This window comes from Xiphophorus hellerii, chromosome 14 (assembly GCF_003331165.1).
Source record: "Xiphophorus hellerii strain 12219 chromosome 14, Xiphophorus_hellerii-4.1, whole genome shotgun sequence".
NCBI lineage: Eukaryota > Metazoa > Chordata > Actinopteri > Cyprinodontiformes > Poeciliidae > Xiphophorus > Xiphophorus hellerii.
The window spans coordinates 6,224,974-6,285,775 of NC_045685.1; the positions used below are offsets into that span (position 1 = coordinate 6,224,974).

At 42.3% G+C, this 60,802-nt stretch overlaps 1 protein-coding gene and 1 long non-coding RNA gene across 5 annotated transcripts; one reads left to right on the forward strand and one right to left on the reverse strand.

The window, feature by feature from the left end:
• Positions 1–3,465: 3,465 nt before the first annotated feature.
• arhgef40 (Rho guanine nucleotide exchange factor (GEF) 40) lies at positions 3,466–52,177 on the reverse strand. Of its 4 annotated transcripts, XM_032582776.1 has the most exons (28): positions 52,080–52,177; positions 51,829–51,986; positions 42,593–42,682; positions 40,882–40,989; positions 36,991–37,276; positions 34,983–36,117; positions 34,578–34,813; positions 34,287–34,478; positions 34,058–34,172; positions 32,251–32,344; positions 32,044–32,130; positions 30,535–30,651; positions 29,978–30,076; positions 29,740–29,891; positions 27,351–27,489; positions 26,338–26,457; positions 25,493–25,684; positions 24,120–24,635; positions 22,354–22,727; positions 21,734–21,983; positions 20,825–20,914; positions 18,336–18,542; positions 15,574–15,753; positions 15,295–15,475; positions 13,833–13,943; positions 11,260–11,369; positions 9,251–9,294; positions 3,466–8,206 (listed from the first exon to the last, which is right to left on the reverse strand). In XM_032582776.1, the coding sequence occupies exons 2-27, from the start codon at positions 51,829–51,831 to the stop codon at positions 9,268–9,270; spliced, it is 5,211 nt and encodes a 1,736-aa protein (XP_032438667.1). In that variant the 5' UTR covers positions 51,832–51,986; positions 52,080–52,177; the 3' UTR covers positions 3,466–8,206; positions 9,251–9,267. The 4 variants fall into 4 exon arrangements, with proteins under 4 accessions (XP_032438667.1, XP_032438669.1, XP_032438666.1 ...); XM_032582778.1 differs by having other exon boundaries at positions 21,734–21,959; positions 51,829–52,163; XM_032582775.1 differs by having other exon boundaries at positions 51,829–52,162.
• LOC116732538 (uncharacterized) lies at positions 18,542–21,727 on the forward strand. Its single transcript, XR_004341818.1, has 3 exons — positions 18,542–18,821; positions 21,075–21,093; positions 21,186–21,727. It is a non-coding gene; the product is annotated as an uncharacterized LOC116732538 (long non-coding RNA).
• Positions 52,178–60,802: the final 8,625 nt, after the last annotated feature.

The window sequence follows — 60,802 nt, forward strand, 5'->3', positions numbered from 1 at the left end:
CTGCGTAAAGGTAAGCGTTGGCTCAGAAATTCAAATGTCTTTGCTGACGCAGAACATATCTCCTGGATCAGCCATTGTAAGCCCGCTATTGTGTGACTGACTTAGTGTCTGTGGCGTGTGTGCGGCGCACGCTCGCCTCCCGCGCGCGCGCGCGCGCTGCCCTCGCAAATCAACGTGCGTCTGGGCCCGTTTTTTTTTTTTTTTTTTTTTTTTTTTTTGCGCGTCAGCAGGGTTAGATCCATGCCTGCATGTGCATGTATATGTAGGTATGCCCGCGTCTGTCGTCGTCCCCGCGAGTGCGCGTGTGTTTGTGTGCGCGCACTTGGTACATATGTGCCACAATGGCATCATCGCCCGCCCCTGACGCTTTGATTGTTTTCTCCGCCGCAGCAGAAATGCACCAATTAATATGCAGAGAGTGAGTGAGACGGAGACACACACACACACATAAATACAAAAAAACAAAACCAAAAACAAAACAAAACCAAAAAAAAAAAAAAACAGCCGTGAGGGAGGGGAGGCGAGGAGGGAGGTGCGATGGGGGGGGGGGGGGGGGGAGCAAAAAGGGGTTGAAGAGATGGCAGAGAGAGAGAGAGAGAGAAAAAGAATTGGAGAGATGAAATGAAAGATGAGGAATGAGACTGTGTGTTTGTGGAGGATAAGGGCGTAGATGGGAAGGAGAGGGGCGCGGGTGGAGGAGGGGGTGGGGGTGAAATCTAATAGATGTTTGAGTAAAACAAGAGAGAGTGAGAAAGAAAGGAGTGAGGGATGAGGAGGAGAGGAGGAGGATCAATATGCACATATTCAGTGAGATATGGTGGGAAATCAATTGAAAGGAGGGGTGGAGAAATTGATTTGGGGGAGGGAAAGCGGGGGAGCTGGGGGTGAGGAGGAGGAGGCGCAGGTGTGTGTGCGAGGAAGGAGGAGTGCAGAGGTGGAGTGATATGTGGCTACGGCTGCTGTCCTTTTTGTCGCAGTGTCAGGGTATTGATACTGTAATACCCCCCCACCCCCCCCCCCCCGGCACACACACGCCAACACACACACACCCCGACGCACACACCATCACAATGCTGTCGCGGCGACGCCTACTGGCACAATGCAGCCACAATACTGGGGGCACTGAAGCATCACACACACACACACACACACCCCCCCACACACACACCCCAACACACCCCCACACACACCCTCAGAGCAAAAGAGGCCAGATAGACGTCGAAAAAAAAAGAAGGATTCAAACAGGAGAAAAAGAAGGGAGGAAGGAGACATCCAAACAGGGTGGGGGGAAAGGTGGAGATCAAGATGGAGAGATGAGGAGAAAGAAAGAGGGACAGAGAGAAGGGGGACATGGGTTGATGGAGAGACGGCAGCGAGGGGAGGAATGAAGGAGGGAGGAGATGGAGGAGAGGAGATAGGTTGGGATAATGTTACATGTGTAAAAATGCCGGAGGGTGTGTGTGTGTGTGTGTGTCGGTGTGTGTGCCCGTAAAAACATGTTTAATGGCTTTTGTGATTGGAGGGAAGGTAGTGTGAGGTGTGTGTTCTTAGTTTGGTGTTTTATTAACTGATGGATTCAGCGTGTAAACCACACACTCATTCACCCCCCCCCACACACACACACATGTTTCATTTTACGTGTCAGTTCAATCTGTTTAATATATTGGGCAATACTTTTAACGGTTACGTCAAAACGGTTCATATTTTTACCTCGGGACAGTAAGTGTTGTGATTTAATGTTGATTATATTTCATTTTATGCAGATGTCATCACGTCTTTGTTAAGATTTGAAAACGTTGCGCAATTTACGTTTGTTCACATTGAAAGAAAAGGCAGATAAATACAGAAATGTTTTCAAGTTTTCATAAGGTACCGTCGCCTTCCTAAAATATTGACTGAAGTCATTTAAAAAATTTTTTTTTTTTGCCACAAGTGATTTAAAAAAGTAATTTAATAAAATCACGTGGTATTTATTGGGATATTGAGGCCTTAGTGTTAGATCGGGGTTCATCCAGGTGTGAGTTTTGAATTTTGTGCGGTTCCCCCCCCCCACCTTGTCTGATGACTTTTGAACGAAGGAGAACGAGAACCTGAGGGTCCGCAGGTTGTAAATGAATTTGTTTGGTTTCTTTATGGAGCTTGCTTTCAGTTACTGGTGTCAAACCTGAATTCCTGGCAGAAAATGTTAATATATATATATATATATATATATATATATATATATATATATATATATAGATATATATATATATATATATATATATATATATTAACATATATATATATGTTAATATATATATATGTTAATATAATATTTATATATATATATATATATATATAAATAATTATTATTATAAATAAATAAAATACACAGTGCCAGCTCTGACCTCTCTTTTCTGAAAATTTCTGTGCTGGCATATTACTGTACCCCCGCCACCAACCCCGACATGTTCTCTCATTTACAAAAGAAAACGCTTGGCTGGCTGCCTATAAGTCAGTTTATCCGCCTGAGATGACCAATGTCCCTCTTTTTTTCTTTTTTTTTTGGGGGGGGGGGTCCTTCATACAGTGTGTGTGAGTGTGTGTGTGTGTGTGTGTATGATCTATAGTTCCCTGCCTCTCTCCATAACCCCCTCCCCTCTCTTCCCGTCCCTCCCTCCCTCACCCTAACCCTTCTTAATATGATGTAAAAAGCTAATCGCATGCAAATGTCTGTTGTCCCGGTAACCGGGCCTGAAAAATCCCTTTGATGTTTCCCCCGACTCATTCTCTTCACGTTCTCTTTGTTCGCCACAGTCTCGCTGCTTTGTCAACATCCCCCCCTTTTTTCTTTTCTTTTTTTTTTTTTTTTTTTACCCCTCACGCACTCTCTCCTCCATCTATTCTGCGGCTCTCGGTTCTCAACGTTGGAAGGAAAAAAAAAAAAGTTCGAACTCTACTTTGTGTCTCCCTCTTTCTATAAGCCCTCCCCGCCCCCCTTTTTTCTTTTTTTTAATTCCCCTCCCTGTTTCTCCCCTTGACTGTGCCTCTCTGTCTGTCTGCCCCTTAGCCCTCGCTCATTTCCCATCATTCCCACCTACTGTCTCCTGTCCTTCTCCTCTGTCTCTCCCATTCTCGTTCCCTCTGTTATGCCCCTTCCTGTTGCCTCCCCCCCTCTCCCCAAGCCTTTTTACTTTATCTCCCACTCCTCTCTCGGTGCCCCTCACATGCACAGATGGACTCTGAAGCTGCCCTCCCTCCTTAAGGGAATTTGATCCCTGGAACTATTTGATATGGCTCTGTACTGTAGTTATCTAATCACTCTGCTTTTTGTGTGGCCGCGGCAGCACAGCTGGTTTCCACAGAGGAGACCACGCACTCATTACGGCGAGTTCGAGGGGCTTACAAGGTTACAAGCCCCCCACCCCCTCTTGTCAGGCCATACGAGGCAGGGTGGGGAATAAAAAAAAAACTCAATTGGTGCACTTTAAATTTAAAGTCCAGTTTTAATTCAGAACAGAAACGTACAAAAAACAAAAACAGAACAACCGTAACATGCATTTCTAACGTTCCACTTTGTTTTACAAAAAAATAAAATGTACACATCCGGCAGAGTTCGTCATACACCAAAAGCGAGGAGGGAAAAAAAAAAAGTTTCTTTACAATGACACTGTTCATAAAAGTGAGACAATGTATGCTGCAGTATAAATGAATGATGGTGTTTATTACGTCGCTTCCAATACAATGCAATGTACCAAACAGCTGAAGGCTGAGAAGTGTGCCGACTTCTTCAAGCCAACAAATTGCATATTGATCCAGAAATGGCTCAATAGCCATTTGCAACTTTTCAATATGGATGCAGATATGAAACGTGAAACCGGCCACAATCTGCGGCAGTGGGCTGCCTCTCCTGCATCCTGCAGGTCTGTACCTTAAACATGACTCTTTTTTTTAAAAATGAACATGTTTTTAATTACACTGTATCTGTTTGAAATAGCTACATTTTTGGTAAGCTGTATGCATCTTTCTTTCCCTGTAATTTCCATATCCGAGTGTGTAAATAGCACTCAGCGGTGTAACAAATAGCTATTAATAGGTTTACAGCAAGTGTTGCAGAATCGAGGAGGAAGTGAAAGTTATTTTTATCCCTCGCTATGCTAGTTTTGAGGTCTCTTAAAGGAATGGTTTGACATCTTGGGGATACGTTTCTTTCTTGTGTTTCGTACCAGTTGCATGTGCTAAAAATGTGCTTGAAATCGGAAAGGTGAACAGAGGTCCAAATAAGGTCATATTTTGAAGTCTAAATGTGACTGAAAGGGGGGATTGAGGTCTCTAAAACACGCTAATAAAGCCCGACATTCAGAATGTTTGCTTAGGCTAAATTTGGACAGAACATACGAGACCCAGAAATTACATTTTCGCCAACAACCAGCTTGTCCAGCAGCACTTAACCTCTTTGTGCTAAGTGCTTTTGGACAACTTTATCTCCACGTCTCAGATCCGTCTTAAGCTCTTCAAGGTCAATTCTTGACTACCAACACATGACACTGGAGCTTCACTACGAAATTCTGCTGAGCAATTCTGGAAATTAATATTGCAATATATATATATATGAGTAACAAAGAAGGAAAGAGTAGTGGTGCTGGGGAATGAATGCTAATTAATTGAGTAATTTGAATGTTTTTCATCTTTCTCTGAGAAGCTGCTCTGACTGAAAAACATGACAGGACTGTAAATCTTTCACGTTTCCGACAGCGAAGGACGAGCTTGTTGCTGTACGACGCACCGTTAGAGATTTTTTAGCACATTATGTCCTTTCGCTTTGCTAGGTGGTGGCCTAGAAGCCGCGTTCGTTTCATGTATTTCAGACCTTGACAAGACGATGACGTCACCCCGGTTTATAAAAATCAAGGTCTGCGGTAGAGAAAGCCGTGTTTCATTTCTCACGCTGGTTGTTAGCGTTGCATCCAGTCCCTTTTGAATGTTTTCACACCCCCTAAACTTGTCCACGTTGTGTCACGTTAGCACTACAAAACCTCAGTGTACTTTATTGGGATTTTATGCGTCACACTAGCACGAATCGGCAAACGTCGAGAAGTTGAAAGGGGAAAACGAAAACTTGGTTTAAAATTCTTTTACCGACAAAAATGTGAACAGTGTGACACGAATGTCTATTCTGGCCCCTTTGCTACTTCAAAAACAAAATCCAGTACAAGCAATTCTCTCCGGATGTAAAAAAGCGAGGGACACGTTTGTAAAGAAGTCGGTTTGCTCATCCCAAACTTTGAACATCTTGTGGATTTTCCACTTCACAGCAGCAAATACTCTGCAGCTGACAAAATGTGGAAAGGTTAAAAGAGTTCAAAAACCTTCTTTCAAGGAACTGAGGGAAAAGTAAAAAAGCACATTTTTTACTCATGCAACTCAAGTTTCTCTTTTGAGTTTTTTTGGTGCCATTTAGCGTATTTCGTCATCCCCAGTATGTAGAGGTGGCAGCGCTGAAACGTGGTTATCTTTAGTTTATCAGTGTTTTCAGCCTCAATGCGAAGACAAACTCACTGCTTCCTTCGACCTCCAAAATTTGCTGTATGGACATAATTCATTCAAACTTCAAGAAAGACATGGGGGGGAAGAAACCCAAATCAAAATTCATACACAAAGCTGAACATTTTACACATCCTTCTTCAAACGTAATAGTGTCATTAAATTTGTTATGTTGCTCCTTAAAAATGATCAGATGTGGTTCATGTCTACTAGCCTTAAGGATAAAACTCGTAAACGCAAACGTAATGATCCACTTTCCTCCATTTCATGGAGAGTGCAGACAGTGTGTGAAAAACAAAACTAGTCGATAATGTTTAAAACACAAGTAAACATTGCACTGACACCCATTCATACCTTTGGCATACAGAATATGGCATCTTACAACAAAAGGCGAAGCAGTAAAAATTCAGTTTCAGTTCACTGAAGGAGATTCTTCAGCGCAGGCACCAAGACGTTGACGGTTAACAGTGCTGTGAAAAAGTATTTGCCCCCCTTACAGGTAATCTTTTGTTCTTGCTTTCTACTTAAGTGTTTCAGATCATCAAACATGTTTGTAATAAAGATAACCCCATGTAATTACACAAGAAAGTGTCTATTTAAGAAAAAAAACCAGCCACCCTATTTGAAAATATTAAAACTGGTTGTGCCGCCGCACCTTTGGAGGCAAAATAGTTTTGATTTTGTCACATTAGATTTTCCGAAGCTTCTTTTTTTTCGGCATCGTCCAGAGCTGGACGAGAAGGTGTGCTTCATAAATTGTGTCTCTGACAAAGTTTTCTTGAGCGCACGTTGCCTACTTTAGAAGTAGAAAAGGTTGATGGAAACAGCAAACTTTGCAGTAATGTTCTCGAATTTGCAAAAAAAAAACAACAACAAAAAACAAAGTTATTTCGCTTGCTTGTGTTGGTTTTTGGCTGTCAAAGCAATGGGCAGATGGCAGCACATTTGCCTAATAAGTTACGATGTAGCAAACTTACACCTCACTTGACCAATCCGCTGCTTCCGCTGTCGGTGCATGTTAGAATCGCTTTTCTTTCTCTGTCTCCTTACCGGCGGTAACATCGCCATTGTTAGTTGACATCACAGAACAGCTACAACTCAATAGCTGCGTATTCCCGAAAACCTCTCTCCAGTTTTCTGAGATGTGTGGTTCATGCTACCCAACTCTGCTTCCTTACTATTGTAGTCGTGTGTAACGCGAACATCTGACGACATTACACTTTACGTAGCCTGGTCGATTTGTTCCAAGCCAGTAGGTGGACGCACGACTCATTTGCATTTTCTTCTTTTTTTGCAACATTTAAAAAAGTTTTCTCAAAAATGTGCGACACTCGGATAGAAACGTAGGCTTAAATTTATGCGCTACTGTTGGCACATAATGTAACGGGATGAACCCCTTTTGGAACAAACTTCCAGAAAACCACAAAACTGCCGAAACACCGAGTTCCTTTAAATGACGGCTAAAAACATTGATCAGCGCGTGTTTGCTTGATGATGGCTTTTGACAAAATGTAATATTTTTGCTTGTTTTAGAATCGATTATATTATGTCTTAACAGCCTGAACTGCCTCTAAAAAGTAAACTTGACTTGTTTGATCTGAAATATTGAAGGGTGACCCCCCAAAAAAAAAACACTGTAAGGGGGGATGAGAATCTTTACAGCACCATTACTTACACTTCAAGAACGACTAAATACTGTTATTACTTTAATTTCTTAGTACTGTTCATAAAAAGCCATATAATTTGCTTACACACTCCCAACAGTTTTGAAACTGCAAACCACTCCTCTTCTTCATCATCTGTACGTGTTCAGATGTGAGCTCGCCTCATTTAGTCACTGTACCAGGCTCTAAGCTGGGCACTGTGTGCGCCTGTGTGTGTGTGTGTGTGTGTGGGTGAGAGGGAGCTGGAGAGGAGGGGAGAGCATGTGAATGTGAACAGTGCTCCACTGTCTGATAACAATAAGAGTGACTGCATGTGTCGGGGAGGGGGGGGCATTGTGTGTGTCTGTGTGAGTGTGCTTGTTACCTCATTTACATAGATCCAATCCCACCTAACCCGAGACACACACCCACACACACACACACCCACACACCTACAAATAAAACACAGGGCAGATAAAAAGACAAAAAAAAAGCGTACGGACTCCATTCAGCGTTATGAGGGTGATAAAGTACATAATACATCCTAAATCTGCAATCCCACGCCACATTTACACCCGGCATATTACTTCCTGTTTATTACCAGATGCCGGAGCATGTGATGTGTACAGTCGGCCAGTCAGTGGTTCAGACCAAGTGGTTTGGCCTAGTGGGGAGTTGCGGGGCAGACAATGGCCGCACTGTGCAAGCTTGAAGTGCCGTCGGTGTCGATGACTCTGCCAGCAGCTGAGACTGGCAGACCCAAAATGGCGGAGCGCTGGAGAGCCACCCTTTCTCCTCCCCCCCCATCGGCGCTTGTCATGGTTTAAAACAAGGAAGGGGGGACGGGCGAGTTTTTGATCCTGTTTGGATGCGGAGCGGTGCAGCTGCGCCTGATCCCTCCGCCCCCTGGCGTCGTCTGCACTCTCGCAGGAGGTTGAAGGGCGCGAGAGAAGTTTCGGGTGGAAGTCGGTGAAGTCCAGTTTCGAGTCGAGTCGGAGATGACGGAAGCCACGAAGAGTCCCGAGTGCAGTTCCTGCTTCCTAAAAAGCAAAAAAAAAAGAAAGGACATTCACTCCAACTATTTCAGTGGGAAGGGGGGGAAACTCGCAATTAAGTGTGGGCGATATGGACAAAAAAAATCAATTTTGCAATTGCGGTGTTTCTATTAAATAAGAAATGAAATTAAAATCACACGTGAATAAGTTTGTTCACACGGTAAGTCAGTAAAAATCATGGCAACAACAGATGAAAAAAGTTACATGAGATATTCAAGATTCAGCCATGGTGCTGGCGCTCATCCACCAGCCGTCAGAGGAAACATCGGCATCTTTTTCAGGGGTTGGAGCAACAAGCCCCTTATACCTGGCAGTGGATACATACTCGGCGTTTTCATGAATTTGTAGTCAGCGACTTTACAGAAGAGCTTTGGATTCAACACATCAGACGGGAACTGTACAACGCTATGAGAGCTACGGTGTCCGAAAAAAATGAAAAACAAACCATCGTCCTCCCACTACTTTCTGTCGTCTTCTTCGTTGTAGAAGACGAGTAGAAACATCCAGCTGGTGATCACATGACTCGTGTGACTCCAAAAAAAAAAAAAAAAGGTGTTTCCGTCGCACTTTAAGTCAGAAAACCATTACACAGCTAATGACGGCATGGCACAACATTCATAGTGCCTCAAACACAAATATTGTTCTTGAAAACTATTCCCATTTGAAAAGGGCCTTTTCAGGCTTCGTGATTTATATCACTAATCTGTGCACAGCACTTATATTTAGTCATATTTTGGAATTTTCTCATAGGTACAGATGTTCCTGTGGAACTAACAGTGGAGAAGATAGCAAAACATAACATTTCTGACAATGACGTCAGTTTTGTATTTTTCTTTATCATCAATAACTGAAATTTATCGCGGCAGCAATAAATCAAAATTCTTGTAAGAAATCTTTGACGATAAATAATAAACGATGCGGCAAATGCCCAACGCTGCTGGTGATATCCCCAAAGTGAGCAACATGAGCAGCGCAATAAAGAAAAAGGAGCAACAGAGGGAGAGGAAGAGACCTGCCCATAAAACTCACTCTTGTTCAGATGACAGTCACACAGCTGTAGAGGGAGAATGACTCTGTGGGCAAAGAGAGAGAGAGAGAAAAAACATAGTCACATGTTAGATTCTAGCACCAAAGGCGTCTTCAACCTGTTGTCGAACGTGCGCACGTCGCTGCCTGCGTGTTTGCCCTTATCCGCTCTGTCCGTCTGTCCGTCAATCTGTTCCCGGCGCAGTCTGTTTGCCAATCTGTCATATTCTGTTTGCTGGATAAGGAGATCTGGGGGGGGGAATCTGTGTATGTGTATGCATGTGGGTGTGTGTGTGTGTGTGGGTGTGTGTGGATGTGTTTAAACAGTAAAAATGCATCCGATTCTGGGTTGGCACACTTGTTTGCTCACAGCTAAAGACGATTGTTGTGTTTCAGCTTCGTAAAACATATGGAAGGTGAATTCACGGTTTGGGGACGGACACCTTTTTATTAAAGGAAAAAAAAACCTCCGAAATTGTAACAATAATTTCTTTATGAAGTCATAGTTAGGGACATTTTCACCTAAACAAACACTAATAGTCCTTGATGCCATGATGCAACTAGGGCTATTTCCATGTTCTTTTTTACACTGTAAAACATGCTTCAGTTTTATACTTATGTTAAAGATCATCGCTGATAAAGATTTAATCAAAAAAAAAAAAATGTTTTTTTTTGATTAAAGGAGTGTAAACATCGCACTCAAAGTTCACACTGAGTCGTCTGCGAACCCTGCCACGACTTCCTGTGTGCCTGGGGTGTAAATAGATGATGTGACAGAAAGCGCCTTTTCTAGTTTTCCAGCTTTCAAAATGGGAAAGACAAGAAAACACATCATTCCAGCGCAGCGGATATCCCTAAAACTATTTATGCCCGCAGCTGATTTAGATTTCAAACTTGAAAACACAAACAAAGTTACGTTTTGCTCTAAATTGGGACAACGCAATGAACATGAGACAACTGGCAGTTTGTCTCATTTTTATTGCATTCATAAAAAAAAGGTTACGTCACTTTAAAAACACATTTAAAAATGTATTTGTGTGTTTGCCAGGTTTTCAGCTATAGAAAAGGCAACAGTGGTTGTGTCGGATTAGATCCATTTCTGTCATTTTTAACTCCAACGTTCAAATTGGTAATGTAAGGTGTTACCCGTAACACCATTAAAGTGAAACTTGGTAATGGCAGTATCATGCTGTTCATTAGCAGGGACAGGAGGCCTGATCAGAAGATTTGAGACCATCTTTCAGCTGGACGGCAACTCTTTAGATCAAAGCATATTCTGGTGTAACGATGGCCTAGTCAAAGTCTAAATGTAAATCCAATTGAGAATCTGTTTCAAAACTCGAGTTTGAGCTGTTTTGCAGGAAAGAATGGGCGGCTGTGATTGCTTCTCCCCGGGCAAGCCCCCATTTAATGTAGGTAAAACGAGATATTTCATACTGAGGTGAGTAGATTTAATTTTTAGGTGAAGTTCTTACATAAAACATGTGTGCATGTACTTGTACTCAGATGAGCTATATACAAATACATGCCACACTTCTCCAATTTATAATTATAAAAATGGTAAAAAAAAAAAAAGAAAAGAGGTTTTGATTTTATTGGCTTGTCACACAAAACCCCAAACATGGACATTTGTGGACAAAATGAGAAAAGTTTTGATGGGATATAAACATTTTATGAACAGCAGTGTGAATAATCAGAACCTGCCTTTCTTGGTGACAGTCTGTTGTTTTTAAGCCTGTAATGGTTTTGAATCTTGACTTTGACCATGTTTGGTGTTATTGTCTTCTGATAGATCCTCAGCTGCTCCTCTGGTATTAATATTCCAACACTCTTACAAAAACGTCCTGCAAAACCCGGAGCCGCCGCAAAAAAAAAAAGAAAAAAAAAAAAAGAGGGGCTTATCATTTCATAACTACATGTTGGGAATTTTGAGTAATGTCTACAAATAAAACCAGCTTTCATTCACCTCAGTGAGGCCTGCGGGTTTTTGTGTGTAAACTCTTCGTGCCCACCTGTGAATAGCTTGTTGATCCGGAGCTTGACCTGGGGTCCCTCCCAGACGCCGGGGATCCCCCCTCCTTCTGGCTGCCCACAGAGGACGAGTCTGAGCAGCTACTGTGGACTGAAGCAGAGTGGTGGGGGGATCCAATCAAAACAGAGCCACGAAACACATTCAGCACAAAAATACAGGTTTTCCATGGAGAAAACCTCCTTCAATGAATCATCATACAGGTTTTTATTTTTTGGAGGGTGGCAGGGGTTGGGGGGGGTCATTATGCTTATTATTTTTGATTTATTCTTGAGGAGTAAGCATAGGGGAAGACAACAGGGTAGAAAAGATTTTCCTTTCCCCCCCCCCTTCATCTGTACGGGTGAATTTTTAACACCAGTTTCTCTCCCTGAGGACATTTCATGGCCCGGAACCTGCTCAACAAGACACCTGGTGGGCAGAACGCGCATTACGCTGAGGTGTCATAGGGGAATCACTTTCAAACAGTTCGTCTCTTCAGAGACGGGATGGATCTTAAAAAGAAAAACAAAAAAAACCCAGAAGAGTCGTACTTAACAGCTGAACTCTGCGGCAGCAGTTTCCAGAGCATGCTAGCCCCCCCCCCCCCCAACGCTCATGAATACACTCCCTAATTCCCTGTATTTAAGAGACAGATTTATGAGTGCGCTCTAGCTGTTGTGAATATGTCCCTGCCTATTTATATCACGTCTCTTGTCTCCGTTCCTTTCAGAAACGGTTGGTTACTTTGAATTTGCTCAGCTGCCAAAAGGCCAACGATGTGTTTTTCTGCAAGATCGACAAAGATGCAATCGAATCCCCGCAACAAAAAAAAAAAAAAAAAAAAAAAAAAAGCTACTCTGAAAGTAGATAAGCCAGATAGTTTAGAGTGCATATTACAATGTTTCATTTTTTTGAATGCTGCATAACTAAAAGGAACAGCGTGTCCCTCGGAGAAGACTTTAGTTTCGAGACCTCCGAAGAGGCGCGCCGACTAAACAGATGGAACTGCAAATGAAGGGGGGGGGGGGGGGGGGGGGCTTCTTCTCGCCCACAGTGATTTCATCAACCATATTAACTTTTACACGAGGATAATACGTTTTCTGTTAAGAGATCGGTCTGCTGCTCCGAGCGGCTCAAAAACAAAGAAATTCAATTAATGTGTCCGAAAAGCTAGTTTTTTTCAATTACGGCGGGATGTCACGGCAGACTATTACAGGCACAATCAAAGAAGAGGTGCAGGCGAAACATTACGCAATGTATGCTCCAGCGCTCTCTTCTTGTGAAAGTGCATTCCAGGCAGAAACTCTTGAGCTCCATTAGTTACTTGCAAAGGTGTGCATGTCACTTGCACTTTTTCCACATATTGTCATGTTAAAACCCCAATAAAGTTAAAAAAAAAAAAAAGTAAGTGTAATTTATTGGGATTTTATGTGACAGAAATTTGAGAATAAATTTGTATAAACGATAACTGGGTGGAGTCTTGATTATACTTTAAGAGTGTGCACTCACACCTGACCTATTTAGTCCGCTTTAATCAAACCAGACCAGGAAGTCTGGTTTGTTTGAGGAAGTGTGAATGCTTAATCGAACTCTGATGTGGACCAATAAACCAAGTCTGGTCCATATAAAACCCAGGTCTCGGTTCGGTTGAAGTGAACTCTGGCGTGGTTCAAATGCCTGTGTGAACGCCAAGCGGACCGGAGACCGCTCCAAAAGCAGGAAGAGGACTATAGCGCAGGGTATTCTGGGTAAATACAAAATAAACAAACATGAGAGTGTAGTGCTATCAGGATCTTGTACCAACAACAACAAAAAATCAGCATTTTTGTGAAGAAGGATTTCAGTGTCGCTTCCTTCAGTGGTTCTTGGTGCAGTGACCCCACAGACGAGGGGAGGAACAGGTTTTTTGTTTGACCCGGAGCAGTGTGAAAGCGAACCGCAGCAGCTGAAAATGTTGCAATTATGGTCCCCGGTCGGGCAGAGTCTGCCGGCCTATCAGGTGTGAAAACACCCTTAACATAAACCAGTGCTTGGTAGCTCTGCTTTTATGTTCAGGCTCATTCACCAGCTGGAAGCAGAAACTCTGCCAGAGTAAAAGGATTTGAATACAAAGGAAATTTGGAACAAATTATTCATGGCAAATGCAGGTAGAAAAAAATTTCTTCATAGCGCTTTTCTAAAATATTCGAAAGACGGTCCTTCTGAAAGGAAAGGAAGCTGAAATACCTAAGCGCTAATGCTACCGGCTGGTGTTGGCAAGGCAGCCAATCAAAGAAAGCCATTCATTTTCCTTTGTGCTGATTGGACTGTACCCCCAAAAGCAGAGATAAAGAAGACAGCAGATCCTACCCTCGGCGGTAGGACGAAGATGGCTTTCGTTGCACATCTCAATGCACTTTGAGGTATATTTGGTGTCTGAACTAATAAAAAAAGGTTTTTTTTTTAAGTTTATTACGACATCATTTCCCTTCCTGTCCACCATAACTTGCCACTTCATGTTGATCACATAAAACAAATTGAAGTTTGTGGTTTGAAGGTGAAAAAGTGCCGGAGGTCTCGACGCTGTGCTCCCACCTCTGTCGCTGAGACTGCAGATGGAGTCCAGCTCTGATCCCGGGGTTCCTGTAGCGTCCAGCAGAAGCTTGCTGGAAACTCCCATGCACAGCGACTCCTTCAGACACAGCTCTGAGGGAAAGAGTCAGAAATATTCCGAAAAATCACTTCAGTAAGCATTTCTAGGAATCTTTTCTCCCCTACGAACAGCTACGCATTCTCATCCAAATCACGGTTAAAAATCTTAGCAACATCCCATGTGCTTGCATTTGTTTGTTTTTTAGAACAATGTGTTGTTTCTGGGGAACATTACCATCTGAACAGAATTAATCCCTTCTTATAAGGAGCTTCTGAGCACCATATTGCAGGGTGATACTGAAATCTAAGCCAAGAGCAGTAAGCGATGCTCGAACACATGATATGGAGCAGCTCGATGTGTTTAGAAAGCTGAGCATAAACAAAGGGGGGGGGATGTCAAACTGCAAACTGAAACCATTGTTTTGGTTTCCATATGTTTAATACTTCTAGGAAATGCTAGTAATACTGTTCCACATTTTGAAACAAAGAACATATTTGCATCGTAAAGGTTTTGGGTTTTTTTTTTTTAAACTGTTAAGACTTCCGTGAAAAATACTGTAATACCACCTCTCTAGCAGTAGGTGGCAACAGCAAATATGATGGAAGAAGATTCTGGGCACTGCTATAAAACTTTTCTAGCTTGACTTTTTTTTTTGTTGACATTTTCTAACCGTTTCCTTTCGGTCAGTCACTCTATTTAGCTTCACCACATCCAAAATTCACGGTTCTGTCAAGTATGGCTTGCTGGCTTTGCTGTAGTCCCAACTATTTTATTCTCCAGCTGAAAATAATTTTTGAAGATTTTGTACTTTTGCAATAATGCTACAGAAGCTCAAAAAGCAAGACATTAGGCCCTGATATGAAGAAAAACGTTGTGTTTTTGAAGTGTTACTTCAAGTTGTCAGCAACATTCTAATTTTCGAAGTGGAAACTTATGATTTACCAAACAGGGCCGTTACTATTTCACATGGGGCCTGGTTGATGTCACATGTAAGTGTGTCAGAAAATGTTTTAATCTGCAAGGGAGTAAATACTCTTTCCCTAAATATCAAAGGACCGGTACTGCAGTAGCAGGCTAGTGTCCTTGTTGTTCTTTAGCATATTGAGCGGTGGACATGGCTAATAATGTGGCTAATAACTATGTGGTCAACAAATAGCAATTATAGCAAGGAGTAAAAACACCATAGGCCTTCTTTAGTGTAGTAGACCAATTATAGCATTTTGAAAGTTGATGTGAAAATGCTCAAATATTAAGACATTTATTCCGCTATTTTGACACTAACTAACAAACAAGTCCAACAACAGTTTGGACTTGTTTTTGGACTTCACTACTTTCAGTGTATGAAAGACTTGTAACAATGGGATTTGGTGATTGATGCATCTGGCGCTAAAGTTTATCGTGTACCTGTATTGTTTATGGCGTGCGTCCACAGCAGGTGGGCTATGTCATGAGCCCAGGACTCCCTTCCTGCTCTATCCTGGGCCTGAAGGGTGATACAGTCTCTGGTCCTGGGTGCCTGTCGGACCCAGACTTCAAACTTCACTCCCTCTTCGCCGACATTCTGAGTTAGACCCATTTCACTCATCTGTCGGAAGAAGAAGAAGATGATGATGATGATGAAATCGTGTCTGAATTATTGATCCAAACTTTGCCATTTAAAGAAAATAGCCCCTGGCTTCTGACCTTAATGCTGAGCTTGTAGTTGTAGGCGGTGCGACCCGGACTCGGGCTCTTCTGCTTGGTGAAGATGATGGCGTGCTGGTAGAGGAAGACATTCCTGACACCCGCTCGCTTCCTCCGAGGTCCCCCGCACACGGTGAGCTCACCCTGCCTCACCAGGTCGCCACGATCTGCCACTGAGACCTGAAAACAAGAAGACACATTAGCCTCGGGGCTTATATAAATATCTTTTTAAAGAAACCTTAAACTGTAAATAAGGGTTTGTCTCCAGAGGGTCAGTATAACCACTGAATTGCTATCAAAGACATTTGGGTCTAAAATTCCAATGGGACGTACTTTGAAAACCTCCAGAGACGCATCTTAACCACCTCAGTTGCCTCCTTTTGGTGATGTGGATTCAGTCTGAGCTAGCTTCGGATGACAAATTTTCTCACTGACCTCTAATCCTTTTAACTTCTTGCATACGAAATCTCATTCCTTTGCTAATAATCAATACATCAAGGCCAAAGGTGAGAGTCACAATGTACGCAGACCGGTAACATGGGGGCTTTGCCTTTCAGACTGTCAAAAGTCTTTTTATTCTCCTGCCAAACTACACCCCTTGTACACAGTGCCGCTCCAGCTACCAGTTTCCTAGTTTGGTGTTCAAAAAAAAAGAAAAAACAACATTTCAACTGTAAAGATTGATAGGCCTTGTTCGCAGTCCAATAAAGAAAAAGACAAAGCCGTATTATTATTATTCCTCCGCTTTCTATAGAGGCAAACGCTGCCTTCGCACAAGCGCTTTTTCTTATCTGTTGGATCTTTGCTCTAATTGGCCAAATGAGTCATGTCTTTTCGCGAGACATGTGACTTCATTGTTCGCGTCAATTACAGGGGCCGAGACTTTTTTTTTCTTTGCGCCGTTGAGGCTCATGACAAAAGGCAGACAGACACTCGTAAAAGTCAGAAATTGCGTAGCGCTCCTACGAGACGAGATACCGGGCGCAAACAAACGGCGAAGAGCGACGAGAAGGTTTCCTTCCCCCAAAGCGGATGAAAGAGTTACGGCGATTTACTGACATGCAGCTTTATTTTTTTTACAACCCTGGATAGGTGAGGTGTGTGTGTGTAGGGGGGGGGGTCATCATATAAGTGAGGCTTCACATACATCATGAGCACCCACACACACGCCCACTGAAAAACACCTGCACTTGTAATCACTTTTTACCTGGAGAGCTGTCAATGTGAAGTGGCTCCAGTGGAAGTGTTTGTGCACTCCTAATCTCTCGCCTCATATATAAATTGTGTTTGCTTGTGTGTGTGTGTGTGTGTGTGGTGGAGTCCAACGCTTGTCGTGACTGCCTCTGAACGATGCCGCCGCGTTGGACTAACAATGTGAAGGTCAAGAGGAGATGTTTTTGTCAAAGAATTTCTAAAGCCTAAATATGTTCAGAAATATCCACAATATCTGCAATAGCTGTGAACATTTCCACGGTCTGAACAGGAAAGCAACATCGTTCTTCTCGGGGGGGGGGGGGGGGGGGGGGGGGGGTTATTTTTTTTTCTGTTTCCCTCCGCTTGTACGTGTCAAAAGGTGGGCGAGTATTTTCTGTAAGATAAGATAAACAAACGTTTCAAAAGACTGTAGAATATTTACCTGACTATTTTCACGAGGAAAACCGCAGCTTTCAGGTCTAGAAACGATCGAAACTTTAGTCGCAGTAGTTTGTTCATTACTGCCTTGGAAAAAGTATTGAATATTTACATGTTATTTATTATGTTATAACCACAAATTTCAATGTATTTTTTTTCCTGGGATTTTATGTGACTATAGACAGAACACATTACGGTGGACCCCCCATCTATTCTGATCCGATACCAAGTGCATACAGGGCAAGTGTTGATATATCATTAAACTTCAGACCTTTTGGTTGTTTTTGTAGTTTTCCTTTGGAATTATTTTGTCAAACCTTGGGAGAGAATCAGGACAAAGTTTATATGTGTCTACAAAATACTATAATAACACGATGAAGAGAAACAACAGAAAAACAAAGCAATTTTCTGCATTGTTTCTCTGAATAAACATATATACGTATATATAATCTGAGAGAAAAACAAAACAAAATCTTTTCAGAGGTGAAGCTGAGTTGAAATTACTAGACGGAATCTGAAATCATAGCATTGATCTCATCACGCTAGTGCTGATCAATCAATACCGATATCGACTTGGTGTTGATAATATCGATATGTTTGGATCGATCCGCCCGTGCGTATGGAACAGCATTCGCAGATTTTTCCGTGAATCCAAATTATTTTCGGAAAATTAGTTTGTTCCCAGATTTGTTTGCAGAGTATATCTAAAATATTGTGGCTATGAGTGTTTTTAGAGATGGTCTCAACTATTTACGGATTTCAAGTTTATCTTTGTAAAAATAGTGAACTAAATATCAGCTTCCTTCCAATTTTCCAGTTATGTGCTTCTTTGTGTCACATAAAAATGTTGACACAATATGATGAAGTTCTTAGCTGTAACGTGATACCATTTCGAAGATAGAGTATGAATGCTTATTTTTAAAACAATATTTAAACATTGTGAACCTAATAACTACGTGAATCTCCTTTAATTGCTGAATGAAAACAAATAAAAACTGAAGTGAAAAGATTCTCCTCCCTTCCCCCCCGGCCTGACCTCATCAAAATTATTTGGGTTTTTCCCATCTAAGAAAAGAAAGTGGGACTTGACAGTTGCAGACTGTGAAATAATGTGGGACAGGCGCTCTCACCGGACAGCCGACGATGAGGTCACTGGCCCTGAGGTCCTCGCCGTGTCGCTGGGCGTGTCTCAGGACGGAGAGGGCGGAGTCTGAGGCCAGATTTAAACCCCCCAGCTCCTCCAGGGCCTCGCAGTACTGCTCCAGCCTCTGAATGGGAGCCTGCAGGCAGTAAGGGAAAGACAGAGGGGAGAGTGGGGACGCCTGGGGGAGTTTGGACTTTGGGTGAGGGTGAGGGGGTGACAAGAGCAGAAATGTAGAAACAGAATAAATGCCACCTCTGTCTCTGCTTTGGTTTCACATCAGAAAAAAATGTCTAGTGTGTGGGTGTCAGTCTGTAACACCAACTCAAACAACTGCTGCGGATCAGACGGCTCTCCGTGGCAACCGAATTCGCTGACGCAGTGAAATGTCTGAAGCTGCGAAACAGAAACTCCTCAGGGAATGTTCAAGCAACGATTTCAAGAGTTTGAGTTGTAGCCTGAAACTTTCCCAGAGGTCAGTCTGATTGTGAAACACTCAAAAATGCAATTCATGAAGGTCCAATCATGCAAATCGTGGAACTTAAACTTACTATTTCTGAAGTTAGTTTCTGCTGGAAGGTTAGAAGCAGAGAACATGTGTTCTCTGTTTTGGGTAACATAATGGGGTCTTCATTTAGTAAAAAATCCAGAGTAGCTGGGTCTGGAGGATAATGCTACCAGCCTCTATGTCAGTGGTGTCCAAACGTTTTACTATTATGCTAAATGCAGAAGCAGCAGGAGTTAAAACCTTTTAGAACCTGGAAACCCCTTCAGTTTCTCTGCAGTATTAAGCTAACAGCTACTCAGCTAGTATCCATAGTCAACTCTAAGCTCAACGTCATGGCAACTTATGGTAACACTATTTTATAAACCTGTAGAACGTCAACTATATTGAAAGAGACATGCTAACTCTCAGCTAAACTGAGGGTTGAGTTGGTTTACAGTTAATCACTTATAGTGTTTCATGTAAAACCAGTTTTTTTGTTTTTATTATTTTTTTTACTTTTTTATTATTTTATTTTATTTATTACTTTGACTTTTTTATTATTACGTACTTTATACTTGGCCAATTAACCATATTGGCCTATTGGTTAATTGCAATAGGCCAATATGTTCAGTGTGAATATCCATAGACATCAATGTAAATATCTGTTCAGTACAAAATGCGTGGTGATATAAAGTTTATTTTTAAAGAGTATTTGAATAAGTTGTGACAAAATGTTTGAAACAGGAGAAATCAACTTTGCTCTGATTAGCTAAAGTTAGCTCGATGCTCTGGTTAGCCGTCCTATCTATTTCTCCAAACCTGAACCGAAAGACCTTAGGAAGTGAGTTTATTTTTTAAGTTTCTAACATCCAACCTCCTGCTAGATATAAACTGATAGTATAATAATGGGGTTGTATAGACATGCAACAACTATTTGTGTTGCCATGACAAATTCAACTACGAGCTAAAGCTTAACTTTTTTCAAGATGCTACATTATGTTTAGAGAGCATCCATCCATCCATCCATCCATCCATCCATGCATCCATGCATGCATGCATGCATGCCTATCTCCAGCTAACGTTCCGGGCGAGAGGCCGGGTTCACCCTGGACGGGTCCCCAATCTGTCACATGTTTAGAGTGTAGAATATTAAAATTATATTAAAAGGAGAAAATAATCAATGATTTTTGGCTTTTTCAGTTTCCAGCTAAAGCTATTCAAAATGAACTAGTTTTAACTGGAGTTTAATTTGGAAATCCCTTTTCATCCTGAACCCCCCACAACAACAACAAAAAACCATGAACAAGTTGAAAGCCTTGCTGCTCCTGTTTTCACTCCCATTAAATGATCACCATCAGCCAACATGCCGTTCCACAGCCATCACCATAACCATAAACCTGCCTGTTCCCATTATCTACCATGTGTTCAAGCTGCTGTAACAGAGGCAGGTTGTGCCATCACGAGCGCACGCTGCCACCTGCTGGTGGTCGGCCACACTTTACACCACTCTCTGGTGCTTTGATCTCCTCGTGTAAAGTCTTGGTGGTAATCTCATCATGCTGTTGATGGATTAGTTTTAGCTAATTGTAGCTTGGATGCTCAAATTACTTTCTCTATAATCTGCCTTTAATTGGCTTTTCTGGTCTTATATTGAACATATAATTAGAATCACTGTATACAGCTTAATTGCTGCCACTGACAAATAAAAGCTACTTTGATTGGTTTGTGTTTGAGCACAAAAAAAATACTAGGATTGATACTCTTGTTTTTTTTATTCTTAAAAGTGAAAGCAACATGTTTTAGTTCATTTTTGGCCCAAACGGTTCCATTTTCTTTAGTTTAAATTATGATTTTTTTTTATTTTTTTAAATCAGTTGATTGTAGGTTGGAAAAAAAAAAGCACTGGAGCAAATTATGAATGTCTTGATATTAAATCTATGTGAGTAGAACTTGCCTTTTGCATTCAGATGTTGAAATTTGTTGGTTCTTACCTTAAAGAAGTCAGCTGCCTGTGTGACCAGAGGTGAATCCATTTCTGGTTTAGAGCGGATGTAGTGGGAATACTGGAGAAATTCCTCCCGCTTTGGATGCATGGGGGGAGAGGCGGGAAAACAAAACGTTACAGTGTGTTTTTATGTTAGCTGTCACTTAAATAAGCGCAAGGTAAAATATGAAGTTTAAATTAAATAATATACAGTTTGTTATTTGAACCTAATTTACATTTTCATTGATGTTATGCAGAACTGGTTCAGATGGAATGGTGAGTAGTTTAAGACAACTCAAGTGAAATTGGTCTCTGATATGAAGCTCACATTTTGTTGCTAAATTGAGGGGCTCTTTCTGTGTTTTTAGGATTTCTGGACTACATGTGTATCCATCAACTTGATTGTCATAAATATTTAGACGAGGCAGACTTTAGATGGGCGTCAATTTTATTTAGTGAAAATACAATTTAAAAAAGGAGGTTGGAATCATGTTTTGTGTAACACTTGCTCTGTATGTAAAAAAAACAAAACAAAACAGAAAAGAAAACACAGTCCTAATGAATTATGTTAATCCTCCTGTAGTTTTAAGAGACGGAGTAATTTGAGCCTCACAAGCTTTTCCGGCAGGGTTTCTTTAACAACGTTTTTGTGTGAGTGTTATTTTGGGAACTGACGATCTGACAGACAGAACCCCCATTTCCTCGCTGTCCAACATTTGCCGCAATCCTCCTGATCATCATGCTAAGACCGCGTTGTGAGCTTCATCAAGGGTGTGGGTTTTTTCAATGTCACAATTTATTTTTTTAAATGATTCCTTTACCAAAGCTTGTGAAATCCTAATAGCTAGACTTTGAAACATAGATAGTGGCACTAAGGTCGCTTGCTGTACCTTCCCAGCAGATTTTTGGGACTTACATATTTGCTGAAGCAGTCCTGCTGCAACAAACTCTGCACAAGAGCGCCCTCCATGGCAGGGAGCAGGTCCCGCGAGTGAAAGGTACTGAGGCTGCCCCAGTTGGAGAAGAGCGTGTCTCCCTTCCCCCTGATGGAGGCCGGGGTGTCGGAGAGCTCCAGCAGGGGCAGGTACGTCTCTTCAACTCCCTTCAGGACGGCGACGTACTGCCGCTCTGAGCTCAGCATCCTGCACCAGAGCAGGTACAGTTTACTGCGGGACGAATGGGGGGGAAAGCGATGGGAACGGGAATTGGTTAATGCGAATAAGAAAGTAAACAGTTGGGGTTTTTTTTTAAACGAGAAACAAACATGAAAGAAAAAGCAGAGATGTTGGAGGGAAGCCGTAGCAGCAGGCAATGGACGGAGATCAAAGAGACGATGATGAAAAAATGATCACAGATTGCGCGCTGATTGATGCCCCCCAAAATGATGCATGCATTTTCTTTTTCATCTCAGCCCCGCTTAATCTAATTTATTCAGTGGGCTGGATTTGGGAGTTTTAAGCCAAGCGTGCGCTCAGCTAAACTTCCACATCCTCAAAGACAATTGATAGGAAAATGAAAGAGTAAAATCCTACACACCTCTGTGCAGTTGAGCCGGTCCTGTCTGCCCCCATGTCCCTCTCCGTCCTCCCGAGCAGGACGTGTTGCCGCGGCGACCCTGTGTGATCCACCACTTCTTTGCTGCTGACCTCTACACCTCGGATCAGCACACCACCTCCGCCTGCTACTCCGACGCCCCACCCGGGAATAGCCGCCGCCATGCTGGTGGCGATGACGGGGTCCGCCATGTTCTTTCGCCCCAGCCAAGACATGGGCGAGGAGCGGCTCGGCCCGCCGACGGGGGACTCCGGCTTGGGGGTGGCGGTGCCTTTGCGGGGGGCCAGGAGAGCCTGGAGGTCAAAGCTGGGGTGGCGCTTCCTGGGAGGCTTGGGAGGAAGCGGGGCCTCTGGGGGCTGGAAGATCATTTGCATGGAAATTTGTTAATATCTATTATTATCGGTACCCCTTGAATTTTTCTTTTATCTGGTCACATTATAACAGCAAAAATGCAATCTAGTGGGATCCCAGGTGATAGACCAACACAAAGTAGTGCTCAATAGGAGGGAGATAATGTGATGTATAGTAATGTAAATGAGCAGCATTTGCTAACAATCCCAGGTTGCTCCTCAGTTTTGGTTGCTAGTTCTTTTGAAACGTTGATGCCTGTTTTCTCCGATATCTGGTTTCCTGACTGCCAACATTTAAATGGCCATATCTTCTTCATTTCGTTTTTTGACTTTAATGTTTTTGACGTTGTTGGAAAGGTTAGAACCCACACTTTTATTATCTGTAAATAACTGGAAATGCTCCTGAAAGCAGTATTTGTTAGCTCCTCCAGGTTCCTGAACAGTTTTGGGGAAGAATTCTTTTTAAACTTTCAGAGACGTTTTCTTCTAAATTTGGTTTCCTGAATGCTGACATTCAAACGGCCATGTCTGCCTCGTTTCCTTTTAGGTTTCCATGTGTTTGACATAATTGGGAAGCTCAGAATGTACATTTTCAGAATGTGTAAATAACCTGAATCAAGACTTGCCCTTGATTGCAGCCAATCACGTATATATTTGTGATTGAGCTGCATTTCTTTCTCACGGAGATCAAGGAGAAAGCTGTGGAACCGAAGCCAGGGTTTCTCCAACCTTTCATCCTATCAAAATCAAGAATCTGGAAAAGCACATGGATGGAAGAACCTGTCTAAAGGACAGCTCTAGAGCCTTTAGTTACAAAGAAAGGTGTTGAGCCCATAGAAAGTCTCATTTGCTGGCTGCTAAAAGTCCCGTAGGGGGCAGTAAACACATGAAAAATGTGTTCTGGTCAGATGAACCCAAAATTGAATGTTTTGACCTTTATGCAAAGCGCTGGAGGAGCTGGGAAAGTAACACTGCACCCCTGACACAAGAATTCTGGTTGGTGGCAGCATCATGGTGGGGGGGCCCTCTTCTTCAGTCAGGATGAGCACAGGGGGATGGATGGAACTAAATCTTATGAGAAAACCTGCGAAACCCCAGTCTTCAATACCTGAGGCTGGGATGAAGGTTCACCTACTGCTGCTCTAGAAGCCACTTACTCCTCAGGAGAGTGAATACTAATACTCAGTATTTTAGATTTTGTTTAAATAAATGTTGATGATCAGTTATGTTGTCCAGTTATGCAATGCTGTGTGCTGGTCTGTCACACGAGCACTGCAAAAAACACAAAATCACACCACGTATTTTTAAATCTAGTTTCTAGTCCAAATATCTTAGTGAACTCGAAAGAAGACAAACCAGCAGATCTGACACAACGAGGACAAACAGAAACCAACTCACACTTTTCTTCCCAGGATTCAGGAGGTTCTGCAGGAACTTCCCTCCACCGGCTCCTCCCGCTCCACCTCCGTTCCCCGCTGACCCGTCCCTCCGGTTCCCTTTGTCCTCTCCTATCTTCAGCGTGGAGCAGGTCTGAGGCCTGAACAGCGACGCCAGGGACCCCCAGGACTGCAGGCCCCCGTCCCCTCCTCCGAGCCCCCAGTCGCCCTCCCCGTCGGGCCCCACCAGGTCCCAGAAGGTGCTGCCGGACGGCGTCTTGGCCTTCCCCTGGCCGTGGCTCTGTGTCCGCTCGGAGTGGAGGAAACGAGGTTTGACCTGCGCCACGGTCCGCTGGTAGCGCTCCACTGTTTGGGTCCAGAGGTCCAGGAGGGCCCCGCCTCCCAGCTCCATGGCTAAGGACCGTGCGTCCTGGAAGCGAGACGGGGGGATTGGAGGAAGGGACGCCAGTGGGCAGGTGGAAGAGGAGGCGGTGGGGGAGGAAGGGGTGGAGGAGACCGCGTCGCACCACTGGGTCGCCTGAATACGGGAAAGTACAGTTCAGTTAAATTAAATTCAGTTTCATTCTTTAAGTAGCAGCCAGATCTGAAACCTGGGAGTAGTGACCTGAACCTTCAGAGCCACATAAAGACAGTCTCAAAGTCAGCCTTCTATCACCTGAAGAACATTTCCAGGATTAGAGGACTAATGTCTCAGCCAGATCGAGAGAAACTCATCCATGAATTTATCTTTAGTTTCATTGTTTACTGCAACAGCGTCTTCACAGGTCTGACTAAAAAATGTCAACCCTCCAGCTGCAGCTGATCCAGAATGCTGCTGCTCAGGTTCTCACTGAAACCAGGAAGATAGAGCACATCACCCCAGTTCTAAGTCCCTCCACTGGCTCCCTGTAGCTCAGGGAATAGACTTTAAAATACTGATGTTAGTTTCTAAATCACTGAACGGCTTAGCACCACAATACATTAAAGATCTGCTGTTGTTGTATGAACCTTCCAGACCCCTCAGGTCTTCTGGTTCTGGTTCTGCTCTGCATCCCCAGAACCAGAACCAAACATGGAGAAGCAGCATTCTGCTCCTATCTGGAGCAAACTTCCAGAAAATTACAAAACAACTGAAACACCGAGTGCCTTTAAATCTCAAATAAAAACCCAGCAGTTTAGAGTTGCCCTCGAACCATAGCAAATGAAACACTGACCAACACATTTGGTGCGTATGATTTTGGTGATGGCACTCATCAAAATGTAATGTTTGTTCGACTGTTGACTGTGTGGTGTATTTTTTGAAACTTTGTCATTTTTAAAACTGGAATGATTGATTAATCGAAAGCAGGGTTAGACAAGGGGAAGACGTTGATGCGTCGTCCTGCGCCGTGTTACCTCTGTCAGCGTGGACAGCAGCCTCTGGGTGTTGTCCAGGGTGGTCCAGCAGTCGGACAGACAGTGGGACATGTCTCTCAGCTTCTCCCTCACGGGGGGTAGACGGATCTGGATGTCGCTGAGGCCGGCCCAGTTCAGCTCGCACCAGCCCTCCAGATCGCTGAGCACCGACAGAGTGTCGCTGTGCAGCTCCTGAGGCAGGCCAGGAAGAGCTTTAGGTTCAGTTCAGTTCAATTCAGCTCAACTAAATTAGAGTCAGTTTTATTTTTAAATCCAGATCAGTTTAATTTAACTCAGTTCAAGTCACTTCAGTTCAATTTCATTTGATTTCGTTTAATTCCCTTGAGATCAGTTTAATCCAGTTCCGATCATTTCAATTAAATTGCATTAAATTCCATTCGGTTTAATTGTTTTGAATTCAGTTCAATTGAGTTCAGTACAATTCAATTGAATTAATTCAATTCAATTCTACATTGATAACAGATTCTTTATTATTAATTTGGTCATCTTTCAAACCCTTGTCAAGGACTGGTTATTTTGTTAAGACACAAATCAGTCAAAACATCATGACCGTTAGAATTAAATGGATTGGTGAGCATCCTTAGACGTCTGCTTTTGGGCTGTTAGCAATAAATCCCATAAAGCCTTGTGGCTTTTTCATCTCTGGATTAGACTTCCCACAGACAGATGCCCTCATATCAGCAGACTGGATCTCATTCCCACTATGAACTCTTATAACGTCCGATGATATTTGTTTACTTTCTTTTTTTCTTTGTTTTGTGTGAAACTGCTGCCATTGTGCTAATAAAAGTGCTTTTTTGGGGGGGTATTTTTGTGTCACTCACGTTGGCCGTTTCTCTGAACGTTCTGAACTTCTGCTGCTTCAGCGACAGCCTGCTGAGAGACAGGGGAGGGTCCTTGTATTCCTCCAGCTGGGACTGCACTTGCTCAATCTCCTTGTCACACTGTGGGTCGAAGGTCGACAGAGACAGGAAGGGAGGGTTAGCGGTGAAGGGGGCATGAGTCACTGTACGCAACACGAAGTCACAGGAGAAGACGGCCGAAGAGAGGAAATGAAGATGAGGAAATCTGAGGCTGTTGCTACTGGTGTTGTTTTGTCTGGCTGTGATGTTGACAGGAAGTGAGAAAAAAAACTTGAGAAGAAGAAGTGAGTCTAGGAGTTTCCACCGAGTCCATTTTGAGCGCAAAAGAGGGAAGTAACAACAAGGATGAACAGCAGTATGAATCCACTTTAAGTACATGTGGCAGGACAAATGTTTTCCGATCCTGATCATTGCCTATGTGTAATTCCTCTAAATTCTCATCTCCCTTCATTGCTCAGTGTGACGATTTCTCCCACTGGCTTGGATCCCTCCGGCAGAATTTAAGCCAGTCCAATCAGTGAACAGAAGAAGAAGTTGTGGCATTGATTTTCTGCGCCATTTTAGAATTGTAGACTGCCTATAGTTTTAGCAATGGCAACAGAGGAAGTCATATGTTCACTTTCTCCGCTGCCATTAGCCACGCTACCAAATATTGAAGAAACATTTGGCTCGGCATTTCTTTATTCGCACTGGGGGATGGTTATTTACAGCGCAGGCAATTTCCGATTTCTGAGAGACATGTCATGGCCTAACATTAGCAATTGGGCCAAACGTTAGCAATCGGGTAAACTTTAAAACCTTAACAGAGTTCATGCCTCCAGCTAGCAGTTTGTTGAGGAACCAGACCCTCTGTACGAAGCAAAGCACAGAACCAGAGGCTGGTTTTTACCAGGCCAACGCTAACTGTTCAAATGATTGTTTTGGATCAACCTTTTTAAAAATAAAAAAACGTTAAATAAGTAAAACACACACACCTTTTCCAGTTTGTCCACCATTCCCGCCAGTCGTCCCAGTGCTTCCAGGTCACGTCCTCGCCGGTTGGAAACCTGGACGAGCCGATGGAGGGCATCCTCCACGCCGTCGTAGAGTTGCGAAGTGGCATTGAGAGCAGCCCTGTACAAGACCAGAATGTTCTGTTTCTGTTTTTCATTCCAAAAATCAAGGCTATTTCCAGCTGGTTTGCATTTCTGTCGCAACTTTTCTAAGTTTTACCAGAGAGTGGTGCTTAAACCCAACTTAGCTCAACCAAACAATACTTCAGCCATACAGGAGCCATTCATGTCATTTAAGACCAAACGAGTCACACAGGTGGCCCAATTACAGCGGTTGTGTCTGTCATGACCTTGTCGTAATCGACAAAGTCTTGTTGTTTCGTCTAATTATCAGCCTGATTAAAAATCTTAACCCTGAGCGGAGCGTTTTAACAGAGAAAGCAAACTGCAGCAGGTAGGAGCATTTGGCTTCTGTGACTGAAAAAGAAAACATGACACATTCAGGCAACTGTTTTCGAACCGGTGATTCTGAACAACATGTTTCAGCTTCTGTATCCACAACAAACTAGAAGACTGTGTGCTTTGATGTGAACATAGATTTGTTTTCTCTGACTGCTCTTTTTGTGACTCCTAAATGTTTCAAATTTTCATTCAGACTTTAATACCAGACCAGGACATCTTGGTCTGGTAAGAACACACAAAAGAGTTTTCAGTTGATTATTTAATCTTTTAGAGAGAAAAACTATTTGAACCAACGCTCTGAGTCTTTACCATCACTGTAGAGTGATGGTAAACACTCCATCACTCCAACTCTTCCTTGCAGAATTGCTTTTTTTTTAACCACATCTGAGAGCTTTGTTTATTTAAGGTCACACCACAACACCTCAATTGGACTTAAGTCTGGACTTTGACTAGGCAATTCCAAAACCTTGATTCTGTTGTTGAAGCCAGTCATCCGGTCGACCTCCTGGAGCATTTTCGGGAAAGTTTGCCAATGTTTGTTGATGTCTCCATTTGCGTATAGCTCTCGCTACAATTTGTAGTCCTGAAGCCTCAGAAACAGCTTTGGAACAGTCTGATCCATATCTGTTCTTGAATTTCTTTAGATTCAACGTGATGTGCTACTTTTAATTAAGCTCATTTTAAACCTACTTAATGCTGTTAGCGAGGTTCTTTTTAAGTGACTTCTTGATTCTACAGGCGTGGAAGGAATTAGGCCTGTTTTGGACTAAAGAAATCAAACTTGTGGTTAATCACATTAATTCATGATTTTACAGTAGAGGGTAAATACTGTTTTAGGTTGGTTTTGAAACATTTAGGTTTCAAAAAAAGAAGAAACATACAAGAGGGAGCGTAGTTTTTTACATCCCTGCAGTCGTACTAATGGCATATACAACCAGTTTCAGTTTGAAGAACTTCCCTATAATCTCTTGTTATATGAACGGTACAAACTGTATGTGGGTGGGGGTAGAGGGTGTTGCGGCTGAACCACTAACTACTTTCAGAATGTCGTAGGAGGATACATCATCAGCTGAGTCGCAATGCCAACGCTAAGAAACAAAGCTCAGTTTGTTATCTGCCTGGTTTGCAATGCGTAGTCTGTAATGACATATGGGCAAAGACTTGACAAGATGTAGAGATAGCCCAAGAACTGGGTGCCATGTCTGATAAGAGCGACAAAAACCTGCAGTACGTACCCAAAACAAAAAGGCTAAATGTTCTGTTGGCAAAAAATGAACAAACCATGCGCCTCAAGTAAAAGTATTCACACCCTAGTCATGAAGCAACTAAAAAGTTCATCGGGTTGTATGGGATTATGTCATATACTGTATATACAGAATTGTAAAGTGGAAGGAATACGATACATTTTCAAAACAAATGACTTGTGGCATGCATTTATGTTCTGTCAACTGCAGACAGTAGTTTGTTGAAGCACTTTTTACCATAATTGCAGCTGCATTCTTCTTTGTTCAATAGCTCAAGTCTAGCCAGACTGAATGAATAGTTTCTGCGAACATCCGTTTTCAAGACTTATGCTTCTGCTTTGATGTAAAGTGTTCCAATGAAACTGGTGGGTTTTTTTGTTGTTATTAATGTTTTTTCCAGGATATCCTTGTATTTATCTCCATTCATCTCTCCGTTATCTTCCCCACTCTTGTAGAAGAAAAGCATTGTGATGGTTCACACATCCGTCTGAACTACAGACGAATGTGTGAACATTTCAGTATTGGTTTCCTTCCACTTCACTGTTTTTCCATATTTTGTCTTATGTTTATCACACAAAATTCCAATGAAACAGAGTAAAATTTGTGGTGTTGCATAACAAAAATGATTTAATATGAAGCTCTAGGTGAATTCAGGTGTGTGGTACCTGCAGTCAGGTGACCTCTGCACCAGTCCGGACGAACAGTTAGTCAGTCCTGCTAGCCAGGCTCCGCCCCTCTGTTGCAGTTCAGTTAAGCGTTGGTCAGCCAGTACACTCGCCATGAGCTGCCTGTGTTTGTCAATGCTCTGAGGAACAGCCTGGAAGAGATCATTGTTTCAACATTTCCAGACCTCTTTCCGACAAAGGACACAAAGCATGTGATGATATAGTGACTGCAGTCAACCTTGATGTCACTCGGCATCTCCTCCGACTCCAGGGACCGCAGGGCTTCTCCGAGCAGAGAGAGGGCGCTCTCACAACGCTCCGTCAGTTTCTCCAACCTCTGTTGGGAGGGGAAATGAGTAAAGCAAAAGTGAAGGTTTGGTTGAAGCTTTCCTTCTCCTGCCGTTGGCTCGCCTTCTTCACTTTTGTGTGTTCATCGGCTTCACATAAAGTGGAGGGGTGAAAACTACAAGCAATGTTTTTGGGGAAACTATCCCACCGGATTTAATCAGGAATGTACGGAAGAGGATTAGGGCCACCAAAAATAAATAAAATAGAGATTCTGACTTTAAACTCGGAATTTTGATACTCTGCCAATCTATGTCAAAATCCATATAAATAACAATATATTTTAGGTGTATGTCAGTTGTGTTGTCATTATATGGAAAATAATCACTAAACTGATTAAAATCAGAATTCTGAGAAAAAAAGTCAGAATTCTTTTTTTTCAGTGGCCCTAATCCTCTTCTGTAGAAATGGAACAAATGTCACCAATACAAAGCGAAGCAGGATTTTTACCAGTCTGAATGCCAGCCAGTCTGAGTGACTGTGACTGAAGTCTCCATCCAGCTGCTTAGGGAGCTGCTGACTGTCTACATATTGCTGAAGGACTCCTGTACCGCGCACTACGTGGGTCTGAGGAGAGAACGTAAAGATGCAATAAAACATTAGCGCCAGGACAGGGTGAGAAAGTCTGGCAAACAATATCCCAAGCGGCAAAAAACGAGGTGAAAATCCAGGAGAACTCTTCTCTCCTAACAGTTTTAACATCATTTGGGCGGGATTTTCCTTTAACAACCAAAGGCTTGGTACTGCCAAGCCGTAATACAAACCACATGTCACAAAGAAATTTGCTCTGCAAGTGTGCATGAAAAAACATGTGAGCTGACAGATGCAAGTACTGGCTTGATTGGTAGAGGAACTTGCGATGGGTAAATGTGCAGAATGCACCCCGAGGCTGAAGCACAAAGTGAATTTATTCCAAGGCAAATGGAGTCCAACATTATAATGTCTAACTAGAAGAAATCAGAATCGAAAGTGATTATAGTTATGTTAAAGAGATAGTTATGTGTTTTTGGGGGGTTTTTTTGGAAACGGGGTTCTGTTCATTAGTTACAAGGAAGCAGTAGCTTATGTGCAGCTAACAGCTGTCTGAATAAGTTTAATGTGGTGAAATAACAGAAATAAATTTGAATGTATGAGGTAATAACTGCTGGGTTCAGATTAAATAAAAGTAGTTTTCTGGTAGGTTAGGTAGGCTTACACATCCATGTAAAATGTTACTGCCAGATGGTGAAAACAGGGCAAAATCACTGAAATACACTAAAAACCCGAGGCGGTACGGATTACATCTTGTTGTTGTTGTTTTGTCGGACTTGCCTGGCTTACTTAGCTATTGTTTATATTCATAAAAATCCAACTGTATTAAAATAAGAACATTGTTAGCAAAACATACATTTATTTAAAAAAAAAAAAGAAACAGAAAGTTGTCGCCCCTGAAACTCAGTTCTCTGGGCTTCCGTCCCAGTGAGGCCTTTTTAAAGTGTGGCCCGGCCCATAATGCATCACGTTTCATATAAAACATTATTTGTAAGAGGCCATGGGCCTCCAAGTCTATGGAAAACGCTTTTCAAAATTAAACTTGCATGAACAGCAACCATGATTGATGTAAAAATTGGCCATTTGCTCAACTTTAAAGTAAGAACTACTCACTGATTTTTCAGGGAGTTTAAACTACTGTCTGGTGCAGGTAATATTGTGACATTTAGAAGTACAGTTAATTTAAATTTGTATTTTCTTTTAAAGTTACTCTTAGGATGAGAAATGTAGTTAGTAATAGTTCCCTTCCCTGGAGTAGAAAGACATCATGTTGAAGTGAGATTGCAGAAAACTCAACAAGTCCTCTGAATTTTGGAACACTAGCAGCTAGTAAGCCGGACTCACATTTACATGAGTTTAGCCATTTTAAAATACTCTAAAAGTGTTCACATTTGTGTGAAACAGCGATATATTTCTAGATATTGTCACCTCTGTCCCATCTAAAGCTAAGGAAAGGGACTCCTGCTGCTCCTCCACCAGGACCAACACGGATCCTAGACCGCCAGGAACCAAGACCTGGAACACACACAGAAAACACACGTGTTTGTCTGTAAGATAATTAAAGCACACAAACAAAAAAAATAAATAAATTGGCACATTTGTCTTAACAACTATTTTGTTTTCCCTTCGCCTCACCTGGAACCGTTTAAGAGCAGAAAGGCAAAGACTGGATGGTTGGGAGCATCTGCTGTCTATTAGCACAGTTAGTCCCTTTTCTTTGGCTTCAGGCCTGATGAGGGATGATAAACAAAGGGGAATGTAGGATTAGGACAGTTTTTTAAAGAAAACGTGTGTTTTCAAAGAGTCACAGTGGTCAGAAAAGTTTGTAAATCGCAAAGTATTGTTTTAATACGAGGTGTGAAAAGCTCGTCAAGTCAAAGAAGTAGCTGTTAGAACACCAATGGCCTCTTTCACAAACAGTCCTCATCGTAAACACGCAAAGACAAGGCCCAAATCACAAATCGAGCTCTTGATATCCTGCACACCTGTGAGCTTTAACCCTCTTAAGAGACGGGGTCATTAAGACCCCACGAATTTTTTAGTCCGTGCGCAGTCCAGCAGGGGTTGCACTGACCTCGTGTGCTTTTATGATGGTTTTTTCTGCGTGGTTTCCGAAATTAACGGTCTCATGCGTCAACCCTTCCTACTTCCACGCTGTCCAACCGTGATATTTAACGCAATCCTCCTGAGCTTTGCGCTAAGACTGTGGAAGGGCTAAGCGTAGAACCAAAGGCATGTTCCATGTCACGCATTGGACATGCTAGGCTATTTTTGTTAGACATATTGATTTGTAAGGTGCTAAACTCATTGACTTTGTTTGAGGTCATCCACTAGAGAAACTCTCTTTTGCTAAAGTAAAGTGAGATGTTCTGTGTCGACTGGCTACTAAGACTAACTATAATCGTTACACAACATATTCAAGTCTTAATCCCGAAAAAAAAAATCTGCATGGGTGGGTTGACTTTAACCCCCTCGCCATCTTGTACCAATCGTAAAACACACTCAAACATAAGAAGGTGCTTGAAGAGCTTCACCGAATTGGATATAAATACATAAGCTCATGAAGTGCAGGTCGGTGGAAGCAAGCTTGAGTAAAGTTACCTGGATCCATTCTTAGGTATTGCTCTTACTTTTACCATGGACAAGTTTAGGTGAGTGGCTACTTTATTATAGCCATTTCCTAAACTATGAAAATAAACACAAATCTGCTTTAATTCAAAATCTTCTCTCGTTTTTCCCCATTTTGAAGAGTGGCTAAGAGAAATGTTGGTAATTAAAAGATCCTGTGTAACACTTTATTTGACGGGTTGTGAATAAGACCGTCATAAACATGACATAACACCTGTCATGAACGTGAGTAAGTCTTCATGAATATTTATGACTGTTTAAAAATGATGTAGCTTTATGTTCTTAAAGCTAAAGTTTAATCAGTCATACTTTTATAACAAATTTATGTCCGCTCATGATTTCTTGGTTAATGTCAAGTTGTCATAACAAAGACATTTTGAATAATGTCATCTTTGTATTAAAAGTGTCATGATTTACCGAATGACACTTTATGACAACAGTCATAAATATTTATGAAGACTTACTCATGTTCATGACAAGGTGTTATGTCATGTTTATGATGGTGTTCATGACAGAATTATTCACAACCCGTCAAACAAGGTGTTACCAGTTCCTCAACACTCTACCTTTAAAAACTAAAAAACATGCATGGGTTTCAAATATTTTTTACTGCAGACGTTGTGTGACGAACGCTTAGGGTGACCTTATCCTATTACAATCATAGATTATTTTGGGGCTTTTTACATCTTTACCAGCATTGTCAGCAGAGGTGGAGTGTGTTGTTGCTGTTGTTATACAGAGAAACATGCTGAAATAAGAAGAACATGTGCCAGAATCAGAACAATATTTAGTGGACACACACACACGAGCTCACCGAGTGATCCGGTGGTAACAGGAAAGAACCCGCGCCACCTCCTCCGAGCAGAACCCCTCCTCAGTCGCGCCTGCATCTGTGAAAACCAGAGCTCGCCCCAATCTGTCCACTGTACCTGTAGAGATGAGGTGTCTGTAATTACAGGTAAACTGCCACCCTGTCTCTGTATGACAGGCTCGTTTGGGACAAATGCAGAATAAACATGAAGGACAGAATAAAAGGAGGTCACCTGTCAGCTGCAGCTTCCCTGACTGAAGTAATTCTGTATCCAGTTCCCTTAAAAGCGCCGGCTCTTTAGAGGTAACACCATTTATCTGGTCAGAACATGTCTCCGGTGATCCAGCCTCCACAGTCAAGTGGTTTAATGAAGACGTGCTTGACTGACCATTGCACACAGGCGACGATCCATCTTCTGTCTCAGCTGGAAGATGGAAAAAACAGAAATGGCACTACCATAGCAACACCTGGGGGACTAAGAAAAATCAAATATTACTGCGGCTGAATAGGTTTTCCCACCCACTTCCATTGCCTTTCCTTGTGTTTTCCTTCCCTTTAGTGTCAGTTGTGGGCACTCCATCAGGTTTGTCAATCTTTTCTGTTTCCTCTGCCTTCTTTTCCTCTGGGATTAGCAGCTTTGTAGTTGCAGAGTGGGCTGTGGGACTTGGCAGAGGACTTTTACCCTGTAGTTTTGTGCCTTTTTGGTTTTTGCCACCAGACCTAGCCTTTCCTTTGGCGCCCTTTCCCTTCCGTTTCCTCCTAAACACAAAGCACAGGAAGATCTTACTGAGGTTACAGTAGAGGGGACAGAGTATCATTTTTTCATTAGTTGGAGGTTTCTTTGTGCTGTCCAATTCAGTGTAATACACATGTGTACAAATAAGGAAAGTATGTAATTTATCATAAGAAAAATGTAACATTTCCATACCGTGGAGCTCTGAATCCGGCTGTTTTAACTTCTTTTCCTCTGGGGCACACTCTGTCCTCTGTCTGCCCTTCAGTTCTTTCATCTGGAATCTTCGGCTTCGATGAGTCCCTTGTCTTAGACTGAACGTTGGATGTATCTTTGCTTTCAGAGACTCCAGTAAATAGCCTCTCTGGTGCGTCCGATGTTGGCGTAACAGCATCGCTGTCTCCACTCAGTGGTTTTTCTGCATCCTCAAACACAGAGTCTGAATGTGAGCCATGATCCGATTGACCCTCAACATCATGGCCACTTTTATGGCTTATGTCGTAGATTTCGTTTGCTATTAAGTTGTCACTTCTCTGGGAGTCTTTATTTTGGTGTCCATCTCGGGACGGTTGTGGGAACCCGTTGCTGTCTCTTTCCTTGCCCACACCAGGTCTCCTTTCTTTTAATGGAACATCAAAATAAGGGCTGCGGCTTTCCAAGCTATTTTTGTCTCTGCTTGTTTTACCTCCTTCATCTGAATCATGAGCAGAGGAGGAGTAAGACTGTCTTTCTCTGGTAGATCCTGAAACCGCTGTTGGAGGCTTTGGCGGTAGCAAGTCATCCTTTGGATTTGCCTCCTTCTCTTTGGTACTATAGGCACCCCGAAAGCTTCCCGATCTTTCAGGTTTTGCATAACCCCAAGCTTTTCCTTTGCGAAGTTTGATGGCCTTACCTCTCCTGCATAAGGGCAAAGTTCTGGTCTTACAAATCCCATGCATCTCCAAATACCTCTGCTTGGTATCAACGCCTCCATCAGGTCCTCCTCTGGGTTCCAAAAGCTCCACATAATCCCCATCCATCTGAGGCTGCCTCGCAGTCCGCCCAAGGCCGTCTTCGCTGCGCCGCCGTCTGATGGCAGGGTCAGAGTCCATGCAGTTTGGTGGTAGACTGTCGTCGTCTTCATCATCCCAGGACCAGGAGTCCATGTCTCCTGAGGAGGAGCCACCCCACCCTCCGAGGCTGCTGCCCCCCTCACTGGAAAGGCGGTTGGAACCCAGGCCAAGCTCCTCAGAAGGGTCATGGAGGAATTTTGGGTAGACTATTTCCTTCCATGGCACTCGTACCACACCATCGCATGTACTGACCAGACAGGTGTCGAGTCCCCCTCCAACTATGCAAAAGATGGCAAAGGATGGAGTTCAAACAAAAGTTTCATTTAAAAACAGTACCTCTAGTTTACAGTTATGCTAAGAAGCAACTTAATCTGATTCTATATTTTTAGATTCCCGGAGGTAAAAGAAAGGAGCTGGAGAAATGTAAATATTACTTCAGATAAACTGAACATAACTTAGTTTACACATAGAATCTAAATTACAAGCCTGACTAATTTATTCCAAACAAACTTTAACACTGATTGACTGTTTTGGTTGGTTGTTTGGTTTATTAATAGGTCATAAACTGTCACAACACACAGTCGTTTTTTTATTGTTAAGGCTTCTCTTACAAAGGCTCTTCTGTTATTTCAAGGCCTGTTAGACTATGATAAATGTTGAAGTGTTTTGGCTGCTATAGGTTGCAAAATTTCTCTTTCAGGAAGTTCACAGTCACTTCAAACAAAGCCAAAGGGATAAGTGTTTTCCAATTCTTGGCTCAATGGATGCATGTCCACTTAAGATGGAGAACGATTGTGACCTAGATAATAACTGGCTTCCATGCTATTGCCTGAATGATCAGGCTCAGTTCTGCAGACTCACTTATACAATTATCATTTGTGTCATGGCTTATTAAGTATAATTTTGTGAGCACAATCTCCAAAACTGCTCAACTCGCAGATGCGTTGCCTTGAAAAAGATTTTCTGTTCTCTTTAAAAGAAAAAGCATACCTACATTTTGAAATGTTGACTATCGACAAAATGCAAAACTCTGCATTTAACGATCTCAAAAGATGAAAATCAAGAGGAAAAATAGCTTTGTAGCTGAGTGTTGCTTCCCCTTTTAATTACCCACTTCAGTCAGACAGATACGACCAATAGAGAAAGTTCACCTTCTCTCTTGTGACCCCGTTCTTTGTTGATACTGTGGAGCCACTCGGAGGTAAACACCAGGGGATGCTGTGACTCGGGCACCAAGATTTCTTGCACGGTGCGACCCCCGGGTGCCAGACATTTTAGGGCCAGTCGTGGGCAGCGAGTAGAAAAGGGCACCACCTGAAGGTAGAAGTCATTACTGCGCAGGAGCCTCCAGTCCAAGGTGGAGAGCTGAACAACCACTTTCTCTCCAAGGCAGAGGGGCCAGCCGGAGTGAAGGAACAAGCATCCCAAATACTGCGACTGGGAGATAATAGAGTATATAGATTAGCGAGAGACAAAAAAACATTATTTACAAAATGTACATTTTGTGAACCAAGTCTTTAATTTGAACATCATCAGGGTCATTTATTCATTAATACAGTCTGTAAGTCTGAAACATAAAGGTTATTTTCACAAACATTCTCGGAAGTTATGACAACTTGATAACTTACGAATTTTACCGGGTAAAATGTCACCAATTTTTACCAAATTTTACCCGGTGCTTTTCAGGAAAGTTATCAGTGAGGTCTGGATTGACAGCCAGTTAGTTCCAGAAACTTCTAAGTACTGGGAAAATACCAAATTTAAAATGACATTATAAAACAGCCTGAATATACCCAGTAAGTTCCAGAATGGTATTCATTAAGTTTTGGGAACCCCGTAATAATACTTTAAAACGTTTGAGGGAAGTATTTAAAATTTTCCAGAAAAGTTATAAGTATGGTAAATAAAAGTTTCAATTTCCAGGAAAGTAACCTGTAACTTTCAGGAAAAATATCAGAAAAGAACCCAGTTATGTCTGGAAAGTACAGGTAAAGCTCAGAGACAAAACCTAATAAGTTCCATGAACGTTCTGGAAAATACAAGTTCAGTTCAGAAAAAACACCTTTTAATTTCGTAGGAAAGTAGCACATATTTGGTCATGTATTTGTATGAAGACATACGAGTCTTCACACAAAGAGGTCATGTCTTACTTTAAGTTCCAGAACAGCACCCAGTGAGATCTAGTAAAGTACCTGGTAGGTTTCTGGAAAGTTTAAGGAAATATCAATTATGTTCCAGAAAACTACATTTCAGGAAAGTATCCAGAAGTTCCAGAAAAGTACCTGGGAAAGTTTTGGTTTACCAAATACCAGACACCATAGTTTACCAGACACCATAGTTTACCAGATACCAGAATGTATCTGGTAAGATTAAAGAAAGTTCTGGAAAGTAACCTCTAAATACCAGATTGATACAAGCTGTTTTATCCCTCTCTCTTAACTGCCACAATCTTAGACCCCCATCTCATGAGAGACAGGGGCGAGTTTCTATCTGCTGTGCTTCATCTTAGCCACTCTGACAAACTGAATTACTAGAACCTATCCTGCACTGGACACTAGAAGGGTTGATCAACTGGCCTAATGTTTGTACCAAAGACAAACATATGACTCATGTGACCTTTCCAATTTGTACTGCTTTTATGAATTGAGACAATGGGGAGGACTGTGGAGAACTGTGAGTCAGACAACAAGCTACAGGTGACCAACTCAACACAAAGTACCCTGGTTCACAGGAGGAAAATACGAGTAGACAAAGCAGTATGAGAGAAGAACATTTGTTTAATTCAATTAGGGTAAAAAAAAGACTCTTTACCTGGAAAGACTTTAAGAATTTGGGCAAGGAATGGAGGCCTGCGGAGGCCTTCCACTGCTATTATTGGATTGATCTATTACAGTAATGCTCCCTAATGAAAGCATTAACTCTAGCTCAATGAATGCTGTGTCAGATGTAGATCTCAGCTCGTGAAGCCTGAACTCAGCTTTGCTATTCTCAGTCACGTCTAAAACACTGACCCGGTGCTGCTCCCTTCCCTGCAGACACGCGAGACGTGATCACATTAAATTCTTTCTTCCACCTCTCCTCCATGTTTCCTACTTTTACCTCGCTGCCCTTTATTTAATTTCTTTCCCTCATGCCTTTCTTTTCTCTCTTTCTGAGTCTTTTCTCCAGCTCAGGGCAAGCTTCAGGCAAGTAGAAGGCTAATGTATTTCAGAGTTGGGCATTAGCGTAATAAACGAGTCCACATTCTGAAACTTTCTGTGTCCTACGGTCCTCTCCTCTCCACCCACATTTCCCTCAATGTACGCCTGTGTCTGCGCCTTCTCCACCCCCTGCCTCCAGCTCCCACTTTACAAGATTTCTCAATCACCCCACTATGGTCTGCAAAATACATCTTCCCCCATTTTTTTTTTCAACCACTCAACACAGGCGCAGTGAATGAAGGTCATGTTCATTCTCTCCATTCTCTCGTCCAAAGTCCCACCGCCGCTCTGCGAGTTCCTCCTTCTCTCACAGCAGTAACCCAATCACATATGGAAGGAATTATTGTCATGACTCAGAGTCTGACTCCCGTCCCAGGCAACTCCACTCAGCGACAATGAAAACATCATTCGCTCACAGCCCCTGCATGCGGACGTGTATATTACCGAGAGTCTAGAGAGGAAAACTCTACGGAGAAATGCGAGAAAGCTGAGGCGCAAACCCTTGAACTGGAGCCCATCAGTTGTTTCGCCTTCGAGTGTCACGCAAAGTAAAATGATAGAGCTGCTAAGTTTAAGCGCCAGAGTTTTGCTTGAGCATGTACATTTGTTTGGCTAGTGCAATCCTGAATTTGCTCGATTTAGACAAATTTCGCAAATGGTTGTCTCTACCACACCGTTTTACTTTTAGGGTTAAGGTTAGGGTTAAATGCTAGGGGTCAATTAAAGTGTTGAATTAAAACGCAAGATATCACACTTATGCTTTATTTTTCTGCGTGTTGATCATTTCTATCTTTTCCGTGTGAAACATCTCAATCGGCGAATTTAATCAATTTTCTTACAGTCTTGTCCTCACATAAAAAAAATTCTTCAAAAGTTCTCATCATTCTTGCAAAATCACAAAACATGATCCAAATTTATAGTAACTAACACAGGCCTGTATGTGACGCTGTACTGCAGTCAATTAAATAGAAATAAAACCAAAGAAGAAGGTAATCTGTTTTGGTTTTCTACAGGAAAATTTAGGTATAGATTCTCCTGTATTGGAACACAATGGTTTGTGTTCCAAAAAGTATTGTTACCGGGCTTTCATTTGGTTTGTTGCATTTGTTTGGATGCAAATTTGGGATGGTAAAAAAATTGTTTGTCTAGTGACGTGGTCGAGCATGTGTTAGCCTGAAAATACTTGCAAACGGAATGTCAACGGCTAATGCTTATAATTGCTTTTAGAGGTTTTTCAGGCTTAGGAAGTGTACTTTGTCTGAAATTACTACAAATAATACATTTCTCTATAGGCCTACAGACTGGATTCAAACTTGAATAAGCAAGAAATGTGTTTGAAATATTTACGGTGCACAGGCCTTCACTTTAGAACTCCATAACGACCTGAAGTTCACATTAGAAGTTAACAGAAGAAGAAAAAAAACCCAATAAGGCATCGTCCTTCAGAATTTGAGTAGACGTGACTCCGATCTCAGCTTACATGAACTTGACCTTATGTTAATCCTCAGGAAGAAAACAGAAATCTCGACTTGGATGTGCCTACGCCGACTTTAAATACTCCATTTATTTCTCTAAACTCCGCTGAACGACCCTGCGACCTCTATAAAGTTTAAGACTCGATTTGCTTTGACGACTCGAGCCTCGGCTTGGACCGACTGGTCAATCGCCTTTCCCCGGGGGCATGAGCGTAAACATCGCCGGAGGACAACTTTCACCAAAGGATTCAAGAAGCTGACACATTTCCCACAGCAGACGTCTTGCATGTGACAGCAGATTCTGCTTCTGATTATGCGGCGCTGTGGGTGTTCTCGCTATGCAGCGTGCTTGCACTCTGGAACTCACACAGGCATGCTGCTGGAGTTTGTGCAGGAGATGCTTGGCAGGTACGAAATAGTCCAGGAGGTAGCGCAGGCTGTCGTGTTGATAGGTTGACTCCAGGACCGAGAAGACCTGCAGAAACAATGGAGGATCAGAAAAGAAATAGGCAAAAAAGAAAAGAAAATACTAAGGTTAAAAACTAGGTGCGAGTATTTGGTATTATTTGGTCCATATTTGTTTTAATGTTATAACCACAAACTGTGAAAAACCAAAAGTACAATTACGTAAAAGGATGCTTTTTTTTAAAAAAGCATCCTTTTTTAGCATCCTGTGCAGCCTTCTGGTAAAAACATTTTTCACCAGAAGGCTGCACAGTGGCGCAGTTGGTAGCACTGTTGCCTTGCAGCAAGAAGGTCCTGGGTTCGATTCCCGGCCGGGGTCTTACTGCATGGAGTTTGCATGTTCTCCCTGTGCATGCGTGGGTTCTCTCCGGGTACTCCGGCTTCCTCCCACAGTCCAAAAACATGAAGGTCCTGAATTCGATTCCCGGCCGGGGTCTTACTGCATGGAGTTTGCATGTTCTCCCTGTGCATGCGTGGGTTCTCTCCGGGTACTCCGGCTTCCTCCCACAGTCCAAAAACATGACTGTCAGGTTAATTGGTCTCTCTACTCTCTCTCTCTAAATTCTCCCTAGGTGTGTGTGAATGGTTGTTTGTCCTGTCTGTCTCTGTGTTGCCCTGCGACAGATTGGCGACCTGTCCAGGGTGACCCCGCCTCTCGCCCGGGACGTAGCTGGAGATAGACACCAGCAACCCTCCCGACCCCATTAGGGACAAAGGGTGAACAGAAAATGGATGGATGGATTTTTCACCAGTACAAATATAAAAAGCATGCTGTGCGTTTGCATTCAGCCTCCTGGGGCACAAATAGATTGTAAAACTACCCGTAATTACATTTGCAGGTCTTTCAGAGTATGTCTCTACCAGCTTTGCTCATCTAGAGACCAAACTGCTTTTACCGTCTGCCTTTGCTAAATAGCTCTAGTCCAGTTAGACGCGATGGAAAGCGTCTGGGAACATCAATTTTCAAATATTGCTTCTTATTCTCATATGGGTTTAGGAATGAACATTGACTGGGCCCCTCTAACACATGCGCATGGTTAGTACTACACCTCTTTTCAAAGTTTACGTCCTCTAAATGTAAACCTTTCTGGTTTTCTTAAACAAATCCTGTACCCATATGGGCTGAAAAGGCCATTTAGGAAGGAAGAGGCCATCAATCCACAAGCAACATCACAAATGGCATCATGGGGAAAGAATATTGAAGCAACATCTCAAAACGTCGCCCATGAAACCAAAGCTTGGGCACAAATGGGTCTTCCCTTTGGGCAATGACTCTAGGCATACCACCAGGTTGGCTACGAAGTAGCTACAAAGGTAATGTTTGCAAATGGCACATCACAGAGCCCTGACTTTAGTTCCATTTACAATAACATTTGTGGGCAAAACTTTAAGGAAGGAGTTATATGAGATGGGTAGCTCACAAACTAACTCTGCCACAGCAGCTCCGTCAGAAGGAATAGGCTAAACTTCAAGCAACCCTTTGAGAGGTACGTGTGGAAAACGTGTAACCTAGGTCATTCAGCAGTTCTGCCTTTTGGTTAAATCTGGGTGGTATGCACTTTTGGAAACTTGTATCCTTGAAATAAATGCACAACGAATGCTTTTCATTTTACCTGAGAGAGGAGGGGTGGCGCCGTGCTCTCGAACGGCGGATAAAGCGACGAGAGCGCCCCCTGCACGCAGTCCTCCATTGCCTCCGAACCCTAAGGGACACAGAGACGGTGAGGAAAGGGTTAATAATCCCAAAGCGGACCACTTGATTGCGCGCTCGCGTCTGGGTTCGCGTGGTGTTGGAACAGCCGGCTCGTCTCCCTTGTTGCTGACACCCACACATATTAATATACACAGATACGCCGCTTTCAGCTTCCTGCCGTAAGGTCTGGGGAGTGTCAAACATTTCCTCCGCCGGCCAGTGACCTCCCCTCCCTCCTGCCCTGAGTCCAAAACAAAGCGTAAACTCTCCCGACAGATGCAGACGCGCGCGCATCTGAGAACACAGCTCCGGCGAAGCGCGAGGACCTCCTCGATGTTTATTTTTCTGCTTGTGCTGTCGGCATGGCAACCTGTAACTTTTTTCTTCTCCCTTCTTCCTCCCCTCACATTTTCCCTTAGACATTCAGTCTGTTTCTCTCCCTGTTCTCCTAGGCTGCCCCCCCCTCCGATGTCCAAATCACCCTCCCCTCCAGCCCAATGTGCGGCGCTGAACCTCGCCTCGACTGAATGTCATCTGACAACAATTACGCCTGGATTCTCCATACACTGGGCCGAACAATTACGGCGAACGAGAGGGGATATAGATCGAAAGCGGTCGTAAAAGACGAAACAAAGAGAGCAGGGTCTGTGGAAAAAGAGACGAGCGAGTGAGAGACGGCCAGGACTGAATGAGCTGGAAGCGGTGTGTGTGTGTGTGTGTGAGGGGGGCGGGGGGGTTATTTTATGGCAGAGGAACCGGGTTCAGGAGCAGGAATAATTATTCTCAGGGTTGTGTTTTGTGTACATAGTCGAAACGCGGTTCGCCACGCTGGAGGGCAGAATGAGCTATATAAACAGGAAAGTATTTGAAACTGGTCGGAGTATTGTAATGTGGCGCTACCTCTTGTCCAACTTTTGACAGGCAGGTATTGAGAAAACAAGAGCCGAGAGTTCAGGTTCAAACAAATGTCACGTGCAGTTTCCAGTTGTGTCTGAACAGAAATCCTAAGCTCAGGATGAAGGCGCTGGAGAAAAGTTTGAAATTTCCATTTACTGCCGATTATTAGCTACGTACCGGCTTGTGTGGAAAGCAAATGGCAGCAATCGACAGCCGGACCGGTGCTGGGCTCCAGGGTAGCTCATCGTTAAACGTACGTGAGTGTTGGTGGACAACAGGGATTGGTTTTCCAGATGCAAATACGATTATTACTTTGGGTCCTGGTGAACAAAACTTCAGCAAACTCATGTGTGAAACTAGACACGTCACTCCGCCACTTAAAAAAAAAAAATATATATATATATATATTTTTGTAAATCTTCATGATAGTGATCTAAAAAGCATACAGATTAAAGTTTTTGTTACATTATGGCCACAAATTTCATTGCATTTTATTGGGATTTTTTTTATTACTTTTAGCTTTTTGGGGTCAGATTGGATGGAAAGCTTCAGTGAACGCAATCGCAGTCTGACTCATCAACAGGCCATTGAATAAATAAAAAATATTCAAAGGAAAATACTTTGCCATGGCCTACAGTCAAAATCCAGGTGTAAACATAATTTAAATTCTGCCCCTTTAGAAACCTTAAGAGAAATGAATGTCTGCCGACATTAATCAACTGGAGCGACAGAAAGAAAAACGGGCCACAATTTCTTCACAGCAATGTTGGCGACTAATAGTTTTTCTCAAGAATTTTCCCTTGACATTTTTTTTGGCCCCTAGCCGTTACCTTGCATTCCTTTTCCGAACAAATTTGAGTTGTTAGCTTTCACACGGCTGTGCACACGAGTTACTACCAATGTTTAGACTCAAAAATGTAACTTGTCTGTTTATATCCGACGGTTGCGATAATTTAGAGGGAATAAGATTGATTATTCGAGGCAATGAGGCGTATCATAGAGTATATGCAACAATATGTCACCAATGTAAATATTAAAGCCTCTTGTCATTCATTGTCAAAGCTACTCAAGAACTCAATTTGCTAACAGACATGAAAAGATCCTCAAGTAAAACCTGGTAAAAAATCTACTCAAATAAAGACTTGTTGCAGTTTTCAAGCTATTAGTACCATCAAAGCAATCACCAAAAAAAGTTGACTGTACAGTTAGTGTCGCCAGCATCGCCATCTTTAATACTTTTGTGTGGACTGCCTTGCAAACGTATTCATATCCTTTCATAAGAAAGAAGTGAAAGGAAAAAGAACTTCCTCATAAAAATCTGGAAACTATGATGTTCTTTTTGCGTTGAGCCCCTGTGAGTCAGCGCTTTGTAGAAGCACCTTTCCTCGCCGCTGGCGCTTCAGATCTTTTGGGTTATGTCTTAACCGTCTTTGTACTTCTAAAAACTGAAATTGTTACCCAGTCCGCTTTATGAAATAGCATGAGATCGGTCAGAATGGGGAAGCAGCGTCTGCGAAAGTCAAGCCTCGAAAAGCCAAAGTCTTAAAGTTGTCGTTCCAGCCAACTTCTCGCAGACGAAATGTGGAGCAAGCCAGTGAAATATTTGCTTTTACAAGCTCTCACCTCCTCAACCTTGGCGATGGGGAAACTGGTTATGTTGGATTAATATTATTTCGGTATGGACGGAACCGTGAATACCGTGTCCGCGCTTGTAAACGTCAACCTGACGGGAAACATTTTATCGCCTTGTCCCGTTCCTCTCCGCCGCTGTTATTTGTAGTGTGTGTGTGTGTGTGCGTGTGGGGGTGGGTGTGTGTGTGTGTGTGTGCTGCAAAGTGCTCCTACAATTACAAGTTTGCAAAAAAGAATAAGAAGAAAGCTTGAAAAAGCTGTTTTTCCTCAGGATTCCATTTTTTATGAGACTGAAAGCGGTTTAAAACCAGCGTTGGAAGAAATCCGCTGAAGCGTCAAATAAACTGGATGTAAGGGATGAAGATAGCTGGCAGAACATCAAACCTGCGAGTCAAAGTGAGTTGGAGAAGTTTAAAAAAAGAAGCAAAAGCGGCCGCAGACTCGCAAAAAAAAAAAAAGAAAAAAAGATTGAGAGAAGCAGACAAATTTTCAGCGAGTGAGAGCGCAGACAGAAAGAAAAGAGGAAGGAGGCTGACCAGCGGGAGAGATCGATGGGAAACGAGAGCAGCGGTAACCATGATGGAAACCAGATGTACCAGAAGGACACGAGGAAGAGCAGCGGAGCTGAGAGGACTTTGCAAAATGTGGAGCTGATAGATGGAGGACGACGAGATTAGAGGGCGATTTGGAGGGGGGGAAAAATGGAGAAGAAAAAGCGGGAAAAACAGACAAAGGGAAATGAGGACGACGAAAACTAAAGCAGTCGAGCCTGACAAAAGCTCTCCTAAATGAGCTTTTGTAATCTAACCTAACCTATAGTGGGTCTTGCAGCCAGACTGCTTGAGGTTACTAAAAGGCACGGCCAAGTGAAATCCAGCTGGGATAATAATACTGCCTTGGTTTCGTCTGTAGAACACAAACCATATGGAGTTGGAGATGATTGTAATGGTTTGGACCAGGAGCCGCTCTTCGTTTGGTGAATGTTTTTGAGTTGGCGAAGTTGAACCTCATGTAGTTTGATCGATGCTGCATTCTTGCAATTTTGGTTCACCGGGCACAGCTTGTTTATGGTGCTGGGAGGTCACACGTTTTGAACTTTGACCCGAGCTGAACCTTGTGGGAACAGACAGTTTCTGTTGACCACAGCTTGAAGGCAGTTATGGTGCGGCTATAGCTAGAGAGATAAGCGGCTTCTCTACTTGTGCCCAATTAGTTAATTGCTCACATTTGGTATCTTTATTATTATTATTATTATTATTAAAAATCCACCTTCTGGAATTAATGAACTGTATCTTTATACAGTTTTAACCAGTTTAGCATGGAGGCTTTTAACTGCCAAAGCGTGCACACATATTCAGGAGCGTTCTCTCGTTTAATTGAGAAACTTTCTTGTGAAAACGAGAAAACCTTCTCATTATAACGAGATGCTAAATTGTTTTTTATTTTGACGAAATGAATTTTATGTCTCGTTATAATGAGAAACCTTTACTTGGCTACGCCTCTCTTATGACAAGTCATGACTATGACTTGCGTAAAAAGACACATGACTCTCCTTCTTGCCTTGTTTCCTCTAGAAAACATCTAAAAAAGAGCAGCAGGTGTTGCTGTTTTACTGTTGCGTTAGGTTTCTTTTTTAAAACGTAGATATTTTTGGTTTTAATGCGATACAAACCTCGGTATGACAAGTATTGCAAATCTGGTTAAATGAGAATGTTTTCTCATTGTGACATGAAAGCGATTCAAATTTCTAAGCCAAAAATTGTAATTACTACATAAAAAAGATACAGCAATTTTTTTTTCTCACGGTCTAGTGTTAAATTTCCTGTTTTTTGTCAGTTAGACTGGCCAAAATTGTTTCAGTATGCTAAATACCAGAATAATAGAATTTTTTTTTAGTTTAATGTCAGAAAATCTCCACATATTTAATTAAAATCAGTATTATTTTAAAACTCTGACTTCTTCAAACATTTTGGGTATCCTTCCACAATAGCTTGCTAAAGTCAGCCATTCCTCTGGACAAAATTACTGTATCTTTAAGTTTGAAGTCACTAGTTTACACACAATTCTTCTTTTTTAGCTTCGCTCAACATTTCTGTTGGATTTAATGTCAAAACATTGTCAACTTTTTTGAGACAGTATCTTTTTTTCACTAGCTGGAACAAACATAGCATAGCGAAGGCTAACATCTAGCATGGTCAAATAAGTAATAATGTTAGATTATATTTTTGTACTAAAGTACTAAATGTGTACATGAATATGAGAAGATTTTTAATTTATAGGTATTGGTTTTGGTGTAGGAATGCATAAAGGTGTGCATATCTATAATTTATGGGTAAATATACATACATGTATGTAAAGCTTAATAATTCTAGGACGCCAAAGAAGGGAAAGGTTTTAACACAAGAAACAACATACATGTGTTGTTATAACAACAACACATATATGTGTAGGTGTACATGTTTGGATACGATATTTGCCACCACTCCAAAACATTGACTCTATTGTCCTGAAACTACTGCCTTCCCACTTTGGGATGCTAGCAGCTCCAAATATAACACCAGTCATTGTGGTCAAATGCTTTCGCTTCAGACCAGACCACAGGAAATGTCTACCAAAAAAAAAAAATATTATTATTAGTTTACAATTGCAAGATGTAATCAGATGGCTTCTTCCTCACTGCGTGGCCTTCCAGCTCATGTCAGGACAGAATCCGTCTCACTGTGGACAATGAAACTCTTCGCCAGCGTTACAGCGTCTTTAGAAGAAACAGAACCCGTCTCCTTCCTGAACAGAATGGTGGTCGGATATTCCCGTAACGTTTATGTCTTCAAGCATCTGATTTTTTTCTTTAAGATCTCCTGATGCTCCTGATGATGTCACACACGGAAGGGCGTTTCCTTCTAGTACGTCCACAGATTTGCCCTCTTTTAACTTGCTGTGAATTACCTCACCACATCTTGATTTAGCTTAAATAATCTCAGGAACTCAGAAAGCCCTGAAATCATCGTCCGAGCTATTCCAAAACGACTTCTAAGCGTTCTTGGCCTCAGCATTCAAATTTAGTTTCGAATATGGAATACAAGCTAAAAACGCCGTATTTTAGAGCCGAAGAACAGTATAGTTGTTTACACCCTAATAAGCGATTAAAAGAGAAAGTTTAAATATTACTCCAGCTACAAAGTTCTTAATTGTCTACATGATATGTGCAGCTGCCAGGATATGAACCGATTCCCAGCATTTTGTGTTTTGTGACACAAATTGTTATGACTCTCTGCTAAATATCTTTTTCTCCTATCAACACAGTCTCACAGGCACAAAGGCGTTGTTTTCCCCTCGGATGCTTCCCACTTGTTGATTTCTTTTGAACGTCACTCTATTCCCATGTGCATTTTCTCTTTTTTCCTCCAACTAAATCCCCCCCCACCCCCCCCCCCCCCCCTCCCTTTTTGCTCTAATTTGCCGATCCTCTACAAACTCCCGGGGGAATCATCTGTTTTTAGCGTTTTACATGCTCCATTTTTTTTCTCCAAACTGCTATCTTTGTCGGTTGTTTGGCTGTGAGGAGATAAGTCATGTGGAAGCATTGGTTTATCGGGGCATTTCCGCCCGTTAATAACGAGGCGAAAAGCAAACGGCGAGCTCCAAAAGGATATCAACAGGCGAAACTTGATCAAATAATCCGCAACGATGACGTTTCCGTCACTGTTGACTGTTTCGCTGCGTTGAGAAGATAAAGGATGATGAAGAGCTGGAATAGATGTGGAAAAGATTGGGATTGCTGAGCAGGAACGAACCCGTCCTCGCTACGCCGCATGCACTGCGTTCTGGACAATTGCAGGAAACTCAACGCTAGCGCGAGATTCCTGTGACTGACAACACTGATTGTGATCGCGTCTGGTTTGTTATCTGTGGCCAGAGCTGTTTGCATTAACTTTCATTAGGCCAAATTAGGCGGTCCGCTGGCTGAAATCAGGGGCTGGTACATAACCTCCAGTTACAAAATCTTTCCAGACAGCAGCAATGGAAATACCCTCTGCCACATATTCTTGGCAAAGGAGTGTCAATGTTTGAACGGCAGCATAGCTGTGTGTGTGTGTGTGTGTGTGTGTGCAAAGGAGCTTGCTGGTAAATTTTAACACCTACGTGCACACGAATGCAAGTTTCTGTCATTTGCATGTATAGTGCCTCGTACAAGTATTGTCACTCTGGGAATCCTCTCGCGTTTTGTGACGTTGCGACCTGTACACCAGACCAAGACAATGTGGTACATCATTGGCCGATTGCTAGAAAAGCATGTGTGGTTCTTACAATGTGAAAAGTGAGACGTGGATTCTTGCTCAGAAACGTTGAGTCAGCACTTTCAGAAGCAACGTTCATCGCATTTCCAGCTGATAGACTTCCAGGAAATATCTCTGCCAGAGAATATCTGCATTGTCTTCACACCGTCGTACTTGGCATTGTAGTTCAAGCTCAGTCAATTTGGAGGAAGACGACTTTTGAATGTCGTGCCACAATTTCTTAATTGGATTTACGCCTGGGCTTTGACTGGACCACTCTAACATATGCACATAATTCGATCTAAACAATTTCATTGTATCTCTGGCTGTATGTTTAAGGGTTGCTGTCATTTCCCCCCCCCAGGGTTCTCCTCCATCCATTTCCACATTACCTCTGACCTGCTGAAAAAAAAGCATCCCCAAAGCATAATGCAGCCACTGCCATGTTTCATCATGAGAGCAGGGTACGCTTTCTTCTTCATTTTCTGTTTCCAAAAGTTAACTTTAAGTGGGATTTCTAATGACTTTCTTTCAGCCGTGACTTCCTTCCCATCACTCTTCCGTACATCTGAGGAGCGAACGACTTGCATTTGTCTTATTTGTCCTGTCTGCAGATTATCCCACCTCAGCTCTGGATCTCTGCAGCTCCTCCAGAGGCACCGTTACCCAGCAAACCCCTGATGTCTTCACGGAGCAAAAGCACTTAAAAAGTGGAGCTCCATTTACTAACAAGGTGGCTCTCGAGGGTAAGCGGCAGTCGCTGTTTTTATCTAGGCCGTATGAGGTAAATGCCAGCCACACATTTCAGATTTTTATTTTATTTCTTGGCATTCCGACTTGCAATTATTCACTTCTCTCTTTTTTTTTTTTTTTTTTTATCTATGACAGGAGCTCTTAAAACCTTTAAATAAAAATGACATAGAACCAACTAATGTTTTTAAATATATATATAATAAAAAAAATGCTGAGTTTTAGTATTAACTCCTCTATTGTCATGGAAGAATTGCAGTGAATTTTCACAACAGATGACTCTTTTTCTTGTCTTCAGATTGCAAAAATATTCTAAGTTTTGCGTTTTTCTTTATTTTAAAACCTAAAAGTAGAAATAAAACCATTAAAAAAAAAAATGAAACCACAATTTCTACTGTAGATATACCTATCCTCTTTTTTTTTTCATTTTTATTTTTTAATTTGACCTTAACGTTTTGTAGCTCTGAACGGGTTTCATTTAAACGGGTTTTATTGAAATGGAGGGACGTTGCAGGACGGCATGTCCTCCCAATGAAAGCACATTGAAGTTTGAGGTCAAACTGCAACTGTTCCTCCTGCTAAAGCTCCCCAGTCCTGGCCAGTGATGGAGGGGAAGAAACGAAGGAGCACATGTTCTTCCCTCTCCTCAGACCATGCCATCCCTTGTTCCCTTTCCCTCCGCCCCCTCTCTACTTCTCCTCGCTCCACTGTGGAAAATGCGGCATCACCGAAACCACCGTTGCAACCGTCCAAGACTCCAAAAATAATAATAAAGAAAAAAAAAAAGTCACCCTGCCCTGCCGCCTTTATTCCTCCCTCTCCTCCCTCTCGTTCTGATTTTGTTTCTCTTCCTCTCCATGCCAAACGGCTCCACCCAGCACGACACACAGAAGCTGGAACAAGAGCTCAGTCCTTGTGTCGCTTCTCTCTTTCTCTTTTTTCTCTCTGTCTTGGATTCATTCAGTTTTCACATGTACATGCATGATTCTGCCATCACCCGGTCTGTCTTTCTGACCCGTTAGAGGTGGTGGGGGATGTGAGCATAATCCCAGTGGATGCAACAGAGAGCGCTCTTTTGCGCTCCTGTGCGAGTTAAGCCACAAAACGTCACCGACGTCACGCGACTGAAATCGTGTCATAATTTACAGCCTGTGGGAATTTATCGTCCCGTGAGCCGAGGGTCGGATCTGCTTAAACAACGCAACCCTGCCTGAAAAAAAGGAGAAGCGGTGTTGGAAGATTGTTACCGTTTCCCCCCTGTTAAAGCTAAAAACTTCAATGTATTTTAGTAGAAATTTCCCCAAAAATCTGGATGTCACTCGAGGTATCAGTGGAGAACTCATAAGTGCACGCCACACCTTTCAGATTTATATTTCCAAAACGTGTGTGATTTTTGCCTTCTGTTTTCACATTTATCTGCTGTTTTGTGCCGGTTTACTACAAAAGTCTGAACCAGTGAGTGAATTTGGGGGTTTTAGAGTTAACGTGGGAGATTTCAAGCACTCTATTCAAGGCGGTTATAAGCACTTTACATGACTGCAGTAAAAAAAAGGGAACTCGCGTCTCCATGCAGAGACGCTCATAAAACTCGGGGACTTACCATGACTTCAGTCAGGAATTCCTACATAGTCCTCAGCTCCTTTTCCTGGCTCCGCTTCCTCTCCGCATTCTCCACCAAACTTTCTCCTCTCGCTCATCGTCCGCCTCCCATCGCCTCTCCGTCGTCAGATGCTTTTCCAGCTTTCAATGTCTCCCCTTCTTTAAAAAGAAAAATGAAAAATGAAAAAAAAAAAGAAGGGAAAAACGTAAATAAATAAAGGTTTTCAGCATGGGCAGAGGAAAAAAAGTTACATGTCCTCCTCTGTTGTCCTCCACGGTCTGCGCTGGATTTCCCAGAGTGGGAATGTCCAGGCTGCATTTTCATTTCCCCTCCCCTCTCCTCTTCTCTCCGACTGCCCCGGCAGCTGCACCCCACACCACCTCCCGGCCCCCACCTCCCCTCCTCCTCTCACCTAACAGAAGCACCACAGTTTGTCTCCACTCTCAAACTTTCCACTTTTTTTCCCCTCCCTGCTCACTAACTTTAATGAATAGACAATGGAAACCCCACCCAGCCTGAGACTTGAAGAAAAGAAACCTCCACTGTTTTATCATCACGCTCTGCTGATGTGATTGCGCGCTCTTTCCTCCTATGTGGAGGATGTAATTAGGCTTCAAAAGGAGCCTATTTCTGCACATTTATTGGTGCCTTTTGCAACGTTCCAGCTCCAAACGTTGCGACCAAACCTGTTTGCAATGTAAGCTGTTGCATCCAGAAAATACTGCATACACTGCAAAGCAAAACCAAGAGGTGTGGCCATGTTGAACACTTTAAAAAATGGGAATTTTTGGCAGCTCAGGAGAACTGTGACTTTCCATTTCATTGTAAACGTCCAACACCTCATTTGTTGAAATTCCTTTTTTTCTTTTCAAACTTGCTTCTTATCTTTCAATCACCTCAACTGGGCATAAGCTGGATCTTAGTTTAACTAAGTGTTTACCACGGAAGCAAACTGTCGGGCATGGCGGTGAAGGGGTGATGATTTGGGCTCATCAGCACGACAATGATAAAGACGACAACTGAAAAGAAGATTAGATGTTGCAAGGGCCCAGTCAAATTCCAGTCCTAAACTTGTTTGGATTGTCGAGTTTAGACCCAAACAGAAATGCGTTTTAAAAGCATGTCTGCAAACTGCAGTAAACTGAAAGAATGTGGTAAAAACAAACAAAACAAAAAAAAGATTTAAAAGGGGCAATTTTTGTTGTTGTTCAGAGGAAAAAGAACAGGTGCTCCAGCTCCCCCTAGAGTCTGTCAGTGCACATGCCTGGCCTGATAGAATGTTGAATAATTTCACTGAACTCCACAGCATTCTGGGGGATGTAGGCAGACGGCAGGCTTTAGCTATTCAACCTCTAAGTGAGGCTGGTGGCATCGACTGACTGACTCACTCATTTGTTACCTAGCAACAACCTGTTGAGTGACACGAGCAGCGGCAGTTTCATGTTGCCCCCAACATACTCGGGTGTACTCCACCCCTTGGAGGTCGGTGCGCGCTCGAGAGGGACTCGAACCGGACGTCCTATGAACACGTCCCCACAGAGGTCAATTTTTAACAACTGCGGACGCGTACTCAGTGACACACCGATCCGCATGGGGAGCTGCTCGGCAGAAAACAGGGTTTACATCGAGCTGCTTGGTTGTGCAGCACCGAGCTGATATTGTTGAGCGTAACCAGCCGTAATTACATGTAGCATGACTGGCGCCCTCTGTGTATGCTAAAAGGTGTGCGGAGGCTACGAGGGTGGAGAACTATTAGGATAGATGCCCAATTAGCTCATCGGATTTTCTAGGCTCCGTTTTGATTTTGGAAAATTAAGGAATTTGTCATGAGAAATGTAGACAATCGGCATGCTCATCTATGAAATCTCAACCCTCCGCCAACATTGGATGTGCGTATACGCATTCTCCGGACCGAGTATGTAGGAGCAGTTTCATGTTTTGCCTCCATGGCCTCATAATTATTTAAAAATTACTTTCATAAAAAGATCGGAGTGGAGTGAAGACGAGTTTGAAATAGTGGATGGAAGAGGAATATGGTCCCGGTTTAATCACGTGTCGCTCTGAGTTTATTCTCATATGCGCAACTTGTTGCAGTCCACCGTTCTGTTTCTGATTTGCTTGTTGCTGGAGTGCGCTGACTCAGCTTTCTGTGCTCCCTTTTCTTCCTGCCAGATTGTTTGTGGCTTTTGGTGTCAGAGTTCCAGCACTGTCAAGTTCATGTGTCAAGTGTGTGTGGGTTTTATTTTTCTTTCTTTCTTTGTTTCATCAACTCACTCTATGAGCCTCTGTTGAATCGAGTTCATGTATCCAGTGCCCGTCTGTTTTCATCCTACTTGGAAGTGGTGGATTTTGTCTCTCTGCCTACTTCTCCTCTCTGGCAGCAACCCTTCATCACTATCGCCAAAACTCACCCCTGCCATCATTTTCCTTCTCGTCAGTTTTTCCCTCACCATTACCTCTACTCCTCCTTTGCGATAATCAACTGCCAAATTGCTCTCTACGAGCTGACAATCACTCTTCATGCTCCAGAGGATCTCGGTCTGAGTCAAGGGAGCGAAAGCAGACAAAGTACCTGCTGCACGTTGTTTATTAGTCGCTGTTTCTCTCTCCTGAGAATCTTGTTGCAGAGAAAAGATAAAGCACCGACCTCTTATTCATCAAAAAGTCACTCCATAATAAACTTTGGAAACCTTTTGGGTTGTTGGGTCCAGTTGAAGTGGGTCAGTTGACTGGACTTAAAGATATTTGTGAAAAGAATGGGCAAAATTTCTAACCTGTAGATGAGCAAAGCGTGTAGAGATGTACTCCAGAAGCCCTGCAGCTGTAATGGAGCGAAAGGCGGCTCTACAAAGAGAATGTTTTATTAGCTCTGTCTTGTTTTCGTCTGCAATAAATAGATTTAAAGTAGATTTGCTTGTTCAGACAGTTCACAGTTCAACAGTTTGGCCCAGAAAATTGATTTTCACCAACTCTACCCACCCAGTCGGACTGATCGTCATCTATTTTATGAAAAATAATGTGCAACAAGCAGGAGGAGTTGAAGTATCTTGTTCACAAGTGAAGGAAGATGGGGCTTTGTCTGCAGCAGCGAAGGCACTGCTCCAGTCTGCTGTGGTGAAGAAAGATTTGAACCAAAAAGCAAAATCTCTTGATTTGCATGTGTATCTTCGTTTTGAACCTCACCAATGGTCATTAGATTTGAATCATGGCCGAAGAAGTGGCTGAAATGACTTTCCTCCAGATGGTGACTGGACTCAGCCTTAGAGATGAGGGGTGGAGCTGTGTCAACTGGGAGGAACTCAAAGTAGAGGCACTACTTCTCCGCATCAAAAGCAGAGAAGGTGGTTCGGACAGCTGATCAGGATGCCCGTTGGTTGTTTTCTGGGCACGTCCCAATGGGAGGAGACCCTGGGGAAGACCCAAAACCTGCTGGAGGTGATTATAGATCTTGTCTTGTGCAGGAATGTCTCCGGAATAAGCTGGAGGATATCGCTGCGGAGAGGAATGTTTGGGTTTCCCTTCTGAAACCATTGTCTCTGTGATGCGATCTCCGATAAATGGAAGACGAGTGAATGTATCGATGTATGTATGTTTGTATGTAAGGATGGATGGATAGACGATAGTTTCAGTCTGTAGAAGTGCAAAGCTGGTTGAAGCATACACCCAAAAACTTGTTACTTCATTTACAAGGAAAGGTGAATCTTTCCTTGTAATTGATAAACTACTTTTATGATTTTTATTTTTTATTTTTATCTTTAAACTTTAAAGAGCACTGTGTGTTACAATTTCAACTTTTACAGTTAGACATGTTCTACACTAGTGGTGGACATAATAGTCGTAATATTAAAAGAATAATTCAGAGTTTTGGTCCTGATAGCTGAGCAGAGTCGAAGAGCCCAGCCTTCTTTCACCTCTAACTCTTGAGCTACACTGTAATGCCATCAGTGTTTCTGGTAAGCTGCAGCTGAAGGTTCAGCTCAGACACATCCGACTCAAAGACGCCGCAGAATGACGACACTTATTGTGAGCAAAGGTGACAGATAAATCAATTCTTTTTTCATATGAACCATATGTTTCCCCTTCTAATGCCTCCCTGGGCAACTGCCCACACGGGGCCATTTCCAAAACCACCAATCTGCAGTATCTGTCCCCTCAGTTTACACTGAATAGTTTGTAACTCTGGTCAAATTGTTTTATATCTGGGTTAGCTACTTGTTTTCAACAAAGTGTAATATCTGTTTCACATCCTTCTTCATGCCTCCTTTATACCAGCTGGCTGAAGCTTCTCCTGCGTAACAATATGAGTGATCTATAAACCTCTCCACCCTATAAAGCATTGATGTGTGGATAATGGCAGACAATGGCAAACAGTAGCTCCGGAGCTATTGTCAGAGTTGTTTTTCTAAATAGGAGACCTACCAATGGGTAAAGTAGCTGAGTCTGCACAGTCACAGATGTTTGACCCACGCATGCACCCAGGAGACCACGAGGGGCCCGTGTCAAGCCACAAATTCCCTTTAGAGCTTTGCTGTTGTGTTCAGCAACATCCAAAGTCACCACCTCCTTTCAAACGGACACAGATCAACTGGTTTCTGGGTTTATTTCAACACCTAAAGATGTTTTACGCTCTAGCAGCGAGAGAAAGGAAACTCAAACTCATTACTCGGACACAGTTAAACAGGGAGCCCATTGTTCTGACTCACTTAAGCAGAAGGGCGAAACATCTGCAGAAACCAGATAGACTTCGCGTTACGTATGAGATATTTAAAAGCTCTCAGATAATCTTAGCAGGCTATAACTGCTGCAAAGAGCGCCATTACAGACCGATGGTAGTTTCAGCACCAACTGTTCTGAACTGGGTTCCCCTTCCCCTGACAAGCCCCTCCCAAATGTAATGTTAGGCAAGCATTGTTCCCACTGTTCTTCACACTAATGTGGATTGAGATTCAGATTTATTCAAGAAATGAATGGGCAACTAAAAACAATACAAACAAACAAAATCCTGTTTTATAGTAATAATTTTATACATTAAGGTAAAAATGTTGCCAACGCCAACCTGTCGTTATAAAAAATAAAAACCCTCATCCCCCTCAGTAATCACTGATATCATTTAATTGATGACATTTGTACTGATTAACACACTTTAATTGATCCCATTCGTGTCTTGTCCTGGACTTCATAGCAAAACACAGCACTAATAAAATTATTTTTAAAAATCTATCTAAATCAGGTCTTGAAGGGTCGTACAAACAATTTTTCCAGTTTTTCTTGTTTATGTTTAGCCTGTGTTTCTATATCCCAAACATTAAAGTATGTATAAGGTACTGTTTGTTGTTTTTTTGCTATGAAGTCATTGATGTAACAACTTAATAATGAGACACGGTCTTTAAGTCTATACTGGAACAAATATTGTGTCAATGGAGTAATAAATTGGCTGGGTGTGACATCATAAAAACAATATTTGAAAATGTGAAATGTTCGTAGCGTTTGTTGTTCACATGACCACTGTTCTCATCCTGAATAATGTCAGGTTGGAGTAAAGAGTAAATCCATCCATCCATCCATCCATCCATCCATCCATCCATCCTCCCTCCCTCCCTCCCTGGCCCATGGCCTAAACAACAGAGTCCTGGATGTATTAGCCACCCAAAGTTAATAAGTTTAAAGCCTACAAACTTTAACGTACTTCTAACTTTTTGTCTGGCACATCCCACTGGCCGCGGGGAAGACCGTCAACTTACTGGAGGGACTTTATGTCGCGCCTGACCTGGTAAAGCCTTCTCCGCCGTCCAGAATGAGATCGTTGACAGGTGGAGGAATGTGTGTGTTTGCACCAAGATAATAAAAACCACTATCATAATGTCATTGACTATACATATTTTTTCATACTATTTCTGTGCCTCAAAAAAAAACCCAGGAAAATGAGAAAAATGTCAATAATTTTTTAAAATCATTGGTATAAAGTTAGAAATTTCAGCATCGTGACAACCAGTGGAGTGACGTCTGAAAGGAGTCGTATCGTTTAAGTAACTCAATCTTTAATTATTCAACTTTGTGCTCGGGCTCCTGAAAGGGGGAAACGTTTCACGTTCATCTCCTTCTTTTTGAAAGACAGACACCGCCCTCTAGTGTTAGGCGAGCTGAATTTCAATCAACAGGCAATCCCAGGACCAATACCTTTAACTCATCCGCTGAATTAAATAAATTAAAACTTGTAAAAATGTGTTGGAACTTGTGGCAGTATAATCATAAAATGTACAAAACGCTGAATAAAATTCAAACCTATGGAAGCTATGGATTGTAAAAGTGTCAAAATATTAAACTTGTCTACAAGTCTAGAGCATGGTCTGCTGCACTTTACAATCCAAAGAGCCATTTTCTCCTCGATCCAGCTAAATAAGGCTGGTTGAGCCGCGAATATTACACAACTTTTAAAAAAAAAAAGACGACTTATGATTTTTGCTAAATATCTCCTACAGATAATCTGAACAACTGTTTCACTTGTATTTTTTGGGGTTAAAATAAAGACATACACCTTTTTCAAAAAAAAAAAAAAGGCAAAATTTTCTTATATGGGACATTTGCACATAGTTTCCACTCATGTAGCACAAAAAATAGATCTAAATAAAAATGGGTGGTATTTTAAGTGTCGCTGTTGTGGAAATTAAATACAATTAATGAAAAAACTGAAAAATTGCTAAAGCTCAAATTTTAATAACCTCAGTTGATTTTCAATTATTATTTTTTTTAATTGTTATTAGTCACAGTTTTTAAAAGCCATTGTGGAAGGCCCAAAGATAAGGGTTGCAACATGAACACAACGTTTATTTGAAGTTTAATGGGTTGATTCTAGCAATATTATTTTACATTTTTGCTATCGTTCTGCAACAGAATGTGGAACAGAGGAAGCCTGAAAGGCTTCCTCTTTTAGTGACGTTACAACAACGGAGGTTGTAACATTGTAACATCTGTGGTAAACCTGTTGAAAACTCGTGGTACGTAGTCAGATGGGACCGAAACTAAAGCATTGTGGTTACATGCTTTATGTATGTATCATTCTGTAAAACACAAAGGATGCAGGGTAAGGCTGTTTGGTTTTTTTTAGCACTCCCCATAATATTTGTAGTCGCAGGACAAGTGAAATGTGGCTGAGTGGATCAGAATCTGAAACACCATTCAGATTTTTGTGTTATTTTTTTTCTTATTTAAAAAAACAACAACAAACAAACAAAAAACGTAATATCCTTTTGTCTTCCTTGACCATTACTCCAATTTTCCTGCTGATCTGTCATATTCAAATTAAAATGTGATGGGATTTCTGGTTGTTTCATGACAAAATAAAAAAAACAAAAAACCTGTTCAAGAGTAGCAAATGCTTTTGTAAGCTATAATGTTTAAACAATACTGTTAATTTACCCATGTTAGACTTTTGAAAGTATCCAGTTTTAATTTCACTTTCCCTCCCTTAAAGTAAATAAGCTGCTCCCTCCCAATGGTATTTTTCCATCTGTGTTCAACTCCTTCAAAACTCTTCTTGTTATGAACAACATACACACTTGACATATTCATAACTGTGATTAAAATCAGACAAGTGTGTCATACGGATTATTACGCTAATCTAAGAAAGGAGGTTAATTACAGTCTGGAGAATCCAAATACAATGTGAAATTGACTGGCTAGACGATGTCATTTGACTCTTATTTGTATACACAACAACTAATAATTCTTCTTAATGTAATTCTTATTCTTCGTCTTCGTATTATTCATTTAATTTGTTGATGTTTTGGTCCCTGTTTAGCTTGGATGTGGACAATAACTAAACTCCGGCCGCACCTGCTGTAAAGAAATCAGGCCTGAAGGACTAGTAGGACCAGGTTAAGTCGATATTGAGCCACACCCTTAGTCTCTGGGAGTTCACCGTCCTGATGTATGCAACACTCGAGTCACTCCTGCAACGATCAACTTTACTAACCGCTTGTCAAAGACTCAGGATTGCGCCGCACCCACAGAGCAACATTTTGTTCTGTTTTTGACAGTTGCACATCATCGCTCTCGCAATGCCTCCTCCTCATTGTCCGTCTCCTGTTGTGACGTTAGTGTAACAACTATAATATAATGCGTCGGAGAGCAATTATAAATAGAGATTGTTGAGATGGAGACTGTTTGTGAATTATTGTCTTTAGTTTGTCTTTTCAGTTATTCTTCATCTTTTACGTTTCTCGCACAAAAATGTCGGTTTTTAGCCGAAGTGGGTTGGCTTTTATAATGAATGAGCGTCCTTTTGCCAGCAAACAGATTCGGGTTTAAGAGAATCGGGGAGAAAACTGAGCAGCAGACTAACAAGGCCTGGAGTAGACTGAACTCTCTCGTTGTACTAAGGTAGATCTGGTTGAACTAAACTCAAAATCAAACCAGAGTCGTTCACTTTCCTATAACTTACCACCTAGCGTCATAACATCAACCAGCCGTGACTCATTTCCCGCAGTCTAATCCTACAACAATAACTGCAGACAGGGAAGCTGATTGATTTCGAGAACGAGGACAATGCTCCTTTTCTAGCAGGTGTATGAGACCGAGGCTACAGCTGAGGAACTTTTTGTGGGAGAAGCAGAAAGAACAACTTCTGCTCGTGCAATGACGTACGGGGAATGTTGCTCGCAATTGTTTGATTGTACAAACTGGAAAATGCCGATATTTCAGATTATAAAGTTCACTGAGGCGGAGTGTGGAGGGATTTATTTAGAAGGCGCCTCCAACCTCATACGCGCAAAGTTCGTCAGCAAAGAAAAATTGCCCAAATTCCAGTGGAGATATGTAATTTTGAACAAAAACAGATCAATTGGAGTGACTGAAACATCTTCAGTAGGTTCAATTTAGCTCAGACTCCTCATCTCCTGCTTCTAAGCAAACAGGCCTTCGCATCCTCTGCAGTCCCAAGAACTGCTGCCGTACTGTCACACCTCAGATGTCCCGT

Excerpts from the sequence above, each read along its gene's own strand:
- arhgef40 (XM_032582776.1), bottom strand. Across the intron at positions 30,077-30,534 it reads ACTGGCTGGCATTCAGACTG|AGGTTGGAGAAACTGACGGA; the intron begins GTAAAAATCCTG and ends CCCTCCCAACAG. Across the intron at positions 29,892-29,977 it reads AGATGCCGAGTGACATCAAG|GCTGTTCCTCAGAGCATTGA; the intron begins GTTGACTGCAGT and ends GATCTCTTCCAG.